This window comes from Cibotium barometz, chromosome 39, assembly GCF_041138505.1.
Source record: "Cibotium barometz isolate CiBa-2024 chromosome 39, ASM4113850v1, whole genome shotgun sequence".
Lineage (NCBI taxonomy): Eukaryota > Viridiplantae > Streptophyta > Polypodiopsida > Cyatheales > Cibotiaceae > Cibotium > Cibotium barometz.
In genome coordinates, this window is record NC_141084.1 from 21,279,337 (window position 1) to 21,351,425 (window position 72,089).

Sequence of the window (72,089 nt, forward strand, 5' to 3'; positions counted from 1 at the left end):
AGAAATTACTTCCCCATCCATGACGAAATACCACTGCTACCAGCTTTGCTGGTACACTTAAGTGAGGTTTAGCCTTCCAACTGGAGGCCTTGAGATTGCTTGGTGGTACCAAGGAAGTTGGTGCATGGCTCTCTCAGGGGTTTGACATCGTAGGTGGCTCATCTTTGATAAACGACATGCATAAGGCCAGCGTTGTAATGTCCCTTGCTGTTTAGTGTCTACAGACTCTTCCAACTTCTTTAGAGGTGGTGTTTGCTCATGAATCGAGGTGGTAGCCATTACTCTCCATTCTTGCTTTAACTTTAGGGGTGGCATCATCAAAGGAATGGCTATAGGTCTCGCCACTCCATCTTTGGTTTAGCATTGGATCGCATGGTTGTAGAGGCTTGTGGTATGGGTTCTTTTGTCCTAAAAACCCAGATGTAGGGGTTCCCTTTTGAAGATGGCTAGCAACTTGTTTGGGATCCATGACTGCTAGGCTCAAACTATGGTTTAGGGTAGTCACCTGATTCTCTTTGGTTGAGGAGAGTGTGGTATAGATGACAAGGCTTTTAGGACCCAAATAGAAGGGTTTCCCTTGTAGAGGCCTACATCTTGATGGGGATCTAACATGGCTCAAATTATGGGTAAAAATCCTTTGCTTGAGGCTCTTGCTTGCATAATTCTACTCATAGGTAGGATTCTGGCTAAATCGTCGCTTTGTACATTCCTTGGCTATAGCCAAACTACTCTTGCGCACCTCCCTTGAAGGTTGTTAAGGTTGCAATTCTTCTTCACCAAAACTGATTACATAATCATTACTATGTAATGAGTGGTGGGATCCACAATCGATCCCCTTCCGAGGATGATGCTCTCTTGCATTGTACCTACAGGGGGTCACATAAACCTGCAAGGTTTAGTTTTAATATAAAATTCTACTTCAAAACAATCAACGGCTATGGATTTGGAGTTGTTTATCACCGTTATGGGTAGCGGATGGTGTGAGGGGTGAGTGTGTTAAATATTAATAGTGATTAATGTGGGAATAAATAGGTGCTAGGTGATTGTGTCATCTAGCACTATATTATGTGTAAGCTTAGGCTTCCAATGTGTGAGAACTGTATGTGAGTTCCTTTTTGTGGGAATGTCCTCTTAGAAGGATATTATGTAAGTAGTGATGTGTGGCAAAGTGACACCTATTAGGGACACTGGACCTCATGTTTGGCATATGGCATATGTGGTGGTAGCATATGCTTCACCTTTGTAAGGGGGGTCTCTCTTTTAAAAAAGAAAAAATAATATAATGCATGTATATGTGGTGGCAACATATGCTTCACCTTTGTAAAGGGGGTCTTTGGACAAAATAATATAGTGCATATATGCTTTCCACAGCTCTTGTGTACCTCCCTTTAATCTCCAATGCTTAATGTGTTGGGTACCTATTAGCTTTTTTGTCATTATTTAATTAATGCCCACTAGCGTGCATGGCCATTAATTAATGCAAAACCTTCTTTCACTAAGGTTTCCATCAAACCTCTAAGGTCATTGCAAAGAAATTCAAATCTTAATTTACACAAAGATAAGGTTACAACTTTAAACAATTCAAAATAACTTACATGCTGTCATAAATGTGAAATTCAACAAATGACTTAAAATATTCGCTTGATTCAATTGGAACATGAAAATTATACAAAAAATGTATTTTTTCATTTACAATAGCGGGAATTTTTACATCGACAGAAGTGTCGCTTTATACATGATCACAAAAATACATATCTGAAACATTCTCTTATCTATCCTTTGAAGTTTTCTACATAAAGATAGAATCTTCCACTTTCTTTTTGGGGTGCAGAGATACAAAATCATCACCATTTTCTATTGCTTCTCTCATATTTGTTGCATCCAAAAGAGAGCGATATTTCCCATGCAGTACATGCTCATTGTTGCAAACATCATCATCACTATCCCACAATGATGGGGTTGCTTCTTGATCTTGTATTACCATTGTCTGGTTGTTTATCTTCCACTCTACCACTGTCTAAATCTTGAAAGTACCTGAAACCTGGACGATCCATGAGAAAAATTTCATCGTCAGCAGCAGCAGCAGACTCAATAATATGAGGGATTTTCATCACTTTCCAAACAGCAGCAACCCTCTTTCTATCCATTCCATTCCCCATTTTAGGAATGATCCACTGTGTAGACGGGTAGTATTTCCTAGTGCGGAGCACTCGCAACAATGTAGCCTGAATGCTTACCCCTAGCTTGTTCGGGATGTAATTATCCATGTACATATATGCACGATCAAACACATTGACGGGAGTTAAACATACTTTGTTTTTAAAATCCCCTTGGCCATATAGCGCATATTACTCAGTTATTTCTTCAGCTGAGACTCAGTTATTTCTAAAGTGTGGGTTATGCAAGTCTTTCATATAGCAACCTAACATACCCTCATATGTGTGGAGAAGGACTTGTTTCAAAGCTCTGTAGATGATAATGCCCCAGGTTTAGAGACATCCCAAGCAAGATGTCTTTTAATCATTTTGCTCACAGAGATGATTGAGGATGAAAACACTTTTACTACCATCTAAAAATAGAGATGATTTAGAGTTCCACCCCTTTCTAGTGCAAATAGGACGCTGACACATTCAGCTCGAATAAACTATTTCAATGGTTCCCAATATACAAGGTCCATATCACCATTCCCAATGCCAACAATCACAAAGACCTCCAACAGCCTAGTTTTTGACACATATTTGTTATTCACTCTAGGATTAGATTTCTTATGTTTCACAACAAGTTCACTGGATTCAGCACACCTTTGCTCTCTTTTTGACAGAGTGCAAGTTCTACAAGCCCTCATTTCCTTCAAGAGGGTTTACAATACACACAGAAGCAAACTCTACATGTGCACATTGACGAGGAGTAGTAGAAGGTGTGGATTCAGAGTTAAAACATAGCAAATTTGTGTCTGTAAGAGAGCTTTGCCATGTCCACCTGCATGCACACCACCAACATCCAAAAGCGGGCTATGCATAGGAGCTTTGCCATGTGCATGTCGACGAATAATAGGAGAAGGACACCAATCATGCAAACCCAACAAAACACAACCTCTACCAAACCACGGCAAAACAAAATGACCAAAAAAAAATTAATCACCATCATCAAAACATAGTGTACGGATGCATGGACATAGATGCCAAAATTTAATGCACCAGAGATACCCTAATTAAATGTGCTAGATTAAGTCCCAACACATCAAATGTAAACTAGACCAAAAGTAGATAGAAATTACAAAACCACAACACAATAGGGGAAATCCCAACATATCACCTACAATTCGAAGGCCAGGAGGTTGAGCACGAGGTCAAACAATCCCTTCATTGGCCAATAGGAAACATGTCAAAAAGCTAGAGTGACCCTCTACCCAGAAGACACAACAAGCACATGACCCAAAAACCATAGCCAATAGGAAACGTGTCAAAAAGCTAGAGTGACCCCTCTACCCAGGAGACACAACAAGCGCACGAGCCAAAAACCATAGCCAAAAGGAGCAGCCTAGAAGGACCAAGTGAGGGCGAGGTGTTAAAAGCCCATGAAATAAGCTTAATCAACATGATTAAGCCCATGCAATAACCTTAATCAATAGGATCAATTAATCACAAACACCAAGATTATTTAGCCCATGCAATAACCTTAATCAATAGGATCAATTAATCACAAACACCAAGATTATTTATTCTTCCCTTAAAACAGAGCACTCGATCACAATAAGGAATGATATCAAGATGATAAATGTAAAGCACCCAACACTACTTCTTCCTTTTAAACATAGCACACGACCATAGATAATGAACGATAACAACATGATAAATATAAAGCACCCAACGTCTACTTGACATAAAGAGAGATAACTAGAGCACAGCAATCGGAAGATGGCATCCCTACATATCATGTGCAATCAAAACCGAAAAGCACCCAACATCTACTTGATATACAAAGAGAGATAACCAGAGCGCAATCGGAAGATGACATCCCTACAATTGAAATAGAGGTGAATCGGGACCGAGGATGGTGACCATGAGGTCTGGTGTGAGGTCGACGAATTTGTAGCAAGGCGACCACGAGGTGAAGCATGAGGCTGGGTACACCGCCATCACACCGCGGGGAGGGCCAACATCAAAAAACTTGCAACTTTATTAAAAAACAACGTGGCGAGGGGCACATATCAAAACACCATGCAAAATATCGTGTCAAAACACAATATTTCGTTTCATCGCCGTTAATAAACCTAAGGAGTTTTTTTCACACTCAACCTTTATAAACCTAAGGCATCCCCTTAGGTATCCACTTTTGCTTAATTAATTAATTAACAAAGTAGGCGTTGGATGCTTTATGTGTTGATTATGCATGTATGCTTTCCAGAGACTCTTGTGTACATCCCTAACTAATCCTTTCCTTAACGTGTTGATTATTCATGTATGCTCTCCACGACTCGTGTACTTCTCTTTAGTCCCCAATTAATCCTTTGCTTAATGTGTTGTTGTTTATCACTATCACCGTTTTTCATACTCTCTCTGCTCCGTAAGTCATGCTCTTGCCCTCTCTACACCTCATCACTAAGTGGCACGGGGTGGTCCAGGAGGGATCAATGGGCTGAAATGAGGCATTGAAGTCAGGGATGCATTTTTGCCTTAGATGCGTAAGTGAACTAAGAGTGAACCAAGACAAGAGTGAACTATGTGCAACACTACGACAACTTAGTAAATTAGGGACGTCATAAACTTTGAGGAAGATTGCACATGAATACTTGATGTAAAAGGAGATTTCATAAAAGTGAGCCTAAAAGTTTGCAAATAACTACTTTAGCTCACAATCACTATATTTTTGACATATATAAGTGATACCAAAGTATAAACAAGGCTGTGAGTAAACTAGAAGTGAACTAAGTAAACTATGAGTAAACTAAGAGTAAACTAAGTAAACTACGAGTAAACTAAGAGTGAACTTGAAGCTTCCTGGCTACATAGTAAACTAAGAGTGAACTAGGAGTTTCTTGGCTATAAAGTAAACTAGGGGTGACCTGATTAAGTACACTAGGGGTTTTGGAAAGTATTATCATACACATGTTCTTACCTCACATTCTCATCACCTTTAGTCACTCTACTCTTGTTTGATATTTTTGTAGAACAGATGGAGTGCCTTGAAGACTACGTAAGTGACATTGTGCTCTCAGAGGTTGATTCAGATAATGGCACAAGCACCCATGAAATTAGCGACCATGAAGATGATAAATATCATTCTCAAGGCACCCTTCCAAGGTTAGAAGAGCTCAGAAAACGAAGAATATTATCTCCCCTTAATCCAAATCAGTCTGCTTCCAGCACATTCTACTCTTTTGATAAAAAAGAGTTACAACTTGATGACGAAGAGTGCAATCCAAAGTAGCATTTCAATGACCTTGGAGGCTTTGAAGTCTTGTGACACTAGAAACATGCTTGATTTGAAGAGATAGAGGAAAATGAAAGACAATTTGTGCTTAGAGAAAAATGATGATGGTTCCACGTATCTTTGCTTAAGCTCATCACTAAAGTTGAAGATCTCCTACATAAAGGAGTGGGAAAGCATTGTGCAAGAGTGTCATACAGAGGGGGATGGAACAACATATCATCTAGAGATAGATGACACTCTTCAAAAAATTAAGTCTACATGGTGTGTAGACATCAAAGGCATGGAATTCCTATTGCATATGTGAAGGGCCTTCTTAATGTTTGTGAATGCAAGAAATGGACCAAAAATCCCAAAGTATCGCATTCACTTCCAAAGAAAGACACTACCCCTTCTCAAGCATGAAAGAAGTGTAGATGCATCAAATGTGGATCAAACTTTGATGGAGATTATGCTTGAGCACAAAGTGAGGCTAGTTATGGTTTGCTCAGTTAAGAACCATGGCCAATTCAAGATAGTTATTGATTATACATGCCATAGAGGTGGGAAACCACATAGAACAGGAACCAAAAAGAGACTTAGAAGGTCAAAGAAGTGTGATTGCCCTTTCAAGGTGAGAGTAGAGTACTTTAAGGACATAAAAAAATGCATCCATTTCATTATTTTTGCTTTATGAAGGACATATCCCTGGCACTCGTAATGATTTGTATCACTTACCAGCCCATCCAAATGTCCTTGAGTGCTGCATGGAAGACTTGTTGGATGTGGGTACCTCACGGCACGTGGCAAAGATGTCTTTGGAAATATTACATTACGAGCGAATCTTTTCCCATTGATCAAGTTGTGTACAGGATCTTTATGATTCAAAAGGAGATCTTAATATTGTCTTACCAAATACGCAATCAAGGTATGTTCTTAAATTATTTTAATGTATCTTATACCTAGTACATACTTTGGTTAGTTGCAAATAAGATTGACATTTCTTTGCAACAATAGGGAAGATCTTAAAAGATGATTGGACCACCATGTGGAGTGAGGGTTGCATGTTAAATACATAAGACAAGGTATGTGTTATATTCTTATTCCTCTCATAAATGGAAAGATTGTGGTTAGTAGAATATACTAACATTTCTATTTTGCTAGGTGTGCTATTGCCAACCTTACAATCCTCATGCGGTGGATGATAAGGATAAGCCTTTCATTAGTATTATTCAAGATAAGTGGATGTTAGAGATGGCAATGTGGTTTTCTTTACATAATTCATGGGCTATCGATAGTACTTTTAAGACAAATGTACTTAGGCTTCCACTATATGCAGTTGTTTTCCCAAACCAACATGGTATGGTTGTACCTATTTGGTTTATGATGTGCACTAATGGTCTATGCTCAAACCATGAAAGCATTGCCCTAGAGATAACCCATAAGATAATTCTATGTAGAATGAAGGATGTTCGATCCACAGAACTTGTTATTGTGACAAATCTCAGACAGAGCTTAAAGCTCTTATTAAGGTGATTGATGCAGGCCATTATTGTTGGAAAGATAATGGCCTGGAACTTCGCGAACAAGTTTCATGTCACATTATTATTTGTTGGTTCCATACAAAGAAAGCATGGGTGAAGAATCTCCTTCCAAAGGTATATCATAGTTTTGAATATGTATGCTCTTTCTTTTTGCTTGTTGTATAAGTATATTTTCAATTAAAAAACTTGCATATATAGGTTCCAAAGGAGCTGCAAGATCATCTGTACTCTTCCATGACAACACTTATGTATAGTGTCACAGAATCTAAATTTGAACAAAACTATCAAGGGCTTCTTTGACACTATTATGCTTACATGAATGTGCAAAGATATGTTACAAACGGATGGTGTGGAAATGTGGACATGACCAACTTGGTTGAAAGATTGTGGCAATACATAAAGTATACGCTATTACATGCCCGAATCAATAGATCTATCTTGGACCTTCTACATGCTCTTATAGGTGATTCAATAATTGGAACTCAAAAGTAAGAAATAGGTATGTCTAAGCTTCAAAAGATTCATCTGATTTAGTCTATTATAGATTGCAACATGTGGTTTTATTGTTTTAGGTGACTCGGGACACTTTTACATCCGTGGCTTCTCAAAGCACCACACCACACGACTACAAGGGGGTGAAAAGATATTGCAACGATATGAGAATGATCCATCTTCTTTGAAAATTATAAATGACATGATTATTGTTTAAGATCCAAAGTGTTTCTACACCAAGTCATTGGTAATATGTGAGCCTGCAATGTAACTATTGTGGTTGCCCAGATGCAACAAGTGGTTATAAACACCTCTATGCACTATGCCTAAGCATAGAGAAGCACTTCTCACACTTGCTTCCCATTTTGCCAACTGTGGATAATTCACATGGGATGATCCAAGACATAAATGGCACAATGGAGGACACAAAGGTAGATCATATGGAGGAGGAGGAGGTGAGTGTCATAGGGAGCGCAATGGCAACCCCAAGTCAAGTCTTGGTTTGTGTCAATGAAGTGAGAAGCATCCTTTCAAAGATCTAAGGAGAGTTAGAGAAGAGTGTTCCTTCTCAAAAATTTACCTTCATGCATCAACTTAATACTTACAAGGAAATCCTTATGAATACTCTTGAACCTAGAGCGATCAACATACCCAAGAGAGGAAGCATTCGGCAAATACAAGAAAAATGTGACTCAAACAAGGCTTGGACATGGGAAGAAGTTAGAGGTAGCTAATACATGTATAAATGAAATTGAGACAAGGTCTTCTCAACCCACCAAGTGTGCTTGTGTAACTAGAGTATTGCAAAGGAAGCATCAACGTGGCAGGTATTGAATTCGATTCGAGGAGAAACCGTGGATTTGGTGTCCACATTATTGCACCCAAACTTTTATGGTAAACTCTGTGACTACCATCTCATGCACCACATGCCATGCACTATTACCTCTAACAACAAGGCATGCTTTAATTGGTGTAGAGGGATTTCTACTCAACAAGCATGTCAAAATATGTGATGTCCCAAGTATTGTATTATGCAAAATTGTTGCTTGTAAAGGGCAATCACCAGATGATGAGAGGTACTTTTTAATGTTTTGGCATCTCAATGGAGGCTTGTCCTCTTGTGATAATGTTGCTTGAAATGCCACTCTTAAGAAGGATTGGTTCTCTTTCTCAATCTCTCTCTCTCTCTCTCTCTCTCTCTCTCTCTCACACACACACACACACACACACACACACACACACCTTGACTCAAGAAGGTAGTGAAGTCATTTGCAATGTTTTGGCATCTTAGTGGAGGCTTCTTGTCTTGTAATAATGTTTTAGCATCTCAGTAGAGGCTCTCTCTCTCTCTCTCTCTCTCTCTCTCTCTCTCTCTCTCTCTCTCTCTCTTACCTCTCTCTCTACTAAATTGAATTACATTATGAGGTGTTCATACACTTGAGCATATCTAATTCACTCTTACTTTACTTCTAGTCTACTCTTAGTCCACTACATATTCCCAACCCTACTCTAGTTCGACCTTAGTTCACTCTTAGTTTACAAGTAGTTCACTTATATTTAACTTCTTTCCCTATGTCTATATCTCTACCAGACATTCCCAGGCTTATCCAGGTTCACTCTTAGTTCACCCTAGTTCACTCTTAGTTCACTCTTTGTTCACCATATATTCCCAAGCCTACTCTAGTTCACTTGTTTTCCTCTTCTCTGCCTATGTGCAAATGTATACTAGACATCCCCATGCTTAACCTACTTCACTCTTAGTTTACTGAGTTCACCCTTAGTTCACTTCTATTTCACTTAGTTTACTGAGTTCACCCTTAGATCACTCTTAGTTTACTGAGTTCACCCTTAGTTCACTTCTATTTCACTTCTTTGCCTATGGCTACTAGACATTCGAGGGCTATCGTAGTTCACTTTCAATTTACTTCTAGGTCACTTTGAGTTCACTCTTAGTTCACCACATATTCCCAGGCCTACTCTAGTTCACTTGAGTTTATCTTCTCTGCCTATGTACAAATGTATAGTAGACATTCCTATGCTTAACCCACTTCACTCTTAGTTTACTCCTAGTTCACTTTGAGTTTACTCTTAGTTCACTTTGAGTTTACTCTTAGTTCACTTTTAGTGCACTCACAGTTCACTCTTGGTTCACTTCTTTGCCTTTGGATATTAGACATTCCCAAGGCTATCATAGTTCACTTTAAGTTTAATTCTAGTGCACTCTTAGTTCACTACATAATCCCAAGCCTACTCTAGAGAGTAGTTCACTAGTTCACTTTTATTTCTCTTCTCTACCTATGTGCAAATATATACTAGACATTCCCATGCCTATCCTTGTTCACTCTTAGTTACTCCTAGTTCACTTAATGAGTTCACTCTTAGTTCACTTTTATTTCACTCATAGTTCATTATTCAATCTTAAGCTTATCTTAGTTCATCCCTTCCTTTTGCCAAGTTTTACAAAGTCAAAATAAGAGTAACAAATTTAAAACAGGTTTGAATGACAAATTTCTTGTAAAACAAATGTTGCGAAGCTACGTGTTGAGAGTAGACGATGTATGTCTATTCAAACAAAATGTTAGATATTGTATACAAAATCATAAACGAGGTCCATGTTACATATTGCATCCATTTGACCAAAAAGGTTTCATTTACATGCTTGACCAAAATGTTACATATTGCATCCACACGACTAAAAAGGTTTCATTTTCGCTCAATCAAAATGTTACATGGAGCATCTATTCAACCCAAAAAGCTTGTGGAACCAAAATGAGCAAGGAAAACCTAATATTGATGATCTAAGAATTAAATGAAGGTGGATGTCACCTCTTTTCCACGTTCATCCCTAGTCCATTTGAGAAGTTCTTCCTTCAACCTTAGCATGTCATCATGCTTCAACCATGTCTTTGTTAGCTACATACAAAACAAAAGCCTTAGGAGACCATATGTAAATAGCATGCTATAAATGTTGCTCCAAAACTTACCCAACTCTTTGATCTTTTCCCATATGCACCTTCACTAAGACGCTTCATATATATCATGGCGTAGCAGCCACAATCAATGGCATTTGGTTGGTGTGGGACCTATATGTACCATTAAACAATAGTATGCGATATCCCAAAGTCTAAACTTGCAAGAGAAGATAATACCATGAAACTTTCTTGGATGTACCTCTAGCATTTACATTGGTGCTAATGCCAATCTTGGGTTCCCCATGAAGTCTTTCAAATGGGCATTTGTGCAATTTTGCGATATGATTTAGAGAGCACTACAACCCATGATGAGGTAAAACATTGGAAAAGCATAGAACAATACATGTTATATGCAAATTCTTAACCTAAAAACAGTTGTCTTACTGGTGCACTATGGGAAGGTAGTATTGAGGGTTGGATTTGGACAATGAATTGAAGTAGATAACGCCATGGTCTTCCCACGGTAAATGTACGATCTTTTTCATGTGATTGTTGTATATCACAAAGAGAACCCAATGGTCCCTTCGAAATGAAACAACCCACATTGCATGAGAAGGATATTAAAGGCTACATTAATTGCACATAAAAACAAGGATCATAATCCATACTTGTCAACACAACCGGCAAGAATAAAAACAAGTGCTTGGCCATATCTATGCCCCCAAAATAGTTTTTGACTCCCGCACTATCCTAATAAAGACACGGCTTCAAAAAACTATATCATAAACTGTCAAGAAACCATATCTTATCAAGAACATCTTTTGACAATGTATTCTTCATCCACCTATGAGGCAAACATAACATCATGAAAAGATTCATGGTCCTTATATTGAGGCCTTCTCATTCATAATAGCGTTAACAGCAAATCGACCTTGGCAAATAAAGTAGATCTTTGAGATCTAAAGTGAATGGATAAGTCACTTTCGAATCTATGAGAGATCGTTTGTTGAAACCAATCGCAACATGTAAACCAATTCACAAAAGATAGAACATACATTATTAATACACACCTTTCTAGAATGGACCCGCATCATTTATTGTAGATTCCAAGTAAGCCTCACCATTAGCCTCGAAGATTACTAATGTAAATGGTAAGGTAGTACTTGAGGAGGGGGAGTCGTTAATTGTATCATGAGGCTTAGAGCCAATAGACCATCATATTTAAAAATGAAGTAAAAAATGAGCAATAAGAAGTTTCCACTAGAAAAGAAATTTAAAAATAGAAAGTAGTATAGCCAAACATTTAGAGTTTTATGCATCTAAGTTGATGGAGCGGAGGACCATGTTCATCAAATGTAGAGAGGTTTCTCTACAAAAATAGAGAGGGCATCTTTTACTTCATTTGATTTGGAGAAGCACATGACCACGAGTGAGCATACTAGAGAAAAAGAGATATGATTCACATATTGGAGTAGATGATTGGTTATGATTATTATCATTACCATCAACCATTACTTGGACTCCCCATGATTGACCACTTTGTGGAGCACGACGTTTCTAGAGAAAGAAAACAGGTTTAAAGAAAAAGAGCATGATGAAAACAAGAAAAACATTCCCCTTAATGTTTTTAAATGTGACTTGCATGTGTCTCATATCCTCCTTCATCAATCCTTCTTTTTTTTGAATAGCCGACACATGCCTATCCCTCATCGCCATGTATTCATCCATTACCTTGGCCAAAGCACCTTTGAGAAACTCTTCTTTTGGTCCTTTTATAAGCTTTTTGGAGTCCTCCATAGCATCCCATGTCTCGAGCAACTCTTTCATTTTCCCTTGTTCATACTTTTTTCTATTTCTCTCGAACTTGTATGCCATGTCATTGAACTTGTATGCCATGTCATTGAATTGAGCTCGAGATTGCTTCTCATATAGTGACAATCTCAAATTGCTTCGATTGAGCACCCTAGGGGGGCATTCGATTTTCGACATGGGATGTAATACTTTATTCCATGTACTCATAGAAGATGCTCCATCATTTCTCCCCTTTCCGAATAGCAATGTTTTTTGCTTGACATTCCTCACTCGCTAGACAACGTCGAGTTTGCCTTCTATTCTCGAGTAGGATATCCTCACACGGGACACCATCATTACTCATCCTGCTAACCTTAACCCGAGCGTGAGAGAGAGCCAAAGAACCCACCCTAAACCTAGAGAGAGAGAGAGAGAGCCAAAGAACCCACCCTAAACCTAGAGAGAGAGAGAGAGAGAGAGAGAGAGAGAGAGAGAGAGAGAGAGAGAGAGAGAGAGAGAGAGAGAGAGAGAGAGAGAGAGAGAGAGAGAGAGAAGGGGCTGCAAATTGGCAAAACACGAATGCAAGGACCTAATGAGGAAAACGCCTCTTATGCTTACAAGAGAATTAGCAAAGGCACCGTATTCTTTGATTAGCAAAGCCTAATCTAGATCTCACATGTTTAAAGGCCCCAAACTAAGGTGGTGATTGTGCTGAATTTTCCCGACTCCCTGCATTTTTTCAAACAAAATTAGGGCAGGTCCAATGGAAAAAAAAAGACACCACCTACATCAAGGGAAAAAAAGAAAAAACTAAGACACTTGGGCATAGATGGCGATGCTGATGGTGATGGAAGAAGGCTCTTACCAAAATTCCACAATGCCCCTATCCATTTGGTAAGCTACTGTTTGTCAGGCTTGCAGAGACTAGCGGAGTGAGCTAGGCATGTGCTCAAGCTCCTGGATAGATGTTGCACCTTCTTCTTGTGGAGTTGATTGTCCCTTGTGTTCAAGCACTACATCGCCGCTCAGAGAGAGAGAAGGCTTTGAGCAGAAATAGTGCTGCTCCGAGAGAGAAGGCGTTGAGCAGAACTAGCGTAGCAAGTGAGTTTGTTACACAGTCTTCTCTCGGCGTTGATCGATAGGCATTACATAGCAAGAGAGAGAAGGTGTTGGTCAGAGTTGTAGAGCCCGCCGCACACGAGCCAGGAGTGAGAGTTGCATTTCTGTCGAAGCGCCACCCAGGGAGAGTTAATGCAAAGAAGCCCACGGGCGCGTAGGCGAGTTGGTAGAACGGTCTGGTCCTGTTGCGAGGACCTGAGTTCAATGCCATCGAGCTGTGCAACGGGGGTTCTATGTTGTGAGCTGATATATATATATATATATACATATATATATATATACATATATATATATATATATATATATATATATCTTCCCGCAAACACATAATTAATGCAAAGAAGTGGGGATGAGTAAATTTGCGCCGCCACCCTGCCACGTCCGACGTCATTTTGCAGGTAATAAAGAATATTTTTATTCTTTGGGCATGATCAATCTTGGCCATAGATCCCTTGTGCCCGCCTCGTGCTGTAGCTCTCTGCACTAGGACCATGCATGAAACTTGAAAGCTGCAATGGGCATTAAAGCCATTTTAGCCTTGAGATGAAGTCTACCACTAAAAAAAAGCTTGCAAATAAAGGCCATAAAAAGAAATTTCCCCTAATAGTGGCCTTCAAAAAATGAAGGCCAAGATAGCACCTAGGCCTTCAATTTTGAAGTTGCAAAACTTCAGGCACTCTCTCCAGGTCGGCCAAGATAGCACCTAGGCCTTCAATTTTGAAGTTGCAAAATTTCAGGCACTCTCTCCAGGTCGCCCCCACCCTATCACGAGATCAGCCCGTTCGCCCGACGACGCCACAGCTCAGCTCCGCCCAGTCCACCGGGCCGTCCCTGTTTTTTTGGCATTTTTTGGTGGCCGCCTCTCTCGGCTGCCTCTCTTGTGTGCGTTTTGGGGGTGCATACTACAAAGAGGAGATTGGATAGTCCAGCATCTTGATCATAGAGGTAAACATGTCAAACATGCAATAAAAAGAGATCCACAAAGATTTGTGAGCCCATGGAAAATACCTTAACATTCATGCAAAACTCTCACAACATGAAACAAATTAATTTATGAATCAAGAAAAGAACATTTCGGTCACCTATTTGTAAATTTCTTTGCGATTTCCTTGGCAAGGTTTTACGATGAGCTATCTGCTACCCCACTTGACACGGAAGGAAGAGGTGGACAAGGCGATATGCGACACGCTCGACAAAGTGCTTGTGCTGCGCTTTGGAAGGGCGTCTGATGCTGTGTGCATGCAGATGGATGACATTGTAAGTAAGCTTCAAATTAAATATTGCTTGTGCTGCGCTTTGGAAGGGCGTCTGATGCTGTGTGCATGCAGATGGATGACATTGTAAGTAAGCTTCAAATTAAATATTGCTGCAATTACTAGTGTTTAAGACACAGCAATTGTGTTGTTTCGCAACGCTGTTGCAGCTGTTATGTACCACATGCTGCAGGGCTAGAGCTTCACAGAGACTAGCTTGAAATCAAAGGCATAGACTAGCTTGAAATCGAAGGCCTTAATGCCCGATAAGGGAGGAAATCTGGCCATGGAGTGTATAGTGAGCATGAATTACCCTTGGTTAGCGTTCAGTTAGATGATGTAAAAGGAGTCTAGCTAAGCACAAAGTTTGTGTATGTGTGTGAGAGAGAGAGAGAGAGAGAGAGAGAGAGAGAGAGAGAGAGAGAGACATATGGATTGCATAATGTGTTCCATGTCAGTTGATTGAAGCCTTATGTGTCAGGGCTTCCTTGAGCAATATTAGGTGAGGCTCAGCCAAAAGTAATTCACGAGGTAGACGTTTCGATCCTAGAGTAGATTGTTCTCCAAACATGGTACCAGTTGTAGTAGAAAGTGCCAATTCACGAGGTAGACGTTTCGATCCTAGAGTAGATTGTTCTCCAAACATGGTACCAGTCGTAGTAGAAAGTGCCAATTCATGACAAAGTTCTAGGACCGGGGGCACCCAAGGCCTTGCCGGTTAAATGACATTCGGTTAGCATGACTTCATTTTTTTCTGATCTCTAAACCTCAAAAGCATGACATTCAAATTGATGTAACTAAGAGTGCAGAGAAGAGAGTTTGAGATTGCCATTGTACTTGCTGAATGTATTTTTTCCCAATAGATAGTGGAGGCGAGGATGTGATGTTGAAGATGCCTATGAAAATTGCTGGAAGAGCATTATGAGCTCCTAATGGCCTTGTTGGAAATGTTCCTCTTCTGTGTTCCTAGCCTTCTTGGCTTCAACACCCCTCTGATCCTCCTCAGCTTTGCTGTGGTCCTCAGCATGATGAGTCCAGAGTGAGAATAAACCAAACCATCCACTACAAGCAAATTTCCTGCACTCTTTCTTACCGAGCCTCAAGAAAGCTTTAGCTTTGATATTAGTGTTACATGCACTAGTGAAAGATTAAAGTGTTTTAAACTGATTATTGAATAGAATAGGAAGAAAAGAGTACGCTAGACACCCCATTGGGTCCCAGAACCCACTGAAGGGCCCCCACCTTGTGGTGTATTTGGTTGATTAATAGATATGGAGTACGAATCTTTGGATCAGAATGCATCTGCAAACTGTGGACTGAATGGTGAATTGACCGATTTCTAGGCTGAAAAGCAAGGGGAACTGCTGTCTGGGCGGCATATGTACTATGGTGAGCTGCCTGTGGATTTCGGAGATCCAATCGTTGTTGCTTCCTGCTGGTCGTGGGTCTGCGTGCTTCCTGATGCTCTGCTTGTACGTATGATAGATGATCAATGAGGAAGGGCAAGGTCTTTAAATAAGGCAAATTGTGCCCCCTTTACTGAGTCCACCTACCCGACCCCTCCACCACCAGCCCAGACCACAATAAATGCTGCCCGACCTGAAATACCCCGGGCGGGGTTGAGCACAATCTTGACACAACTATTAAACAACAACGAAATGGAACAACACAATACAACATAACAATGCCGAAAATGAAATGACACTGCCAATAGGGCCGACCCCCCTTGTAATTTATGCAATGAAAATAGATGACAAATATGTTTGTGTCGATGCCATTGTCAAATTCCAAAGCTTTATGTGAGCAGTACTTTGCTTCCCAATCCCTAGTAACTTGTCATATGCATCAATGCTCCACTGGCATCCATACACAAGCATGCGTGTGTCAAGCCAAGACGCAAAAACCGACATGATCAAGTACGCGAATGTAGAGCAGGTTTGTTAGTAAATGCTACACGATCAGATTTGTAGGTTCCATTCAACAATAGATAATGATGTCGTGTTGTACGGAAGTACATGGAAGAGGTCAATTGTACGGGGAACAAAACAACTATACGGACATTGTGGCATAGACTATAGGGAGAGTAGTACGGATAAGTACGAGCAGGTTGAATAATGGTACGGTTGGTGCGGATTTGTTGAGATTATTGTGCAGATAGCATGTAGTACTTGTTTTGCAGTAGGCGGTGGCTTCATTGCTTGCCTGTGAAGATGCACACACACTTGGGAAGGAGAGGAGTGGCGCATTGGTTTTTGGGAAGGTGGTGGCCGTTGGGCCACGTGAGCCTTGGCCACACCTCTCCCATAGTGGGGAGGGTGCCCACAAGAGTGCCCACTCTTTTTAATAAGGAGGCGCTTGCCCACTAGTGCTTGGCTAGTTGGGATTAATAAAATGCCTGAAGTCACTTATAAGTTGTCCACCCACATTGTAATGAAGTGTGTAACTGCAAAACTAAATTATAACATATAACTCAAACTCATTTAGTTAAGAAGTTCTCGGCACCCAAGTATAAATGAGGGCAAATTATATGTATAACACATTATCTCATAATGAACGAAAAGAAAACATCTTAGCTAGGGTATTTGGGCACCCAAGTATGAATTAGGACTAGTTGTATATATAACACATGATGTCATAATGAATGGGCACAAGCTCCATGTGTGCTAAATGTATTCTCTAGTTTAGGCTATATGATCTTTGCTTCTTGTGTTTTGGGGTGGATGTGTGTGGGTGCGTGCGTGCGTGCGTGCGTGCGTGTGTGTTTGTGTGTGTGTGTGTGTGTGTGTGTGGGCATGTGTGTGTGCGTGTGCATGTGTGTACATGCAAGAGAGAGAGAGAGAGAGAGTTGAGAATAGATATTACACGTGCATCCCACGTAGACATATTTGAACAAGAAGGTGCAGGACCTGGAGTGGAAACTGGTCCCATGTGAGCCCAGTCTGGGACGAGTCAGTCAGGGTTCCACTCTACGCGTTCGAGGTCAGGTGTGCATTGTCTTGCACATGAAGCAGTGCAAGTCTGTACTACTGTGAGTCTTCCTTTGGCAAGGTGCAAAATTAATGATTAGGGCACAAAGTTTGTGCGAGATTTTATGGTTAATTTTGGGAATTCAGTGGTTTCACAAGTTCCAACCAGATATTGATTGGAGAAAGGTAATATTATTTGCCACCAAGCCAAGAATGAGGTGCAATGTGATCACTCATGTGTAACAGTGTGACGTTTGTCAGAAAGTGAAAGCTCCTCGGGGGAAGAAGATAGGGTTGTTATAGCCTTTACCAATTTTCGAGGACCTTTCCAAGATATATCGATGGGCTTTGTCACAAATCTGTCTCCTAGTTTGGGTAAGCGTAATACGCAGTGCTATTGTTGATAGATTTAGCAAATTTGTTGTGCTTATTTCATGCAGGGCCAATGTGACTGCTGAAGATGTTGCCCATTTATTCATTTGGCATTGGTATCCGATTGGCAGGATCCCTAGGACTGGAGTGTCAGACGAAGATGCCAAGTTCACCAGTCATTTTTGGAGGGCATTATTTCATAATTTTGATACCAAACTAAAATTTTCCAGTACATTTCACCCATAGACTGATGGCCAAACAGAAATCTACAACTAGTTGGCCTTTGATGTGCTGAAGTGTTATGTCCACGATCAGCAAGGTAAGTGGGAATCATATTTGCCTTTAGTTCAAGCAGTTATTTTCTTCAGCTATTGGCAGGACTCCATATGAAGTAGTGTTTGGAAGGCCATTCCAGTCGTTATTGACCAGAACCTCGTCTTCATTACCTGAAGCAAACAGAATGACGGAGTCTTACCAGGAGATTTTGGAGGTAGTGAAAAGCAGGTTTGCTAAAGCGCAAGAGGCCTACTCTCGATAGGCCAACAAAGACCGAAGGGATGTGAAGTTCTCGGAAGGAGATTGTGTTTATCTTCGGATTACGAAGCAAAGATTGAAACAGGTGGGCAAGCAATGCCCAAAGTTATCGTTCAGGAGATTTGGACCTTTTCCTATCCAGAGAAAGATCAACAAGGTTTCAATGAAGTTGAAGCTACCTCCGAGTTGGACTATGCACGATGTGTTCCATGTCAGTTGGCTAAAACCATATGCAAGTCCAATCCCTTCAGAAGTGAAAGATGAAGCGGAACTAGACATAGTTGATGAAGTTGAAGTGATGATTCTAGAATAGATCCTTTTGCACCGCTTCAAGCATGGCTCCAGTTGAAGACAAAGACAATTCCTCACGAAGTGGTTTGGCTTGACAAAGAATTCTTCGACGACTTTCCGGCTTTATTGACAGACTATTTGGAGGCTATGCAGCTTCTGTCAAGTTAAGCAAAAGGGGATATCACATGCATCCCGCACTTGGATGCCACGTAGACATATCTGAACAAGGTGCAGGACATGGAGTGGAAATTGGTCCCATGTGAGCCCAGTATGAGTCAGCAACGGTTCCACTCTACACGTCTGAGGTCAGGTGAGCATTGTCCTACACATGAAGCAATGCCAATCTGTACTGTGAGTCTCCCTCTGGAATGATGTCAGGTGTCCTGTGTATTTGGTTTGCATCCAAATACCAAGCATCTGTCTAGAAGCATGTAGGTTGCATGTAGAAAGGGCCTAGCCCTTAGGGCTACCCCAGAAAAGAGAGTCGTCTCTTAGAGTGGGTCCATAGGTCCAAAGCTTGTCTAGAGGTCCAAAGCATGAGGAATGCCCAAATGATGACACGACCAGCCCATAATGGTTCCCGACCAGCCCGTAATGGTACGTGACCACCCCAGACTGTTGCTTGCTGTCTCCTTCCTCATGCAGTACTGTGTGGCCTGATTAAATGGGGCCTGGACTACCTAGAAACAATTACCACGCTGCCCGACAACTGATATTATATAATAATTATTGTGTTCAGCACCCTGCAGAAGTGTCTGGCACCTAGCACTTGCCCTAATAAGCTGCTGGATGCTTGTACAAAATTAATCTCCAACGTGGGTTACAAAACTGTCCCTACACCTAATCTTGATGGCAGCTGGCAATTGGACAAGGGCTCAACATGCTCGGTGCTCATCCAAAACCCCACAAGGTGGCTTAAGACCTACACTTGACTATTCAGATACACCCATGTGGGGGGTGCACATCACATTTGGAGGCTCACAAACGGGAGCTGCCTGTACAATCAACTTCTAATACTCGATTGGCCGAAGATTCCAACCTGTTGGCTGCCCTTTCCACTCAACTGGAGATTCCTTAGGTTTGAATTCTACCACCGGCATGATCAGAAGGATGAGCAGAAACTAGTTGAGCAAGGTGGACGATGAGCAGGATAAGGGCTCGGACGTCTGACCCAATCTCATGGGAGCCACTCACAATATTGTTATTTGGGTCAATTTGAGTAGCGATGCTCCTGCTTGTCTCTCCAAGGAGTGATTTTCCTTATAGTTGCATTCCGAACTCATACTCAGCCTCATGATCTGTACAGTACAGGACGTTTGGTACTCCATACAAAATGCACAAGCTTCTATATCAATTTTGTAGGTCTTGTTTGTCCTAGATCTTATTAGGCAGCCATCCATGCATCCCATATGCTTTCCCATGCAATCTGTGCACATTGTGTGTACTTAGCTGTTTTTTTTGTCTTATTTTATATTTATATATTATTCAAACTAGGAAAATAGTGGTGTACTTAATGTCCCTTTTTTTATCAGTACTTTCTTCTGTACTCGTATCAGATGGGGATTATCGCACCTAGAAACCTTGGTTTTCGTTCTTTCTCTTCTAACACTTTCAATTCTTCTTGATGATCTTTTTCCATCTGACCTCAAATTGATGAAAATGCACCAGCCACGTTGAGTAGAAGGAAGTCTTGCATCCTCTAAGCACATCTTTGGTGCTTTGTCATCGCCTTTGTGTTAACCACGAATTGATTCCTGCTGGGCCAAGCTTACCATGGCTTGCGAACCGGGCATCACAGTAGATCTCCATCGTTTATGCTCAATGTATGTTTTTGCAGCTTGCAAAAGCTGCAAGAGAGGTTTCCAAGTTTGCTTCTATTGCAGTGGTGGACGTTGATGCCGAAGAAATGCAAGTGTATGTGACATACTTTGACATCACATGGATTCCTGCCACTGTATTCTTTTTCAATGCTCAGCATATGAAGATGGACTCTGGGTAAGGTGGCATCTCTTGGCAAGTATTTTTTTTCAATTCTATTCTAGATTAGCATTACCTTGTTTAAAAAATGAACTATTTACTGTTGCAGTTCACCTGATCATACAAAGTGGGTAGGAGCATTTCATACCAAGCAAGACTTCATTGATGTAGTGGAGGTATGTTTCTCTTTAGTCAAACATACATGCTTTGCTTAGCTGCATAATATCTCTTACTTTTTGTCAACATTACTTCCTCCTTGAGGCCTAGGAGATGCCTAGAGCATCCCTAAAGTCTGTGGACTAGTTTCATCTTACTCCTGCACTTTGTGCTTGCCATTCCTTGGAAATAAAAGGAAGGAGTCTGCCTGCAAGTGTGCTTTTGGAAGAGTTTGTAATAGAGGAAGGGAGGGAGAAAAGGAGGGAGGGAACTTTATTGACATCTTACAAAATCTCTCAAGGGTCTATGAGATTTGTAATACACCAATAGTATAACCACCATGCACAATCACATGTTACAAAAGTTCAAAGACGTTGTAGCTATGCTATGTCACATGTGTAGTGGCTACACCAATAGTGTAACCGCCATTGTGCATGGTGGTACACCAATATTGTAACCACCATGCACAATGACATGTTACAAAAGTCAAAGACATTGTAGCTATGCTATGTCACATGTGTAATTGTCGAGATGACAAGGCGTAGGCTAACAAATCCAAAGGCACCGTGAAAAGTCTGAGAGATTTTGTATGGAGCCAAACAAGGGATACACGTCTATCTTGAATGGATGGCAATCTCAATAGAGTTAATAGAAGAAGCGGGTCGACGGGGCAAAGAACTCACCTCCCTTCTTTGATCCTCTGCATTTGGCAAAACTGGTACATCGTCCTCACCTGAAGTGGGGAGGCACATGACCTGGAGAGGTACCCCTTCCCCTGAAAATACCCCAAACCATAAGTGCTGAGGCCCTTCCACGAAGTTCCTTGTGATCCAATGGTTAGGTATGGTTGCATTCATCCGCATAATCCTTGACTAGTGCCTCTCAAGTGTTGGGTGTGAAGCATTCTCTCATCCTCCGTGAGAGTGCTGAGGCCCTTCCACAAAGTTCCTCGTGATCCAGTGGTTAGGTATGGCTGCATTCATTTGCATAATCCTTTGACTAGTGCCTCTCAAGTGTTGGGTGTGAAGCATTCTCTCATCCTCCGTGAGAGTGATGAGGCCCTTCCACGAAGTTCCTTGTGATCCAATGGTTAGGTATGGCTGCATTCATCTGCATAATCCTTTGACTAGTGCCTCTCAAGTGCTGGGTGGGAAGCATTCTCTCATCCTCCGTGAGACTCATGAGCCTCTTCCAATCCAACACCGAGGGGAGAAGAGCCGCACAGGCTGTCCACTTTATATGCGTGGCTACTCCAAGAGGTCTACCATATTTATCCAAGATCAAGTCATTCCACACAATGGGCTGCCTATAAGCCTCCTCAATTGACCACGGAGGAACATGAACCAAGAAGCTCCTCATGCAATCCCAGGCTTGCAGAAGAGATCTCATCAAGGGCAAAGAAAGTGGTTGGTGCTCTGCATCTGAGAAGATAAAACATGGACTGTAAATCCAATCACCTTCCCTAATCGGAGTGCACCTCGTAATTTGCTTTTGCAGAAGGTGGTCCTTCCAAGGCTCAGTGCTAGGAAGAAATCCTCTGACTACTACTAGCTTACAAAGTAAAGCCTTACACTGCACCTCCAGGTCAATGATGTTCAATCCTCCCTCTTGCTTAGGTATAATAATGGTATCCCAAGCCACTCTCGCCTTGGTGTGTATAGTGCCATAATCTTGACCAAAGGAGGTTTTGAATAAGCTGATGAAGCTGACCAATGCATCCCTTATGAAAAACCCAGCACAACGTGACAAACAAAGCTGTCACTAGAAGCACTTGGTTAGCTACCAAGGCTCTAGAGGCCAAATCAAGCTTCCTGTTACTCCAATACTGAAGTTTGCTTTTAATGCTCATGAGCACAAGAGTGAACTGTTGTGCAGGCGAGATGTCAATGCCAACTTGACAGCCAAGGTACGTGGTAGTGTATCCTCTCTCAATCCAAGTAAACCCCACATCCAAACCCCAATCTGTTTGTGGAGAGGCACTAATCGAGAATCCCGCTGATTTGTGCCGATTGATGGTGGCTCTTGGTGCCAAACAAAACATCTCCAAGGTAGCGCGGAAAGCACAAAAGCATGCTTCTGAAGCCTCCAAAAACATAGTAGTATCATCTGCTAACTTTGAGTCCAATAACTCTGCAAAGAGGCAACGTGACAAACAAAGCTGTCACTAGAAGCACTTGGTTAGCTACCAAGGCTCTAGAGGCCAAATCAAGCTTCCTGTTACTCCAATACTGAAGTTTGCTTTTAATGCTCATGAGCACAAGAGTGAACTGTTGTGCAGGCGAGATGTCAATGCCAACCTGACAGCCAAGGTACGTGGTAGTGTATCCCCTCTCAATCCAAGTAAACCCCACATCCAAACCCCAATCTGTCTGTGGAGAGGCACTAATCGAGAATCCCGCTGATTTGTGCCAATTGATGGTGGCTCTTGCTGCCAAACAAAACATCTCCAAGGTAGTGCGGAAAGCACAAAAGCATGCTTGTGAAGCCTCCAAAAACATAGTAGTATCATCTGCTAACTTTGAGTCCAATAACTCTTCCTCTGTGCAAAGAGGCAATGTGAGTCCCGAAACCCTTGGGGTAACCCTGAGAAACCTACTCATGGCCTCCGCCACTATAAGGTAAAGTAGTGGAGCTAAGGGGCATCCCCGCCTCACCGAACGGGAGATCTGAAAGCGCTCACCATGCCCCCGCAGGCCAAAATTCTACTGTGGGTCTCCCTATACATGCAAGAGACCCCTCTAATCCACTCCTGGGAGAAAGCCATCCGTGCGATCGTGCCTTCCAAGAAGTCCCAATTCACTCTGTCATAAGCTTTTTCAAAGTCTAGCAAGAGAATGGCAAGGGATTGGCTAGATTTAGCCCACTCCACAACTTCCCATAATGAAAAGATGTTATCAAAAATACTCCTTCAAGGAAGCCATTCTGTGTATCATGAATAACTCTTTGAAGAATAGGCTGAAGCCTCATACTCACTGCCTTCGCTAAGATTTTGTAAGCAGACCCAAGTAGAGTTATGGGCCTCCACTGTCTAATATTGGCCTTGTCCCCACCTTTCGGGACAAGGTGGATAAGACCTCTGTGAGAAAAGGGGGCATCATACCAGTACACCGCATCTCCTGTAGAGTAGTAGTAGCATCATTACCAATGTAATCCCAAAACTGCAAAAAGGAGGATGGAGAGAGACCATCATCCCCTGGGCACTCGCCTTTCAAGAGGGCGTGCAAAGCATGTCTCAGCTTATCCTTCGAAAAGGGGGCATCCAAAGAGGCACACTCATCATTTGTAATAAGCCTGGGCATGCACTCCTAGATTTTCAGTTGTGCATCTCTATCCAAAGAGTGAGCCTCTGTAGAGGGCAAGGTCTCAAGCCTTGAGGCATGCCGATACCTCCCAATGCATGCCAGATGCTACCTAAGCATGTTGGTACAACCATAGTTGTCACGACTAAGGTTTTATAAAAAACCTTTAAAAAATGATTTTTGGAGGGGTGGCGATTTCCGCCTAGCCCCCTTCCCCCTCCATGTTGCGATGTGAGAGAGATGGAGAGGGAGGAGCCCTCTCCTCTCTTCCACTCACCTCTTTCTCTATTCTTCTCACTCCCTCCTTCTCTGTTAAGGAGTTTGCTTAAGGTTTTAATTGATATTTCCTAATCATAATTATCATTTAATTATGATTAAAGATTAATAAAAAAATACCTTGTAAAAGGGTGTTCATAATTTTCAACCCACAAATCATCCTATTGATGAGGTAATTATGGATAATGCAGTGGATGAGGAAAGGGTAGCCATATAGGTATCCAAGAGTATGCCGAAATGGCTAGTGGTGTAGACATTGCTAGATAGCAAATTACATTCTCATAAGTCTAAAGTATGCACGTTAGGAAAAACTTTATAGGCCCTTAAGTAAGCTTCAAATTAAATTGAAAAATCACCACAGTCACATCTGCCTTTGTCTCTTTCACCTCTTTGTCCACCACAAGTCTTTGACCAGCTTCAAGAAGATTGAATTAAACCAAAGCTCTGATACCACTATCATGAGACCTTTTGTACTTCTTGAAGAAATAATTAAAAACTCACAAATACATCAAAGATACAACGACTTGAATCAAATCGATATGAAAGAGCATAGAATAGCATAAAACAAGAGAACCGAACACTCATGGATATGGCGGCACGCTCCATGCTTTTTGCAGCTGAGCTGCCTGAACGCCTCTAGTCAGAATCGGTCAACACTGTGGTGTATCTTCTGAACCATTGCCCCACGGTTGCTGTTCCCCACAGGACCCCATTTGAGGCATTTTTTGGTGAAAAGCCAACTGTTTTTCATTTCCGTGTCTTTGGATGTCGAGCATATACTCACACTCCGAATGATACAAGGGGCAAGCTTGAGCCAAGGAGTGAGTTGCTCATTTTTGTGGGTTACTCTTCTGAATCAAAGGCTTACAAGGTTTTTGATCCACGATCAAACAAAGTTTTCGTTCGTTGAGATGTTGTCTTTGATGAGCGAGACTTACTTCGCCTTCCGCTGCCCATACCAACTGAACAAGAATCTTAGACTGTAGTTACCTACAACTTCACCTCTTGAGGCTTCCTCCTCTTGACAACCACCCAGGGACCCTTTACCTCGTTGGTATCAACAAACCATGCATGATTCTGGCATGCTTCCCTGTGATATCCCTTTGGACGGTCCTCGTCGATCCACTAGACTCGTTGCTCGTGCCTCATTTGCCTCTGTTTTTTCCGCAGACTATACGGCACATGATGAGCCAACATCGTGGAAAGATGCTATTAAAATTCCATCCTGGAAACAGGCCATGGAACTAGAACTCAAAAGCATTGACCGTAATGGCACTTGGTCCCTTGTGGATCGCCCTCGTCATTAGAAGGTCATTGGAACCAAATGGATCTTCCGCACCAAAAATAAAGCCGATGGTACCTTGGACAAATACAAAGCCCGGCTTGTTGTGCAAGGCTTTCGCCAAAAAGAAGGTATTGATTTCGACGAGACTTTTGCACCCACTGCTCAAATGATCACAATCCGTCTTTTACTCAATCTGGCTGCCCACCATAAATGGCCAATCTATCAGATGGATGTCAAGAGTGTCTTTTTAAATAGCATTCTTAACGAGGAGGTCTATGTTGACCAACCTCCGGGTTTCCCTCTCCCTGGTCTTGAGGACAAAGTCTTTCGCTTACATAAAGCTCTTTATGGGCTCAAGCAAGCCCCGGGCGTGGTATCATCGCATCGACAAATTTTTTCACAGCCAAGGTTCTCACCCATCTCACTGTGACCCCAATCTCTATATTCACATTGATCAGGTGATGGCTTGCTACCTAGTACTGTATGTCGATGACCTAATTATTTCAGGTTCACATCAAGCCAAAATGGTTGATATCATGGCACAGCTCAGACAAACTTTTGAGATGACTTATCTCGGTCTTCTCTCATATTTCCTTGGCATGGAGGTAATCCAACATCCTGATAGTTTTTTTGTGTCTCAATAGAAATACTGTCTCCAACTCATTACTTCCTACTTTCCTGATGGTGCTATCCTCGTGGCTACTCCAATGGATCCCATTGTTAAACTGTCAAAGGAAGTGGACTCACCTCCACATGAAGAGTGAGCCTACAGACAAGTGGTTGGGAAAATTATTTGGCTCACAAATTCTCGTCCTGATATCTCCTATTGCACATCCATTTTAAGTCAGTATTTCAATGCTCCCAAGGAGCCACATTGGAGTTCAGCAATGAGGGTTGTTCGCTATCTAGCAGGTACCTATTTGTATGGACTTCACTACAGTCGCGGGATCACCTTGCGCAGTTACACGGACTCCGACTGGGCTGGTGATATCGATTCCCGACGTTCTCATGGTGGTTATTTGTTCTCTCTCAGATCTGCCCCTTTCTCTTGGTCTAGCAAAAAGCAGGACACCGTTGCGGGTTCTTCAGCAGAGGCTGAATACCGGGCCCTCTATGACGCCACCACTGAGGTTATGTATCTTTGTCAACTTCTTTCCAACATGCGCGTCTCCATCGACAGTGCCTCTACCATCTTCGTTGACAGTCAGAGTGCGATTGCCCTTGCTGGCAATCCTATTTTTTCTAACCGTACCAAGCATGTGGGTGTCCATTTCCACTTTACCAGGGAACAAGTTAAGCTTGGTACCATCCGACTCCAATACATTTCCACGGCAGACAACCATGCAGACATCCTTACGAAGTCCGTCAACCGCCCCATTCTCGAGCGTGTTCGCAATCGGATCAGCATCGGACCACCACCATCACCCTCCGCACATAAAGAGGGGGATCTTCCTCTCCCTTCATATTTCTTACCATTTTTGTATCGGGCACATGAGTCAGTGAAAACCCCATGAGGGCACAGCTCGTGTGAAAACCCACTGCATTGCATTTTTTCCATCTTGCATTCCCTATGCACAACATTTTGTTTTTTGTGTTTGGGGCGCATGTATGAATGAAAACCCAAAAATGGCATTCATGCATGTGAAAACCTCTTGCATTGTGGCATTCTTCCAGTACCTCTCAATCCCAGATGCCTATCCTCTGGTCTCAAATCACAGGAATCCTCATCTTCGACAACCAAATCTGCTTTTTCCCCTCATCTTCTCTCATGATCCCTTTTTGGTATGAGAGGGGGGGTGTGAAAATATACCCAAAAAGGGTATTTAACCCAGTCCAAAAGACAGTTCTGCGTTTTTCATCAGCAGTGATTAGCTCATAAGCGCCTACATCAGTGCTTACTTCTAGGCGCTCACATCAGGTTTACTTCTGGATTGACGTCTGCGTTTTTGGGATAGCAGCTTTCTCTGCTCATTCGGAGTCTCACATAGAGCTCCTGTACTGGACTTCATCTTTTATCTACACATCACCATTGCATGCTGTGTGTTTTACTCTGATCTTTCATATATTTGGTCCTTTGGTCTCTTTTGCCCTCACACATCAGCCGAGGCAGTGGAGCACGAAGTCGAAAGGCAATGCCGCTAGCACACAGTCACGGGCCTGGATACATGAGGGGGGCCGGTTGACTGCACCCTCTCTCTGTCGAGCTCTCCCCAGCAGCCTTCCTCTTTGATGGATATGTCTCAGCATCGTCCCCCCCTCTCTCTCTCTCCCCCCCCCCCCCCCCCCCCCCCTTGTCTCTGACTTTACCCATAGTTGCTCCATCTGAGAGCCAAAGATTTTTTCAATGAGGGTCATCTTGGAGTCTTTCTTGATTTCGGTGAAGAGGGCTGCAAACTCGTCTTGAGAGAAATGGATGGTTCGCCTGGCCGGAGGGGATTGATTAGCCATGATGCTAATCAAGAAAGAAGGCCGACTTGAACTCTGATTGAGAGTAATCCGTACTTGAGCAAGGTGGAGGAGAAGGGCAGGGAAGAGAAGGGAGGCGGAGGGGAAAGCAGGAAGGGGAGGAGAGGGCAGCGAAGAGGACGGGTGCTGGCGTAGGCAACAAAGGAGGGGCAGGAAGAAGGGCTGGAAGGCTGAAACGAAGGGGGATGGAGAGGAGTGTGCAGCCAAGAGGGGAAGGAGGAAGGTGCAGGCGGGAAGGCTGCAGAGGGCAGAAGCGGAGGGCTGGAGGAGGTGGGCAGGTGAAATTGAGGACAGGAGAGATGGTTGGCAGGTGAAGAGGCGGGCAAGAGATGGCATAAGGCTGGAGAACAGGTGAAAGGGTGGGCAGCAGGTGAAATGGAGGGGGGCAGGAGAAATGTGCTCAGATGCAAGGAGGGGGTGCGCTGCAGTACGGGGAGCTTGTAACCACCCTTGTCAAATTTGACGTCTCTATGGTGTAGGCCTCCTTACACTTTGGCTAGCCTGTTGTAGCGTACTTTTAGGCTGCCGTACAGCGCTGACTGCCTGAGACATGGTATGGAGAACTGTGACACGGGGATGGAAATAGAAGCTTTGATTTAAGCTTGTATATGATTGTGTTGGATTGTGGAAAGATAATGCAGAGATGAACTCAATGAGGGAGTCAGGTTGCTAGTGGAATTTCTCAAGTCCATTTACCTGAGGCTACCTGGGGGGTTAGATTGGTAACCTGGGGTTAGGTTGGCTAATCTAACCCCCCGGCTAGCCTCAGGTACATAACAAGCCCATATGGTTTAGAGAGCATGGTCGGGTTTGTGGAAACATCTCTTTTGGTACCCTTAGCTCCTTCCCAGTTTTCAATATTTTTCACCATGGTCACTAGAGCAACTAGTGGCTATGTTGCGTATGCTACCCAAACATATCAATATTTAGATGCTGGCATTCAAGTGGGAATTTCCAGAGCCAAGGATTTGGAACTACTCGACTGATGCCCACAACTTGTGGAACATGTAGGACAATGAGCAAGAGGAGGTGGAACCGCTAGAGCCCTCCGAGCATCCCTCCAATTGGCACTCTAAGTGGTGGTGCTGCACCAATTCAGTTGCCATGAGCGCCTGATCAGAGTCACCATTTGACCTAATCCTAGGCAAGCCACCGATTGAGTCCAAGTCACCATGAGGATTGTCATGAGGGATTTGCCATGCCTATCATTGGGACACACCTGCGTGTCTGTAGGACACACATGGGCAACACGGAAGAGTTGGGCAGCGGATGCATGCATTGAGGTAGTCAGGCATCAGGGAGGCCAGCAAATGTGCTACGTAGCAGGCAGCCACCTGGGACAGCAGCCGGCCAGCAGTAAACATGCCATGGGCAGGTCCTCAGTAGGGTGCCAGCAGGGCAGCAGCCCCGACTTGCATATAGGGGTCCTATATAAGCATACGTAGGATCTCATCATTCCATATGGTATTCCCCAAGTGATAAAGCCTAGCAGGGTGTTTCTCTGGAGTATCGGCTAGCCACGGAGGAGTATTTGGCTGAGATTAGTGGTCAAAATTTTCATTTACATTGTGTACTTGGAAATGCAGTTGTAATGTTTTCTTTGTACATAATACAATACAATAGCTTTAGGGCTATTGTGTGTGCTGTCTGGAGTTGTGTGTTTTCCCCAAGTGATCGAGCCTAGCAGAGTGTTTCTCTGGAGTATCGGCTGGCCACGGAGGATCTACAACTGGGTATTGGGTTGAGTTTGTGGTCAACATTTTCAGTTACATTGTGTACTTGGAAATGCAGTTGGAATTTTCTTTGTACATAATCAATACAATAGTTTTAGGGCTATTGTGTGTTTGGAGTTCCGATGCTCTCTTCTATATCTATTGTGATAATCCTAGCACATACGCATAAGAGCTCTAACTTTGCTTCTATTAGCAATAATTTGAGGATTAATGAAGGGAAAGCATAAAAAGATTAGAACACCAGATGCATGAGATGCTACATTTTGTCAAGCTATATATTAATAGATTGTAGGTCCTTTTATAGGTGTGACCCCTTTACAAGATGCATGGATATGCTGCCACATATGACTCATGTCAACATAAAGTGCCAAGTGTCTAGGAGAGGTGTCACCTTTACAAGAAACCTATCTAAGAGGTTGTTCCTACACTAAAGCACACTTGCATCACGAGGGGTGGTTCCCATGAGACACGCGCGCGCGCACACACACACACACACACACACACACACACACACAATACTCCTTTTATTGTAAATCAAGACATCCCAAGAGAATGCTATGGGGGATGGAAGATCTCCATGGTGTGTGTGTGCAGAGAAAGAAAGAAAGATATATCAAGCGTCTACTAAAGACCCAATGGGCCTATGAGACAAGTGATACAATAGTGTCCATGGCATATCTCATATCTCATCATGGAATGGAAAATAAAATAGAAACAAAACATAAACATAGATATCTCATTAAGGTGATACAAAACTGTCCATGGAAACTCATCATGGAATACTAGGAACATAGAAACATGAGAGGAGCATCAGCCTCCAGTAGATGGTATACCACACTCCAAAATATCAAGCATGGGGCTAATGAGTATGGCCTAGAGGTCTCCCTCAGCTACGTCACGTGGAAAGGTAGCTCGATGGCGGTGGAGCATGTCTTGGATCTGGAGCCGATGAGGGGATCATGGGGAGGCTGGGGGTGTCGGGCATGCTGGAATGCGGAGGCCTGGTTCGAGATAACTCCTCTCGGGCGAGGTGGGTCTGGAGCAGCTCTAGGTGGGTCCACAAGATCCACTGTATCGGTGTCCTCCATGTCACATGCACTCTGCACTCAGTGTATGGTGACAAGATGGCTCATCAGCAGTGCAACATTTATACATTATTAGAACCCAGTAGGATGATATTTGTCGTACGCCGTGACCCCATTGTACATCCTCAGTCCAGGATAAGTCAGGCACGAGCTACGTAGGTCATTCCTCAGCCTTAGCGGGTGAGTCAGTCAGTCAAGTCCCTTAACCCACTTGGAGAGAATCATTCATGCATGTAGAGTCCGTAGAAGCCTTAAAGCACTCTGCATTTTTCATAATATGCATTCATATGCCTGTGCATCATTTAGAACATCTCAGAAGCCTTAGGAAATTTACTAGGATTTATATGGTATTTTTCCAATATTTTATGGTATTTATTTAACATTTAATGTCATTTATAAACATAAAGTTTATTAAATTATGACCAGCCAACTTGACCAACCCCTATCTAGTATAAATAGGCTTGCATAAGGCTTAGTTCTCCATTTAGTCTCCAGAAGCTAGGCGCCTTCATCCTCAGCCTTAGGAGCATCCACGCCTTCAGCCCTAGACTAATCCAGCCCTATTGGAGCTTCTGCGTTTGCTTCTCCGGCCAGGAGGTCTTGCGTTTTGCTTCCAATTAGCATCTACAGTTTAACGCAGCTCAGCAGTCCAACGCAGTAATCCAAGTACACTACAGTCCTTGCAGAGCTAGGCGCAGCCATTCAGGACATAGGCGCCTGCATTCAGCACCTTTTCAGGCCCCAGTTCAGCAGGCATCTCTGCGTTTTGTGCATATACCATAGCCAGCAGGTGTTCAGTTCAGTCCAGCCCTGCATTTACAGTTCCACAGCAGTACTACCTTGCTTTTTCAGTCCTACAGCAGTTCCTCCGCCTATGTGCATCATCCATACATGCTTCAGTCATCTGGTGAAGGTAACACATCATTCATAAGCATTTTCAGCATATTTACATAGCTTAGAACAGTCCACCGCAGTCCCTTCTCCACCTCAGGTGTGCAGCCCTTCCTCATGCCCTTGGGAAGAGTGCATAGGCTCGAGATCAGTTCATTGAGGTGTTTCTACAGCCGTGTACAGTTCAGCCAGGCTTTCGATCCTCCGAGATCTTGCGTTTGGCTTATCTACAGTCATTCTTTCTAAAGTAATAAAGCAAATACTATCTCGTTAACGGGATAGGGGGCCCTTCAGTGGGTAATTTGGGACCCAATCTGGTGTATAGTTCTCATATCTCTCTCTCTCCTCTCTTTAAAGTTTGAAGTATTAAAGTGGATCGCTAAACTCACGAAACTCAGGATACAGAAGACGGTGTGAGCATTTGTGTGACTGGATCTTCCAATACAAAGACTTCCGCTCCATATTACACTCCACCTCTTGGGTCCGAAAGAAATTGGTGATGGTTGGCTGGCGAGGGAGGGGGCGGGGTGGTTGGGGCCGAAGCTATCTCAAGAAAGTGTCCCTATGTTTGCGGAACTCAAGCAGGAAGAGGCCTAGGCAACGCTGGTCAGCGAAGACTCGAAGTCAATGATCCTGGAGAGTGGACCAAATTCCTCACGAATCAGAGAGTGGAACCTCCCGCGGATCTCATAGTATATTGGGCAGCAGCATATGTAATGCTCCTCCATCTCAACCTATGTGTGGCATAATCGGCACATCCTCTCCTCTTTGGGTCTCTGTATGTAAGCTCCAATGGAGCATGCAGTGACAGATTCAACCACGTGTACAGGAGATAAAGAGAGAGAGAGAGAGAGAGAGAGAGAGAGAGAGAGAGAGAGAGAGAGAGAGAGAGAAGGGGGGAGAGAGATGGGTTTAGGGATTTCACACAATACACCACGCTGAGCGGGGAACAGGCCTCGCTCCCTCTTTAGGAATTTGTTTCAGGAACAATCCACGGGCTTTTCCAAGCCAGGACCAATACAACAAATGAATACAATATCAAACAAAGTGCCGATGTCAAAATTGGGCTGAAGTTGATGTCGAGGCACAAGATCTCTATTGTTGAGCTCACCACGAGAATGACCCACAAAAGCCGGACTAGTACTAGTTTCCAATGTCTGAACCAAATTCTGATGCTCACAAATACCCACAAGAGCTCTATACTCAGTATGGAAAAGAGTCAAACACCTAGGGTGGTGGTGTTGGTAGAATAAGAAGAGGTAGCACCAAAAACAACTTGGGATTCTTCTTTGCAAGGGTGGCACAACAGGCGAAGGTGGCGCTACTGTGGTGGTGGCGGCAATGCTATTGGAGTGGCACAAGCGTCACTTGGCTGCGCAGGAGGCTCTGTGTAGAGGCGGCGGGCAGCTGCAGTACTGGCACTGCTAGCTAAGTGAAGCAGTGCAAGCGGCTACAGGAGGGGCAAGGCGACGCAGGAGCACAGGGCGGTGCAGGCGCACAGGGCGGTGCAGGCGCACAGGGAGATGCAACAAAGTAGGGCGGCGCTACTACTGCACAAAGATGCTGCATGGCGGCTATTACAAGCGGGGTTGTAGCGGCGCAGGCAGAACGACGGAGGCGGTACTTTGGGGACGGCGGCGGTAGGGCTCACAGGGCGGCGCTGCTGTGGTGGAGGCAGTGACAGAGGTGGCAGAGCAGCTCACTGGGTGGTGCATAGGTGACGGCAGGAGGTAGAGTAGCTAGGAAGTGGGCACTGCAGAGGTGCTACCGCTGGTGGAGCTAGGTGTTGTACGGGGGTGGAGAGGGAATATGATGATGATCACGATTAGTCTTGTTTTCCACAAAGCTAAGCTCCAAGAATTTCTATATTTCACCAACAAGCTCTTTATATACTTGATGGGGGGTCCATGCTTTTGCCTTGCCTTGCTTTTGCTTTGCCTCTTTGTTTTTGTTTTATTAAATATTAATAATAGTCAAAGTTCTTGATTTGTGCTTTTACAATCTTCAGGGCCTTGCTTTCTCGCCTTGAAGCTGCTTTTTGAAAAAGCGGCTTTTAGCTTTTTGATCCAATTCAATGTCCTCTTTCCAATGGTGTCCTCAGCTTTTGGTCAACATAGTTTGACTTTTTGCTTTTTCTTGCTTTTTGACCAAGATTGGTGCTTTTTCTTGTGCCAACCTAAGGATCCTTGTTCCCATGTGTCCATCAACCTGTCCAAGTCTCCGGGCATGAGTTCCATCATGTGAAAAGAGCTTGGAGGACCAAATAGTTACACCGTATGAGCTTCTCGGCTCTGAAGATGTGCTCAGCTCTACCTATCTTCACTTTGAGGCGGTGGGATGAAACTCGTATCTGGCCAATCACAATCCGCATGGCATGGGACATGTGAATACTTAGGTCGCCTGGCTGTTGGATGAATCCATCCTCAATGAGCGTGAGGAAGTGATCTCTATAGAAGTGCATCTTCGTTGGGAGCTCCGGAGGTGGGATCCATGTGCAATGGGTATAGAGGCTGAGAAGATGTAACCGGATAACCCGGTTGGTATTCTCATGAAAGAGCCGGAGAAAAGGGGAGTCCAAACTGTACTGAAGGGTTGGTAGGCGGTCCATGCGGAGCCCATATACTAAGAACCAAGTGGAAACTAAGGCATACTAGACTTCAGAGTGGCTTTCCAGTGCTAGCTTTCTCGAGGACTCTAGGGCAAGACTTGGGTACGTGTGGGTTCCATGTGACTGATGCGATGGAGGTATGTGATTGTCTGGAAGAGTGCATCCACCACTACCATTGGGGCTGTAGCAAACTCTGCTGGGATAATTTGGTTTGGGGCTGATGGTTTGCTGCGGATTGTACGGGAGAACATCATGACCTGGGGCATCTCAACTCGCTGCCAATCCTCATTAGTCGTCAACAGAAGGCTGCTCCATACATCAAGGTTGGTGTGACGAGGGTGTCAAAAAGCCAACCCTTTGTCTTGGGCTCTTGGAAATGTTCCTGGAAGTAGTGCTGCTCAAGTAAGCTCAAGGTTGCATATCCCCGTGTCACTCTTGGATAGATAGAGAGAAATAAAGAAAGAAAGTTATATTAAACGTCTTCAAAAGACACTATGGGTCTATGAGACCAAAAGTGATACATAGTGTCCATGTAATCTCATCATGGTACAAAAGAAAACAAAGACGAGAGCTATGAGTTTGGAATGTCAAATCCGAGCCATATGATACAAAGTGGGACCATCATCATCGTACGACCTATGGAGCTAACTCCTTGGTAGGGGGAGGGCCCCGTCAAGGATATCGAGCATGGGGTTAGCTTGTAGAAGGCTCTGCAGATCCGCCAGGCGTGGGAAGGTTGTTCTGCGCCTCTCCAAGATCTCCTCAAGTTGGGATGATGTCTGTGCTGCTGGCGAGGTGCAGTGAGTCTGGGGCGTCGGGCTCGCTGTAGTGCCATGGCCTAGTCTAGAGTCATGCCAGAGTGGGGTCTGGTGGGGGGTGGGACACTCAAGAATGTGTGGCTCGATGAGGCTGTGGGTATGTCATCCATGGCTGGTGGGGCGTCTTCTCGTGGTTGGAGGAACCGAGTGATGGTCGCCTGGGGTCGAGGTGGATGTCTCCCATGGGGCCTCGACTCCCTAATTAATGAGTGTGGCGATGAAGCTCTAGTAGGAAGAGGCCCAGGCACTGTTGATCTAGGTAATCCATGATCCTGGATAAGGGTCCAAATCCCTCTCTGAAGAGATAGTGGAACCTCCCTCGAATCTCATAATATACGGTGCATCAGCATATGAAGTACTCCTCTGACTCGACCTCCTATTGGCACATAGTGCATGTCCTCTCCTCACGATGTATCTGCATGGCTCTCCCCGTCTCTATCCTCAGACGGTGCGATGACACCCACAACTGGCCCATTGCAATGCGCATGGCATGTGACATGTAAATGTCAAGATATGTGGCCCTCAGTATGAAACCATCCTATGTAAGCCTCATGAAAGTTGATAGAATGCACAACGGAAGATGGAAAGTGGAAACATAGGAGATAGAGTGAGAGAGATAGATGGAGAGGAAACACATGTATAGACTTGCTCTCAATATCACCAACCAAGAATAGAAGTCCTGAGCAAGAGCGGAGAAGGCTTTGTATGTGAGGGACTGCAGCAAACAATGCTAAGCAATGAATATGAGGGGAGACAAGCCTAGCTATATATATGCCCATCTAGAGGCAGCCGACTAGATCTCCACGACTAGGATAAATGTCCAAGACTCCATAAAATGAGGAAAATGTGGGAAAATGATGTGAGGGGTGACCAGCCCCTCTAGCTAACATGGTTAGCCCTAAAGGCTAAAATAGAATACCACACAGGAAGCTAGCAGCAAGGGGATGATGATGTCTAACACCCCCTCTCAACACCGGATGCTGAGTGAACTCCAAGAAGCTAGAGACGCTGTCCTCAATCATAGATGAAAGACTGCAGAAACAGGTACCAGGAAAGCTTCACAAGCAATCTCCTTAGCAACTCAGCTACAAAAGCAACAGAACAAGCCCAGGTACATCGCTCCTTTGGAAGAAAACAACCAAGTAGGTTGCATGTTGCTCCAAATAATGGTGCCAAATCCAAGTGTAAGAACACTCCCCGAAGTCATATGTCTTGTTTCCAGCTTGGAGAAGGTATGGAAAACCTCAAAACCAACCAAGATCAGATCTTGTAGATAATCAATCCCGGGAGAAGCATGCTACTCCTCACTGGAACCCTTTTAGTCTATCTGCTCAAACTTTGTAACAAGAGTTGCCAAATGCTGAAAAGAAGCATCCTCTAGAAAGGTCAGTATCGCAAGATGTAAAGACTCCGAAGAAAAGATAGGGTCCATCTTCTCAAACTTTGTACCATGAGTTGCCCAATGCTGTACATAAGCACACTCCACTGAGGTGGGCATCACCAGATGAAAGGACTCCACATCCCCCTCTGAAAAATGATGTCGTTGGACTGGTACAAGCCCAACCTGATTCTGATCCAAATCCAAAAAACTCTGGAATTACCACTGTGTCCCAGGCACGTTTAGCAACCATAGATCCAAAGCATCCCACTGGGTCCAAAAGTCCATCCTCCAAAACAACAAACTTGCACACCGCATCAAACCCAATGTAGAATTGGCAGGGGGAGGGGCATCCTCAGAAGCATCGCAAAGAGAGACAGAGGTAGAATCCTCACAATGAGGAAGTGAAGCATGAATATAAACTGCAGTGGTAACAAAGCATAGTCACAAGGAAACTCCGTTTCGAGGCCTAACGGATCGGAAACTCCGTTTCCAATGTCACCCGTTTCTCGTTTTCTTTGTGCCGTTTCTTGATGAAACTCTTAAGGTTGCATACAAAATATAACTATGTTGTTTTCAAGATGCCGTTTCTTATCCGTTTCCATTTCCAAGATTAAGTCGTTTCCGTTTCTGAGCCTTGTCGTTCTTGTTCCGTTTCCCATTTCATGTGACTATGTAACAAAGTCCTCAAGCGCATCACTGATAGCAGAAGACTCTTCCATAAGTAGAATCAGATCCCAGGAATTAGCAACAAACAAGTGATCCATGTGAAAGGATCACACCTCACAGGCAAAACACCCTCCTTTCTCTACAAACACTGCAAAGAACACAGGCTCGGACAAAATAAACTCCCTTAGGATCTCTGAAAAGATCACTACTCTCCTCCAAAATCTGTAAACTCCTGTCACAGAAGAAAGTCTCCATGGATACAAAACAGCTCCCGAAACTGATCCTGAAGTGAAGTAGCTGGAGATGGGCCCCCTTTGAGTGTAGAAAACTCCTTTGGGAAGCTAGTAACTGAACAAAACGCAGGTATAGATGCTCCAAAATCAGCAAAACGCTGACTGAAATCAGAAATTCAGTGTCCTCAAGTACCAAACTGCCACCAAAGCCACAATCCACACAAAACCCCCTCTGCATGTGATATGTGTCCACTGAAGAAAAGAAAATGTAGGCAGCGAGAGGGCTGCAAACCTGAAAATTCAGGCCAACCAGGTTCCACACCTCATATGAGGAGAAACGCTAAAGAGTAGGTACCTTCGGGTCTAACTCAAGAAGCCCAGGTGAAGGTAGAGCTACCAGCGAAATCAGTCCAGAAAAACGCAGCAACCAGGGCTGGAATTCTGAAAACGCAGAGAAGGAAAAAAACACAGGAGGGAGAGAAGGGAGCATCCTACATTGCATGTCAGTGGCGCTCTGATACCATGATAGAATGCACAACGGAAGATGGAAAGTGGAAACACATGAGAGAGAGAGAGAGAGAGAGAGAGAGAGAGAGAGAGATGGAGAGGAAACACGGGTATAGACGTGCTCTCAATATCACCAACCAAGAATTCAAGTCCCGAGCAAGAGGGGAGAAGGCCTCGTATGTGAGAGACTACAGCAAACAATGCTAAGCAATGAATATGAGGGGAGACAAGCCTAGCTATATATATGCCCATGTAGAGGAAACCAACTAGATCTCCATGACTAGGATAAATGTCCAAGACTCCATAAAATGGGGAAAATATGGGAAAATGATGTGAGGGGTGACCAACCCCTCTAGCTAACATGGTCAGCCCTAAAGGCTAAAATAGGATACCACATAGGAAGCCAACAGCAAGGGGATGATGATGTCTAACAAAAGTATCCATGTAGTACTGCCGTTTGTGTGAGAGTGGCTCATGTGTTGTGATCGAGGTATCCTGTATGTATAGTCCCAATAAATCATATTTGATCACCCGGTTCTTGTCATCTTGAGAGAGCGTAATGAATGGGGAGTCCGGGTCATATTGGGGTGCGGGGAGGCGATCCATCGTGAGTTCTTGCCTCGTGAACCAGGTGGCTATACCATGACTCGTGCCCATCTGCTACTAGCTACTGGGAGCACTTTAGGGCGAGCCTCGGGAGTCTCCAGGGGGGCATGGCAGTGATCCTGTGAATGTATGTGACTGTCTGGAAGAGTGCCTCTATTACTATGGGTGTTGTTGCAAACTTTGCCAGGATAATATCATGTGGGATTGATGGTTTGCTGCGTATCATATAGGAGAGCATCATGACCTGAGGCCTCTCTATCCTCGGCCATTTGGCCGTTGTAAGATCAAGTGCCCAGAAGGGTGCTCCATACATCAATGCCGGAGTGACCAAGGTATCAAATAGCCACATCTTGGTCCTCGGCTCATGGAAGTGCCTAGAAGCACTGTCTTTCCATGAGAGCCGGAGAAGCATACCCTTGTATCAGTCCAGCCTCTGTAGAATGGCTCATCGAGAAGACTGGTCTTGTAAAAGTGACTCCCAAGTACACATATGAGTATGCAATCTCCACTAGACTGCCCATGTAGGTGAAACTTAGTCGAGGTGTGAAAAGTGGGGATGTGTTGAAGACCATAACCTTGGTTTTTCCAAGGTTTTCTGTGAGATCCCGCTGTGCACAAATGTGACATGCGGGGGATTGATCGTAGTAAAACAACCCTAGGCTTAACTAAACTTCACTTAGAAACACTTAAGAGAAAGAGAATGGTTTCAATGCAATGCAATGTAGCTATATTAAATGAATGGTTACAATGAAGATCTATGAATAGATCTATGCTTGTCCTAGATGAATATCTATCTCTGGAAGAGAGAGAGATGCTGAATGCTGATGCTGACTGAATGTTCCCTTCTCCAATGCTGAGGTCCACCCTTGAGATGCTGGCTTTCCTCTATGTAGGAGGCAAGAGATGAACTGTATGCTGTCTTCTAACTGAATGCTGAATATGCTGATGATTAGCTGAATGATGATGATGAGATGCCGACTCCCCTTGCCCCCTAGGAAGGAAACGCTACGAAGTAGGAAGCTGAATGTCTGAATGATTCGATTGCCTATTTATATGAGATTATACTGCTGGTTGGCCAGCAGTCTGGATACTCCACGACGTAATAAATGCTCAAAGATGCTGCTGTCGGCTGGTGTAAACTGCTGTCCATACCAGTCAGCTGCCCACAATACTTGCTCAATGCTTGAATGCCATGCTTGGGAACATGCTATAAATGCTTGGATAATACTTGATACTCATGAATGCTATCTGCTTAATGCTTATGAGTGCCTAGAATGCCATGTCACTTGTACACCAACTGGGTGTGCATGTCACGACAAAAGTCTTGTAACGTGTCAAGATGCCTCTGGAGAGTCTTTGGAGAGTCTGCAATAAGCACAATGTCATCAGCATAAAGTAGTATGGAAACAAGGATGCCTGCTAGTGATACGCCTCCTCCCCCTCCTCTATCAATAAAGTAGTATGGAAACAAGGAGAGAGAGAGAGAGAGAGAGAGAGAGAGAGAGAGAGAGAGAGGCTCTTAGGAGAGTATTTGCACAACTCAATAAGCTCGATTAGATATGTTGAAGGTTACACCAAGTACATGCTATTATAGCCTGTAAGCCTTATCTTTTGACTCAAGGGAATCACACACACATACTAGACAAGTGACACATGGCACACTTATCTTATCCACACCTAAGGGTTGATTCACACACACTAACATACTTAGCCCATTTAGGGGCTGTTTACACACAGACACAAGTGGTTACACAGTGGGGTACACGTACACGATGGGTACACACATAGAGACTCCGAAATACCCAACAAACCCTTGTTCAAAGCAATGGTGGAGTGACTTGAGACAACCTTCAGTAGCACAATGATTTGGGCTCAATATTGCACTCTAATGCTCCATCTAAGACATGTTCGCCCTTCAGAGGCCTAACAAGCATGGACGCGCAGAGAATCAGAGGTCTAGGGAACATGTGCGAAAAGAGCTTGACCACTCATGACTCACATTAGTCTCTCAAAAAATCCCCCCCCCCCCCCCCCCCCCCCCCCCAAACCACCTAAACAAGGATAAATTGAAGTTCTGAAGCCTTTTATAACATAAGGGGATACAAACACAAAAAACTAACATACATGAAGAACACTTGTTAAAAATCAATTTCGGCAGCAAACGACCCTGGCAGAGGACCCGAGATTCAACACACATAAAAAACATGAACATAGGAAAAATGATAAATCTCCCAAGCTGGGAGATGTTCCCCGCACAATTGTTGCACACATGTGTGCACACAGTTGCTCTTCAATGATGTTGTTAGTGACGCTTTAATCAGTCAATTTTGATCAAAAAACATAAAAGCCCAAATTATTAGGGATTACAAAGGCTTCTATTTGATGCTAATGGTTGAATTTTGCAGAAAGTCTCAAATTTATTGAATGCTGGAGTGCATTATTAGGCAATTTTTGCCGTGATTTTGAAAAAAGCCCCAAATCTGAAAAAATGTTAAATTTTCCTGAATCTGCAGGTTTAGACGATGTTGATAAGGCTATTGATTGTGAAGGCCGATAGGAGGCAGCAACAAAGGGTGTCAGAGTGGAAAGCCAGGGACCTGACGGGCAGTAGTACTGTGCAGGCTGCAACAAGGTTGAGAAGCGCCTAGAGGGGCTTTGCATGATGGCGACCAGAGATGACAGGCGGCTACAGAGGTGGGCGGCAAAGGAATGCACCAGAGGCGAGGAGATGTCCCAGCAAAGCACGGTCAGTAGGTGGGAAGCCAGTGACGAGAGGGAAAAGGACTGGGCTGAGGTGGCATGGCCAGCTGAGGTGGGTGACGACGTGGTTGATGATGGAGCAGGTACGTGGCATTGGGCACAATGTTGTCAGCAGGTGAGGGCAGCATAGGAGATGCGGCACTGGGCAGAGCAAGGCTGCAGTCGAGCATTGGAATTTGGCGGGAACGGTGGCGGCGAGCAAGAATCATAGTCGACAGCACTGCCTACGAGACAAAAGATGATTACAAGTATTCATGGAATAACGTCATGATGGAAATTGAAACAAAACTTCAACTGGAAACCTAGTAACTGAAGCTGAGTCCTAGGTAAATGCACAAAACAAACGGGGGAGCATGCTATAAAGTATACAAGAATGATCATAATGCACTCTATCTCCCAAATCTATGAAGGAAGGGTTCCATGGAGGAGATCCATCATTGGGCAGGAGAGGATGGCCGTAACATCTGGAACAGTGAAGAGGCTGAGAAGAAGAGGCCTGATGGATTGGTGGTGGTCGTGGTCCAGGGGGTGAGGTTGTCTCGTAGCTCAGAGTACTGTAACTCACGGTAGAGTGACCCTTATGCTCCTGGATACTGTCCTAGTCTGATGAAGTACCAGGTCTGTTGGTGGAGTAGGTACATCATGATGGGGCTAGGAGAACTTGGTGATCCTGTGCTGGGCTGAACTAGCCCGTGAGGTCTATGCTTTGAGGAGGCTGTCTCTGTGTCGTCGTAGCTCCAGCAAGAACAAGCCCTGGCATCTCCAGTCTAGATAATCCATGATACGGCTAATAGGACCGAACCCCGAAGGCAATGGTAAGGTAGACATAAGAACTAGTCACCTCCACTCTACTGCCTCTGAGTGTGATCACTGTATCCTTCATCAATTTATGGGAAATGTAAAAGACCATTACCTTGGTTTTCCCAAGGTTAACTGAGAGTCCCCACTGTGTACAAAAATCTTGCCGTGCATCCATATGGCGCTGTAGTCTGGCATGAGAATATGAGATAAGCACTTTGTCATCAGCATACAAGAGTATAGCAATGAGAGTGCCTGGCAAAGATGCACCTCTCCCACTTGCCTGGTCAAATAAAGGCTTAGATCTCATCAATATAGATACCAAAGAGTATGGGGGATCGGGGGCATCCCTGTTTCACCCCAATGGTGCTAGTGATCTCCTCTGAAAGGCCCCCTAGGCATCTAATTCTCCCTACTACCACCTCATATAATGAAATGATCCCCATATCATATCCGACGGAACCCCCGGTAATGGCAACCTGAGCAAGCGATCACGTGGCACTATGTCAAAGGCTTTGCAGAAATCCACAAAGTAGCAATAAAGGCATCCTCCATCCGCCTTAGCCTGCTCAATGAGGCTCGTGAGAGTGAAGATATGATCTAATGTAGAGAAGTTCCATCGGAAATTGGGTTGGCCTGGTGCCTGGAAGTCCTCCCTCTCTGCCAAGGCATTGAGCTCTGCCTCAAGAACTGATGCATAAAGCTTGGCCATGATATGGCTGATCATAATGGTCCTGTAGTTGCTGGGATCCATGGTATCCCCAGCTTTGTGGATAGGGGCAATAGTATGTAGAGACCAGGTGTGTGGAAAGCCCTCCAAAAGTGATAGGTTAAACATGTGAGCTATAAGTGGGGTGAGGATTTTGGAGGCATAGGAGAGATGCTCTCCTCTAATCCTTGTGTGGTCCTGGGAGCGACCATGCTAGAGTCTCCGCATAGCTTTCTCCACCATGTCTGTGGTGAAAAAGCTTGATGTAGTTGATGGGGAGAAACAGCAATTAGGGTTAGAGTTCATTCATGGGAGACATACACAGAGAAGCAAGGGAGAGAGAGAGAGAGAGAGTTGTGGGGATAAGTCAACTCATGAGGCATGAGTGTGTGACTCCCCTATCACACATGTATATTGCACTAGTACACATAGTGCACTTAGTACATTAAAAGTACTAAGTGTACTATGTACTATAACTTATGGGCTTGTACACACTATAAGGGTGGGCATAATGCCTTTACCCCAACAACCTCCCACTTAAAGGCAAAGTGCCCTTAAGTAAAGGAAAAGAAAAATCAGCATGTACATGATAATATACAAGGCCATATCAAGGCTGAAACTGGCCTCATCCAATGCCCATCAAGTGTCTGCAATGAGTAAACCGCTCCGGAGGCAAACTCTTCGTCAACAGATCAGCCGGGTTGTCATCCTTATGAATCTTAACAAGCTAAATTTGCTTGTTCTCTATCACCTCTCTGATGAAGTGATACTTCACATCCACATGCTTCGTCTTTGCATGAAAGACAGGGTTCTTTGCCAACTGGATGGCACTCTGACTATCACAATGCAACAATGGAATATCCCCTGTATAGCCCAAATCAACCACTAACCGAGATAGCCATAATGCCTCCTTGCAAGCCTCTGTGGCTGCAATATACTCGGCCTCTGTAGTAGATAAGGCAGTGCACTTCTGCATCCTGGATATCCATGACACAGCACCTCCTGTGAATGTAAATACATAACCGGTAGTAGACTTCCGGTTATCTGGATGACCGGCATAATCCGAATCCGTGTAACCATGCACTAATGCATCCTGTTTGCCAAAGCAAATGCACAAATCCTGTGTGCCCTTCAGGTATCTCATGACACCTTTCACTGCTTCCCAATGCTTCTTGCCAGGGTTGGCCATGTATCTAGAAACCACTCCCACTGCAAATGCAATGTCCGGCCTAGTAGCAACCATGGCATACATGAGACTGCCACAAGCTGAAGCATACGGAATCTTGGCCATATCAGCCCTGTCTCTATCTGACTGTGGGCTGTCCATAGCACTGAGTTTCACATATGGAGGCAAAGGAGTACTAGCTTTCTTCCCCCCGTCCATATTGAACCTCTGCAAGACTTTGCCAATGTATTCCTTCTGAGACAAATACAACACATGCTGATTTCTGTCCCGAAGTATCCGCATACCCAAGATGTGATTTGCATCACCCAAATCCTTCATATCAAAGGTTTGATGCAGCCTCTGCTTCAAGGCATCCATCTCTTTACGAGATTTCCCGGCAATCAACATATCATCAACATACAAGATGAGGATCAATAGACTGCCATCCAAAGCTTTCTTGGTGTACAAGCAGTGATCTATGTCACTTCTCCTGAATTTCTGTGATTTCATGAATGTATCAAATTTATGATACCATTCTCTTGGTGCCTGTTTGAGCCCATAAAGAGTCTTTTTCAGCTTGCATACAAGCTTCTCCTTTCCACTCACTGCATAACCCTCTGGCTGCTGCATATATATCTCCTCATGGAGATCACCGTGAAGAAAAGCAGTCTTCACATCCATCTGAATCAAGTCCAGATCATCATGTGCAACCAAAGCTAACACAGCTCTAAGTGTGGTCATTTTGACCACTGGAGAGAAGATCTCCTCAAAGTCCACACCATATTCCTGCTTGAAGCCCTTAGCCACTAACCTGGCTTTGTATCTTGGCTTTGCATCTGGTGCAACTTTGAGCCTGTAAACCCACTTGCATGGCAAAACCTTCTTGCCTGCAGGCAAATGCACCAACTTCCAAGTTCCATTTTTATGCAGAGAATCCATCTCTGACTTCATGGCACGCTCCCATAGAGCCTTGTCTGCCCTCTGTAAAGCCTCTTTATAACATGAGGGCTCTCCACAGTCAGTAAGCATCAAATAGTCAACCCCTGGAACAAACCTGTCAGGGGCTCTGGAGGGTCTAGTGGACCTCCGTACCCAATGACCATCATTTGCAGGTTGCTGTCCAGCCTGCATATCACCCATTGGTGGCTCCTGTTCCATGCCATAAGGCTGAAATATCATGCCCGGTATCTCCTCCAACTGTGGTATATCCATAGGGATATCTCCTGCCATCTCTGGCTGTCCATTTGGACCATTTTCAGCACCATTTAAGGGCTGGTTTTCTTGCTGTAATGGCTGATTTACAGCCCTTTGTTGTTGTCCATGATGTCCATCATCATCAAAGATGACTCTGCCAGGCTTCTGTTGCCTTGCAGGCTCCTTATACATGCATGTTTCATCAAAAATGACATCATTGCTGCGTATGATCTTTCTATTCATGGGATCCCAAAGTCTATACCCCATTTCACCTCTATCACCATATCCTAGGAATATGCATTTGTGAGACTTAGGATCAAGTTTGGTGCGCATTTCCCTGCGTATGTGCACGTACGCAACGCAACCAAACACTCTCAAGTGCTTGTATGACGGAGGCTTCCCTGTCCATACTTCTTCTGGCACTTTTCCACCAAGCCTCGTGTTAGGTGACCTATTTATAAGGTGAATGGCTGTCATAACAGCTTCAGCCCAAAAACCATGAGGTAATGCAGCATGTGACAACATAGAACGGACCTTCTCCTGTATGGTCCTGTTCATCCTCTCTGCTGTCCCGTTTTGTGGAGGATCATAAGGAGTAGAGAGCTCCCTCTTGATGCCTTTAGCATCACAAAAGTCCTGAAACTGTTTGGACATGTACTCTCCACCATTGTCGGAACGCAAAGCTTTCAGTGTTTTACCAGTTTGATTCTCAACATGAGCAACAAACTTCTGGAACACTGAGAATGTATCACTCTTCAAACGAAGAGGATAGACCCACACCTTGCGTGTGGCATCATCAATAAAAGACACAAAGTATTTTGCCCCTCCCAAAGAAAGCTGAGGCATCTCACATACATCTGTATGCACAAGCTCTAACTGAGCATCTTTCTGTCCAAGAGCTTTCTTGTGGGGGCACTGTAGTTGCCTACCATATATACAATGCTCACAAAACTGAAAACTTGAAAACTTTAGAGAAGGCAAGTAACCCAAACGAGACAATTGCTCCATTCCTTTGACACTCATGTGTCCCAACCGGCTATGCCACATAGAGATTTCCGGCAGCTCGGTTGCATTTACATTAGCATGGTGACAAACACCTGCATGCATAAAGTAAAGAGTGTCCACCTTAGAGCCTCTGGCAACAACCAGTGAGCCCTTACTAATCTTCCACTTTCCACTACCAAATGTGGTAACATAATCAGCATCATCAAGCTGTCCAGTAGAAAGTAGATTCTTCTTGATCTCAGGCACATGCCTGACATCATGGAGCATAAGCTGTGAGCCATCTGAAAATACAAGCCTCACATCACCTCTGCCAAGAATCTTGCATGCATGGTTATCACCCAAATAAACCACTCCTTCATTGCCAGCAGTATACCTGACAAACAAGTCTCTGCAACCTGTGACATGAAAGGAGGCACCTGAATCAATGATCCATGAGTGCATACCATGACCACCTGTAAGAAGTGAATGGGCATCAAGTGAAGAAGTAAATAGGACCTCATCCTCACTGCCACCTGCATGTGACACATTGATTTCTTCAATCTTGACTCCACTTTTGTCCTTTGGCTTTACATCTTTGGCTTCATCCTTCTCTTTGTCTTTGCCTTTTCCCTTTTCTTTTTGATCATTTTTCCATTTGTAGCATTGCTTTTTAATGTGTCCCTTCTTGCCACAATAATGGCATTCCAAATCCTTTTTGGAGCGAGACTTGCTCCTTCCCCTTTCTTGGCTTTTCCCCCTTTGCTGGGATCTCCCACGTGCATTCATTGCATTGGACTTTCCAACAGAGTTGTTTTTCCTGTTCATCTCTTCTTGAAGAAGAGCACCCTCAACATCTGCATATGACAGCATAGCATGCGAATTGCTAGTGGCTGTCCTGAATGTGTCCCAACTCTCTGGCAAAGTGCATAACAGAAAAGTGGCTTTGAACTCATCATCCATTGCCAACTTTTGATTGATGACCTGGCTGACAATACCATTAAACTCATTGAGATGGGCTGTCATAGATGCCCCTTCCTTCATCTGAAGACCTATGAGTTTCTTCAACCAATACACTTTGCTTGAGGCACTTTGTTGGGCATACAAGTCCTGCAATCTCTGCCACATTCCCCAAGCTGTCTTCTCTTCACGAATGCTGAAAAGTAATGAGTCTGACACAGACAACATGATAGTAGATCTTGCCAGCTCATCCATATCTTCCCACTCTTCAGCAGTAAGAGAAGCGGGCATCACACCCCTTTCTTTGATAGGCTTATGTTGCTTTTTCTGAAGCAACACATTGTAGCACTGGGTTTGCCAAATGTCATAATTCTGCGAGCCTTCAAGCTTCTTGATGTGAAGCAATGAAGAGCTCTCACCTGTGGTTGCCATAGCAATATGCAACCTTTAATGCCTGACTCCCTGCAAAATGTGCAAACACTGCACCCAAAATGTGCAAACACTGCACCCAAAGCACACAAAGTACTCACAGTTATTCTCCCAAAGTTTATCTCCCACTGCGGAAGCAAGAATGCAACTTTTCTCCCACTTTATGTGATGAAAACACCAAAATCTGGTTGCTGCAGATTTTGGACAGCACCTTAAATGTGCTCTTTTGCCCTTCCAAAGTACTGTATAGCAGTACTAAGTGCTCACCTGTAATGTACCAAACCTGTCCCGGCAAGTTCAGCAGCTGAAATTGAACCTTTTGGTCACTCAAAACAGTGTACAGCCATGCCAAAACATGCACAAAGCTGTGCCAAATCTGTACCAGCAGGTACAATAGCAATAAATGCTCTCCTGGCTGTCCAAATGAGTGAAAATCAGACTTTTACAGTCCTGTACACTGCATACAACAGTCCCGAACAGAAATTGGGCAAAAGCCCCTTGACTGCAAGCTGATTTTTGAGGATTCAAGGCATAAATGGCTTGCCTGTTGCTTTGCCAAGCTCAACAAGCATACGAACTTGAAAAGCCCCTTGATTTGAGATCAATTTCTGATCATGCATGGTACATTGGCGCACATGAAGGCATCCAGAGTGTTCACGATGCTTCCCCCTGGCCACATATACATCAAATACATGAAAGCCCCTTGATTTACAGGCACATTGAGTGCTTGTAAGGCATCAGCACATTATCCATAGCATCAAACGCGATTGCCTGCATGCAAATCAACCAAATCGGCACAAAAGCCCCTTGATTTGCACTGCAATTTGCTGCAATTTTGCCCAAATGTGCGATTTTTCACATCATACAGCATGTATGAGTGCTTAATTGCACAATTACATCAAAAGCCCCAAATTTCGACATCCAATTTCCTGCAAATTGATCCTGATTTGACCAATTTCCTGCAAATTTATCCTGATTGTGACCAATGTCACCCAATTTTGCCAATTTTGCTCAAAATTGAGCAATTCGGGCACCTGTACCTGCTCAATTGCTTTAATTGATAAGAAATTCGCAAAAAATTAGAGGCAAATACCTATGAAATTCTGAATCTCTGATTTGCAGGTTGATTTCTGTTGCAGGAGGGGGGAGGCGTGATGAATTGCTAGTGGCTGTACGGATTCTGCTGCTGCTGTTGTGCTGTACGGCGGCGCCTGGCTGTTGCTGCACGTTGCTTTGCAGGCGCTGGCTGCGCCTAGTGCTGCTGCTGCTGCTGCTGTGGGCGCTGCTGCTGTGGCTGTGCTGGCTGCATGGCAGCCCAGTTGGGCAGCCTGGGCTGCCGCGTGGGCTGGCTGCGTGGGTTGTCCTGGGCAGCCTCTTCGCTTAGCGCCTACACGATACGAATCTTCGCTCGCTTGGCTCCAGTGCTAATGCGCTTTGCAGCCAATTAGCCTGAGTTCGACGGGCTCCTCTTCGTTATGCTGCCTTACGTATCTTTACGCTTTATGTGTCCAGGCCCCTTGCTGCAAGCCTACGTAAGCTGCATCATCGACTGGTGCTGCTGCGCCTCTTCACACACAGGCTGCGCCCAACCTGTTGGTCGTTTCTGGCTTGACTGGAGACTCTGCTTGTACTGAAAGGCAACCTGTTGGTCGTTTCTGGCTTGACTGGAGACTCTGCTTGTACTGAAAGGCTCTGATACCAGTTGATGGGGAGAAAACCAGAATTAGGGTTAGAGTTCATTCATGGGAGACATACACAGAGAAGCAAGGGAGAGAGAGAGAGAGAGAGTTGTGGGGATAAGTCAACTCATGAGGCATGAGTGTGTGACTCCCCTATCACACATGTATATTGCACTAGTACACATAGTGCACTTAGTACATTAAAAGTACTAAGTGTACTATGTACTATAACTTATGGGCTTGTACACACTATAAGGGTGGGCATAATGCCTTTACCCCAACAGTGGGTCAGTGATGGGTGTGGGTGGTTTGCGTTCCCATATGTGGTGCCAAGCCTCCTTAGAGTTACTGCTCAAGAATAGTTGGTATAGCTCCCAATATTGCTCTACTTCATGTGCACGTTTATTATGACGAGTAAGGGACTGGTTTAATCTCTGAGCCTGTCGGGCCGAGGTTCGGCCTATAGCTCCTTCTCGTAAAAGACGGGCACGTGTAGTGCAGCACTTGTCATCATACCAACTATTCTGGGGCATCGTCCCAGTTCGAGGTTTGGCGGTGGAATGAGAGGTATGGGGGAAGCTGGCAATAGCGGATGAATGGAGAAGTGTGAGTTGAGAATTGAGAGTGTCAAGAGGTGCAGCTGGATCCATTGATAAGAGGTTGTGGTAGATGTGATTGGGATAAGTATGATCGCTATCGTGAGTGAAATGACTAGTGGGGGGTAAAGGTATAGGTGTGGGTGGATGGGTGGTGAGAGAGAAAGTGAGGTATGCATGGTCGGCTCCAAGTGGTCGTGTGGGGATGGTAAGGGCTGATATGAGCTGTCATCTCCATGGATCCCAAAATGTAGTCAACTGTGCTAGAACGCCCTCCATGTGGAAAGCAAGCCCGCCCTCCCAAATGTGGCCATCGTGGCATCCCATTATAAATAACGAGACGATGTCTGGATCCCAGCTCAAGTAGATGTCTCCCATATCTAGTAATATCCCCAGGATCTTGAGAAAAGTGCTGGCCTCTTGTGTCAGCTTGGTCGAGGGTGCGGAGCTGGATGCGATCCTCAAAATCATCTCTCTCACACTGCTGCTCCTAGTCGTAGCGTTGAAGTCCTCGAGTAGGAGAACTTCACCTCGTGAGAGAGTGATGTATATGGTGAAACACCCCTCCTCTCCTCCTCCTACAACTCCTGTTGAGCATATCGTGAGAATGAGAGAGAGAAAGAAAAAGAAAGAAAGAAAGATATATTATGCGTCTACTAAAGACCCAATAGGCCTATGAGACCAAAGTGATACAATAATGTCCATGGCATATCTCATCATGGAATGGAAAATAAAATTGAAAGAAAACATAAACATAGCTATCTCACTGGGGTGATACAAAACTGTCCATTATGGAAACTCATCATGGAATATCTCATCATCGTGAGAGAGAGAGAGAGTTGTATTATTGTCTTCAAAAGGTCAAAATGACCTATGAGACCAAAATGTCCATGGAATACATCATCACGGTACTGTGAAAGTAAAACTAAAAGAAAATATCCGTAAAAAAACAGAGAGCGAGCCTCAAGCTCTCGCATCAGCCAAGAATATCTCGCATAGGGCGCTACAACATGGTACCCAATGTAGTAAGGTTGAGCTGGCGGGAGAAAGTCCTGCGGTGGTGGGAAATGATGGCTATGATCCTCTTGAGTTGACGTGAGTGTGGGCGGCGGCCACTATGTCGGGGGCATTGGGCTCTGCATAGCTCTGTGGCTCTGTGTAATGTCACTCCTCTCAGGCAGGCTCCTGCATTAGCGCGGAGGTCGGGGGGAGTGGGTGGATCTGCTCTCCAGGCTCTAGCCTGGAAGAAGTCAGTGAGAGCTCTCTGTGTTGGTCTTCGGGCAGGTGTAGTTGATCTGGTGCACAGTAGTGGAGCTCTAGAAGAAAGAGCCCCAGGCATCTCTGGTCTAGAAAATCCATGATCCTAGAGAGTGGTCAAAATCCCTCTAGGAAGAGGCAGTGGAACTTCCCCCTAATCTCATAGTATACTGGGCATTTGCATATATAATGAGCCTCTGTCTCAGCCTCTGCATGGCAAAGATGGCATGTCCTGTCCTCTAATGCAGCTGCTCTCGGCCCATATCTGGCTGTCTCCACTCTCAACTAGTGGGATAAGGTGCGGATTTGTCCAATAGCACACCACACCCTGAATGAGAGATGTGTACCCATGTAGTGCGGGTGTATGATAAAGTCGTTCTCCATCATGTGAAGAAGACGGTCTATGTAGAAAGCCATCTTCGTCCCTAGGGGTTGGAGGGGTCCTTTGAGTATCCAATCTCACAGTGTCCTTCTTGATCACCCTGTTCAATTCTGTGCGGCTGAGAGCAAAGGAAGGGGCCTCTATGCTGCCCCATCTGCATGCCATGCATACCAAACCAAGTGCTCACCTATGCATACCAACACTGTGTGTCTCCATCAAGTGCTAGCTGTCTCGAGGACACTAGGGCAAGCCAGGGGTATCTATCTGGTGGGAGCTCCCATAATCTGTGCCAGTATGTCATTGTCTGGAAAAGAGCCTATGTCACGATAGGGGTAGTCCCCATCTCCGCTCACACAATCTCATGTGGCATTGAAGGCTTACTCCTGATTATGTGCGAGATCATTATCACTAGTGGCCTCTCCATCGGCTTCCACCCATCATATACCTCTCCTGTATTTGTCAGAGTTGACTCTCTTCTCTGTCATTTCCTGTGGTATAAATTGGGACCCCAAATGGGAGCTCCATACAATAATGCAGGTGTGACTAATGTGTCAAAAAGCCAGAGCTTTGTCGTCGGCTCCTAAAACTATATCTGTTGGTACTTCCATATCATGTAGTCTCCTCATCAGTCTAGCCTGTGGGACGGTGTCAAAGCCTTGCGGAAATCCACAAAGCAACAATAAATGTGATGCTCGTGAGTTCTCCCCTCCTCAATGATGCCCCGTAATGTGAAAATGTGATCCAGTGTGGAGTGTCCTCTAAGAAAACTTGCCTGCCCTGGTGCTCTGAGTCTTTGCTCCTCGGCCCATCTGCCGAGCTCATGCCCCAAGATCAATCCATAAATCTTGGCCAATGTGTGACCAATCATAATAGTCCTGTAGTTGCCAAGGTCCATGGGGTCACCTGCCTTCAGAATGGGCACAATGGTATTTGAGGACCAACTGTCGGGAAAACCTTCGCATACTGCCTTGTTAAACATATGAACCAAGAGTGGAGCCAACACATCCTTAGCATGGGAGAAATGCTTGGCAGGCAGCCCATCATGATCCTGCGCTCTCTCATTCTGCATCCTGTCAATGGCATCTCTAACCATACTCAAGTGGAAGGTGAGAATTCTCTCTCACATCCTCTTCCGCAGGCCACACTTCTCACTCTGTCTTGAGAGTCTCTCTCACACACACACTCTCCCTCTCATACACACTCTCCCTCCCTCCCTCTACCTTTCTCAAGACTACACACTCATCACTCTCTCTCACACACTTTGTCTCCCTCTCTCATACACAATCTCTTTCTTTTCTTTTTTAGACAGTGTATCAGATGTCGCATGGTTGTAACTTTGGTCTCATAGGTCACTTTGGCCTTTTGAAGACGTTAATATAACATTTCATTTCTCTCCCTCCCTCAAGGCTCATACATACACACTCTAGTCTCTCTCTCTCTCTCTCTCTCTCTCTCTCTCTCACACTCTCACACACACACACACACACACACTCTCTCTCTCTCTCTCTCTCTCTCTCTCTCTCTCTCCCTCTCTCATACACACTCATTGTACTTATTGCACACCCAGATTCAGCTTTTTAGTTCAGTACTTTTTCATTTTGTTGGGATGACAGAGGATACCCCATACAGGTACTCCGATTTGTCTCATAGGCCGAGTTCGGTCTTTTGGAAGACGTTAATAAAATCTTTCTTTCTTTCTTTCTTTCTCCCTTCCATAATCCATCATGCCTAAGCCTGCCAATCCCGCATGGGATTGTTTCACCATAGTATTTGGACCCTCCACCGCTGTATCGGAGGAAAAGCGTTGGAAATGCTGGTATTGCTTCTTCGAAGGGAATGGCACCATCACTTGAGTGCTTCGTCTCATGGCAAAGTTGGGAGGAGGTGGAATCTCGGGCTATCAATCATTCCACAAGCCATTGCCGATGAGATGATTAGGGAGAACTCTCTTTTGCAAGCAGAGAACACAAGGGCAAGCCAACCTCTTCGACAAAAAGAGTTCGAGGAAGAGACACTCGTACCCTCTTCGGCATCCGGTAGTGCGAGAGTTAATATCGGGGAAGGATTGGGGTCAAGCTCCCAATCAAAGCGACCACGACATCCCTTTGACGATATCGGTGCTAGAGGGCTTGTACAACCCACCTAACATGCCACTTAAAACACGAAGGCCTATGTCAAAGAGCGGCAACGAGTGGTGGAGATCGAGATTGCACATACCATCATCGAACGCAATCTCTCTTTTCATGTTTTTCAAACCCCGCAATGGAAGAGGATGGTCAAGGCCATTGCCGCCGTTGGTCCATGCGAGGGTGGACGGGAGTGAGCTACGTCGAGATCAGGATGAAGAAGCTCACCGAAGAGAAGGAGAGGATTGGTAGATCTCTTGAGCCCATTCGTTTGGGATGGGCCAAGTATGGATGTAGCATCCTCTCCGATGGATGGAGTGATCGGGAGAGGAGAAGCATCATCAACATCCTCGTGTCTTGCCCTCTTGGCACGTATTTCCTACGTGCAGTGGGTGTTGGGGAAGCGAGTAGAAAGACAAGTGGCCGCTTGATGTTCTAACACATCTGCCAAGCAATCATCGAGGTAAATTTAAATTTTGCACAAGGTCATTATTCATAGTGCATACTACAAGTCTACATGTCACATAGTAGTAATTACATGAGCACTTTGGGTTGTAGGTTGGCCGTGAAAATGTAGTGCAAGTCATCACTGACAATGCATCAAATTGTCGTGCAATGGGTCGCATGGTGGAGTAGTTCCTGACGATTGTTTGGACTCCGTGCGCATCCCATTGCATTGACTTGCTCATGGAAGATATCGGCAAGTTGGCTTGGGTCAAGGACATTTTGACCCAAGCAACCACCATTGTGACCTTCTTCACGGCGAAGAAGGTGAAACTCTTGGCCATCTTCCGTGTTCATTCGGGATTGGAGCTCGTGAAGCCCTCCAAAACAAGGTTTGTCTACGTGTGGATTGTTTTGGAGAGACTACATACCGTCCGTAGCGAGCTTCATTGCACAGTGGTGTCCCAAGAGTAGAAAGAATGCGAGAGGAATTGGAGTGCATACTCCCTTGTGCACACAAGATTAGAAACAAGCTTAGCACATCCCAATTAGAGCGGCTCGTGTATTGCCGTGCTAACTTACGGATGATGCGAAATCTTCAAGACTTGTAAGTAATTATTGTATCAACTTGAATGTAGGTAAATTTCAATGACATCAAACTCATTGCAGAGAACCTTGCGAGCATTCAACTAGGCAAGAGACACAGGAAGATGCCATCTATGCTGAGCTCCATAGAGAGAGCTAGAGGAGATAGATATGTGTGTCACCCGTACTCGAGGTCGTGAGCGCCTTGCTGCTAGTGGTTTCCATTCTACCACCACAAGCAGAGGAGGCATTAGTGTGGCGAGTTGAGGCTGCCAAATTAGACGGGAGGAGCCCGACCATCCATCCAGACATATCATTGACGGGGCTTTACTAGCTCTTCTACTTATGTTGCGGATGAGGTTGCACCACCTTGTCAAGATGCAGCCCTTGATGATGTAGATGTTCGAAGCCCTAAGTATGATGATGATGGCAATCTCATCTCAGATGGGGATTTTCATTTTAAATCTAGTGAGCAGCCTTCTCCTAGTAGTGATGAGAGTGAGGCTACTAGTGGTAGATCTGATAGTTTGGACTTTGAGTGATATATGGAGCCTGTTCCTTGGGCCATGAATCTTTTTGACCATGTGGCATGTATGAATCTTTTAGATGTGCCCTCTTCAATGATGAATGATGAATCTATTATCTACTCACTTTTTGAGTGTTCAATCATACCTAATCATGCTTAATTGAAAGTTGACTCTCTCTCTCTCTCTCTCTCTCTCTCTCTCTCTCTCTAATTGTTTTATTTTCCATTCCATGATGAGATATGCCATGGACATTATTGTATCACTTTGGTCTCATAGGCCCATTGGGTCTTTAGTAGACACTTAATATATCTTTCTTTCTTTCTCTCTCTCTAATAATCTGTCTATCACTATAATATATATATATATATATATATATATATATATATATATATATATATATATATATATATATATATATATATATATATATATATAACAGATGCCTCTAACGTCCCTAAAAAATATGAGTCTTTTGGGGCATGTACCATACCCTTCTCGTACCAAACACCTTTGACGCCTCTAACAACCCTGGGTCCAACCGATGCACTTTCCATTCATGATGGGCAACCAATGCAACAACACAATGAATAGTGTTGTACGAGGAGTAGGGACAAAAGTTTCATCATAATCTATGCCTTTTTGTTGGGCATAGCCTTTGGCCACAAGTCTGGCCTTGTACTTGTCAATGGTACCATCTGGTTTTCTCTTAACCTTATACACCCACTTAGTGCCAATAGGCTTCTTACCAGGTGGCAAGTCCACTAGATCCCAAGTGCCATTCACGAATGGCATCTATCTCATGTTGCATGGCTTTCATCCAGTGCTCATCGTCTTGAGCCTCCTCAAAAGAGTCTAGCTCATTTATGTCACATAGACTATTCATACAGGCCACATCTGCATGTTTTCTGGCATTATGAGAAAACCAGCTCTTGTGAAGAGTTGAAAGTTTACTTTCCTGCAAAGTACGGACCAGCCAATGAGGCACTGTTCTAGCCTCTTGCAAAGCTATCCTCTCTTCATGTACCACATCCTCTGTATCATGGGCTGCAATGGGCTGATTTTGGTCACCCATATGCTGTCCATTAGTCATGTTTTGTGGCTGATCTGACCTCACATCAATGGCCAATGGGATTAGTTTGTCAAATACATTCTGTGAACCCTCATGTACATCAAACCAAATAAAAAATAAAAAAAGTAGTCCTGCTGCTCATCTACTATGCCACTAGGAGATGCAACATTTGCAGCAATGCCAGATTGGAGGTTGTTGAATGTTTTTGATAATATGTTACAGCGGGTGCCAGTGGACAAGCAGCTGTTTTCAGGTTGTGAAAATTTTGAATGAGAGATTTTCCATCACGAAAAATAGCCCATTTGGATTCTTTACATGTTGCTCGCTCCATCTTCAGCTAGTTCGGCTCTTGTTTGCTTCAATTGTGCTGGGGTGAGCTTATGTCCAATCCATACTACTTTGGTACCCTTCAGTTTCCTTGACTGCTTAAGAATAGCTACCTTGTTGGCATTGGTATCAAAGGTGACCACTGCATGGGTTTATTTCTTCCTTTATTGTCCTTTCCGTTGGATTGCTGGAGTTGCGAGATGCAAACTCTCCCATGTTTCAAGCCCATAATTCCACCATTCTTCTCGTGATCCTTTGTTCCTGATTTTGGGCCACTGGCTCCCTTCATTTGTTTTCCTCGATTTCATTTGCTCCCCTTTCCTTGTCTTTCACCTCTTCTTTTAGTTCTTCTGTCACTTGTCCGCTTCCACCTGAGAGAGAGAGAGAGAGAGAGAGAGAGAGAGAGAGAGAGAGAGAGAGAGCAACTCTCTGATCTTTTCTTGATTTGGTATACAATTGGAAATTAGAGTGCTTCTACATAGGTTCTTGTTGGGTGCATGCTTGCAATCATGATTGTAATTTGGAGAGGTTCTTCTGGCCTCACAGACTATTTTCAGAGGAGCTATGAAAGGGAAGATGATTGTCACTTGTCCGCTTCCACCTGAGAGAGTCCCAAAATTTCAGCTTCTTTACAAGGGAATATGATAAATTTAGTGGTGCCTTACTGGCCCCTACTGCAGATAGCAGGTTTCTTCTAGGAGTTTGTGTAAAAGTCAATTCCAGGCATGAGCAAAATCAACAGATGAATACTTGATTTTTGATGAGGGTTTCTACGACATTGAAAGTAAATAGAGAATGCTAATAGGCATTGAGATACGCATGGCACAGGCACTTCCAAAAAATGTGTAAATCTCATATGAGGGTTTGAATTTTAAGGTTGTAGTTTGATTTGAGGTGTAGCCACTTGTAAAAAGCCGATGCAACAAAGATAATGCTTTCATGTTTTGTTATAAGAGCTTCAAACCACAGTATATGGTCTTCTTGTTTTATATGATGCCAGCAACGTCCTTGTAGGAGCTGTAGGGTATGGGATCGATGCTTAGGAGTGTCAGACCGAAGGTTTTCACAAAATTCTTCTTTTTCAGCATTTTCTTTGTGTTGCTTGCTTGATTAGGGATCAACCCATAAAGCCAAGAGAGCACTATTGGGTTTCAAAAATTCTCTTTTGGGTTTTGTTTATAGTTTTAAATCATGGCCACAAATGATTAAATGATAATCTTTGTTGATATACATAACCACATAGCTACTCTCAATGTCTAGATGGCAACAATATCAAACCGATTTGTGGAAACAATGGGAATTGCAAAAAAGTTCTCAGTGAGAAACACACATCTCACACATTTAGCACTAGAAGGGTAAGGATAGTTCTACAAAAGGAATTATTAAGACCAAAGAGGATAGATCTATTAAGAAAGTGTCCCAACTCTCTTACAATTAAAATTATGCCGATGGCTCCAATTATAACCATTTGTGTGGAGAATCTTCAAAGCCATCAAAGGTGTTTGGTGGATTGCTTTCCACCTGTTTGCTCCTGTGAGGGAACTTAGATGGCAACCTAGAAAGGCGTTGTAATAGAGAATTGTGAAAGTAGGATGTATAGAATAGTGAAGCTAGATTTGAAATTTGATAATATGAATATGGTGAGAGTTGGCTACGCAAGGGTGATCGTATGCTAGGTTGGGCTTTCTAGTCATCCTATGTTGATGAGCCTAATTGGACCTCATGGACCATATCACTTGACTAGGGTAATAATAGACTAAACAAGAGACTTACAAGTATAGTGAAGGTTTCAACCCATTCAAGGTTATTTGGGCGCTTGTTTTAGGCCCTACAACTTGAGGATAGTGTGTCCCAAGAAGATGTTCCTCTACCCTTAGTGCGGTTCGATATGGATATCATCCTAGACTTGCAAGTAGCCGACTTGATATTATGCCAAACCTACCTAAGCCATCTCTTAACCATTGGACCAACTCTACGACACAGTAGCTTCTCCTCATGAAGGGGTCCTATACGTGTGTAGTCAAATCATGACAAGGGTGGAGCATTGATTTCGAGGACCCCCCTCACCACAGGTGAACTAGTGAGATAGAGGACTATATGCATTGTGAAATAAGGGCACACAAAGGAATAAAGGTAGATGTCAAAATCGAAAATGTAGCCAAACCCATCTATATATAGTACCCAGGAGCCGTAGGTGGGTCTATACATTGAGTCCTACTAGATGCAACCGACAACATCACCCAGTATGGTAATAATAATATGCTAAATAAGAGACTTATATGTATGGCACAACTTCCAAACGAGGTCATTTAGGTGCCCGTTTGGGTCCCATAACTCAACAAGTACAATCACACTTAGCCGGTTGTTTATGCTACTACTCTACCACACTATGACTTCTTCTCCTTACAATGTAGAGCTAGTGAGTACCATGACAAGGCTAGAGCATGATTTCCTACTATAAGAGAGTTTTCGATGTCATCGATGGTTATTTAGTAGGTGTGTCACACAAGAGGAGGAAACAACTGATGCACCTTCAACAAAGGCAAAAATAAGGTTCTTAGAAGTTGATAATGCAATAGCTAGACTTTTTGATTTAGTGTATCACACATGTTATTTCCTTGAGTATCTTCAATAAGAGAGTGTCCATTGTAGCCACCATTGTAGCCCCACAAAGTGTGCCCACATGTAGTGTTCTAGCTTCTAGTTGGGCCATCTTGGCTAGATCCTCCTAAACCATCCAGTTGGGTCATCTTGGACCATCCTCGACGTAACAACAAATCTCCAAAAATCTTCAATAATGCACAAACAGATGAGCACAATGATACCAATCTCCCATTTTCCCACATAGTCATAGATCAATCCTTCTTGCAAGCCTTCAAGGATTTCCGTAACCTTTTCTTTGTATCATACAAACCACCTACCTCTCTTGTTGCAATACAAACCACAGCTTCCACCCATCTTCACGGAAGTTGTGCTAAGGGAGACTAGAATGTTGGTGAATCTATTTGATCTTCCATAGTTAAGCCCTAGTGTCCGACAACAACTTACTACACTCTTGGAGAAGCCTAATTGTAATTCACCAAATTCTAGTGGTGGGCAGTTCCATAGTGGTGAGTGAGAGCAAGATGGTAGTGAATCTCTTTGATCTTCTATAGTTGAGCCCCAGTGTTCGACAACACCTCAATGCAACTTGACAATAAGCCACTGAATTCTAATGGTGTGGGCAATTCCACAAAGGTGGGTCCCCACTTCTTAAGGGAGAGTAAGATGACGAATTCCAGTGGTGGGCAGTTGCACAATGGTGGGTTCCCACTTCCGACATAATGGCACCCCTCTTTCAGGGGAAACCTTGGAATATCTGCTATGTGAATCTCTTTGATCTTCCAACAACACCTCAGTGCAAATTTGCTCTTGGACCAGCTTGATGGTAAGTAATTCCACAATGGTGGGTCCCCACTTCCTACCAGGTGCATGCATTGTGAGTTGCATGGGTATCAACTGCACGAACCTCTCCCTCACTAACTACTACCGCCTATCTTTGGAGATTTAATGGCACCCCTCTTTCTAGGGGCAACCATGGAAGATTTGCTAAGGGAGAGGAAGATGGCGATGAATCTCTTTGATCTTCTACAGTTAAGCCCTAATGTGTGACAACACCTCAATGCACTCTTGAAGCAGCTTGATGGTAAGCCACCGAATTCTAGTGGCGAGTAGTTCCACAATGGTGAGTCCCCACTTTTGCAAGAAAGGAAGCATGACCAAGATGAGATATTGGGATGGATCTACTGAAGGCATGGGTGTAGGTCACCATCCTAAGGCTATAGCCAAGAAGGCCATGGAAGCTTGGGCCATGAAAGCTCCAAGAAAAATGTATTATATAATAAAATGGTAAAGTGATACAATGACCATGAGCCCTATGTCTAATATAGCCCAAGGACCAAAAGTAGACACATTTGAATGTCCCTAAGCCCATTCCCCATGTGCATGTGCACCAAATCTACTTCATTACAAACCATCCCCTCCTACAATGATTTTCTCCTTGAAATCAAAGGGTGGTCATGCACAAAAGACATGTACAAGGGCTGTATACAAAGCTAAAAATCACATCCAAAAACTAAATATAAATGTTGACATCAAGGCATACGACCCCTCCTGGGTCAAATGGAAAGGAATGTCGTGCAAACCTAATGATGAAGCTAACAATATATCCTCCAAGTCGAAAGCAAAGCTAATAAGTTGCATGACCCCCACAGTCAAATGGAAAGGATAACAGACTCCCGTTGATGAAGCTAATCAAGCAAACGCCTAGATCGAAGGGAAATCTAGACCATCCAAACTCCAGAAGAATGGTCCTCTAACCACCTAGATCAAATGGTAAATACAAAAGACCAATACCGATGATGAGGCTAGCCCCAAATCCTTTTGTGTCGAAGAGAAGACCAATAACTAGCCTATCCTCATAGTTATAATGTGAGTACGACAGTGAAGACATCCACATGATGAACTCAGAACTCGTGGCCGGAATGTCAAAATGTCTTGGCACAAAAGGACCATCATGACGGCCAAGACTAGGATGTGCCATAGGTACATCTGAATGTTGAGCCACATAATAAAAAAACCAAACACTGCAAATGGCAATAGCTCGCAGTCAGCCCATCATGCAAAGCCAAATAAGAATTGATGCCAACACAACTCAAAACATCTCAGGCACACGACCCTCTATATCCATGTGTGTATACGCATGACCTGAACTATGCATCACCTCCTTACGTGCAAATCCCTCTATATCCATGTGTGTATACGCATGACCTGAACTATGCATCACCTCCTTACGTGCAAATCCCTCTATGTGTGCATAATCCTCGAAATATAAGAATATAATCAATAGGATCATCATAACCATCATCGTCATTGAGGATTGACAACATATCCACATATGAAAGATAAATGGAATCATCATCCATAAAATCCCTAACCTTGGAATTCCCAAGGTCACTGAAGTAATCCTCACAGGGAGAATCTATCTCTATCAATAATGGATCCAAGAAAATATATGAATCAAATGCGAAACTCTCTAGATCCATATGAATAATCATGTGACTCCTATGAGATCTCACCTCAGTAAACTCAATACTACCCTTATGCATTGTACCTGATTGCTCATACTACCCTCATGCACTATACTCAATACCTGATGGCTCATACTACCCTCATGCACTATACGTCAGTAAACTCAATACTACCCTTATGTACTATACCTGACTGCTCATACACATAGACTATACCTGACTGCTCATACACATAGACTATACCCAAGTGAACACTGCCAGCTACACTATGAAGGCTAGGAATAGTGGTATCGTGAACGTCTCCACATGCGAAAGCCCTAGAAGAATAGCATGTCCTATCTAGCATAAGGAACTCAGGTATATTCTCATAAGTATCTCGAGAATCCACATGTGAAGTATCACTAAACTCGTGTGCTGTACTATATCACTAATTGAATGCACACTATCCTCTAACATGCTCCCACGATCAAACTAATGTATCCTCAACATGATCCGTAGGAAGAAAGGTATGCATAAAGATATCAATATTCAATGTGCTCATTGCCATCTCTACCCTTGAGATCATGCCCACATGATCCAACTCACACACATCAATATCATCATCATTCATGTACATATGTGGCAATAGCATCACGTGTATGTATGTCACTCTATGATCATATGCATGTGTACCACTATGACCATGTGCATGTGTATCATCATGTGCACATATATCAATATCATCATAAGTGTGTACCACTATGACCATGTGTATGTGTATCATCATGTGCACGTATATCAATATCATCATAAGTGTGTGTGTGTGTGGTATATCATCATGTGTATAAGATACATCATCATAGGAATGTGGATGTGATACATCATCATCATAATCATATGAATCTATGTCGGTGTAGTCCACGTCCTGAGGGACATAATCATAATGGCTCAAGAGTGTAAGGCACTCATATAAGATGTCAAAGAAAGAATCATCTTAGGTGAACAATACCAAACCATTCATGTAAAGGAAGTCACGCAGTGACACAATAAAATCCCCGTGTGTGGACCATCTGGTACGAATATCCACTTCATCAAAAAAATGTCTCGAGTGAGAAGGCATCAATCCCTCGAGCTCAAAAAACCACCCATGGCATGAATAGGTTGCCTCAATCATAACATGAAGTCGATGAACGAGGATCTGAAGGCCTAAACCTCGAAGTGCTAAAAGCATGTGTTTATGAAGCAAAAGAAATATGATCTATGACATGAAATGGTAGCTCACGAACGAGCGTAAAACCATGAAGATAATGCATGAGCATCCCTCCTAAGATCAGGATGTGAGATGGTAACATAGTGATGTCGATGAACGATAATGGGGTGTAGTGTGTCGATCAAATGAGGGGTAAAAATAGTAGGAAAAACCCATCACTGTGTGTGAAAAATCTCCACAAGGTACTCTCAAATGTGTGAACACTCCTAAAAAACACAAAGAATAGAAAATCCCCAAATAAAGTGCCAATGCACGTGAATAATACTAATTGAAATGGTAGTGCGTGTGAATAATCCCTCACAAATGCTTAAGGCATGTAAACAAATCCAATGACCCACACGTTGCATGTGAATCCCTCAATGTGAATAGCCCAAAATAACTACCCCTCACACCACATGTGAATAAGCCTGAACGCTTACTCCAAATCATCCGTATATGTAATCAACCCTGTGGTGTGGATAGTAATGACTAGGGTAAATGGTCAAGGATCCAAGAGAATGTGAAAGATCTTGGAATTTGAGTGCACAATATAGATGGCCAAAGTGTGGAAATGTAGTGTGAAATGGAAAGGGATAGAAGAAGTTACCATCTTTGAATCTTAGGTCAAAACTTTGGCAATCTTTCCTTCAAATCTTTCCCTAAAAATTATGGTTTTTTCGAACAAATAGGTTTACCACACACCTTAGAAGCTCCTTGTGGTGGGGAGGCTTTTTTTCTCTCTCTAAAAAATCTCAAAGTTTGGTTTGAAGCATATAGGAATGGCTATTGTTGGATGGGTGTCGATTAATCTACTGGTGTAGCTCCTCTACGTAAGTGGTGTGGTAAGTCTGCTTAAAGCACTCTCTTTTATACCGTCAAATGAGAGAGTGTGTGTGGCAGCGGGTGGGTGGTGGAAGGGGGGGTGTGTAGTCATTGTGTAGTGGCAGCACTGGGGCGGGGGCTGGGCAATGGGTAGGTATAGTCCTAATATGATTTCTAGCATCACGCCAGGTTGCGGCTTCCATCTTTCTTCTAGAAGAGGTGAATCTGATTAATTCTTTAGAAGGTGACCCAAGTTGGTTGTGAGTGAATCTAACCAGCTGCTGTGACACGTGTGAAACGTGCATATTAATTGATAAAGTGATTGTGAGAGTGAATCCGATCAACTCTACGAGACGTGTGATCCATTTAAAGATTGTTTGAGTTTGATTGTGAGCGAATCCGATCAACTCTAAGACACGTGAGACGTGTGTAAAGATTGTATGAGTTTGATTGTGAGTGAATCCGATCAACTCTAAGACATGTGAGACGCGTGTAAAGATTGTGTGAGTTTGATTGTGAGTAAATCCGATGAACTCTAAGACATCTGTGACGCGTGTAAAGATTGTGTGAGTTTGATTGTGAGTGAACCCGATCAACTCTAAGACACATGGTCTGTTAAGCATGGTGGTTTTCACATTGGTATTAGAGCCAGACTAGCTGAAATTAAGTGGTAAACATTGGAAGGAGAGAAGAAAACCATCGCTTGGATCTTCCAAGTTCTAATATGGGGATTGCTTTTTGTCTTCCAAGGTGGCTCGATGGCATGGGACACTTAGGGCATAGAGCGGAGCAGAGTCAGAGGAGAACGGGGAATACACCATGGTTAGATGTGCATTGATGTTTCATGGAATCATTCCATATCTATGGGAAAAACAAGAGCTTTTGTCGTGTTTGTGAGTGTTTCTTGTTCTCTAACAGCCCTTGTATCAGCATGTTTAAGGGTGAAACCCTAGAGCTTAGTCATCTTGGTACTCATGAGGTTTGGTGGCTTTTTGTATATATAACTTCAAAAAGCACAACCATAGATGGGTTGTCGATTGAGAGAAGATAGGTGGAAAATCCTAACGCATGTGTGTATGAGGCAGGTGAGGCAAGCTAGTATACAGAGAGAAAAGTTATGAACACAATAGTGTGATGTGCTATGCTTTTTAGTTATCATACTATGCTATCTGCTTGAGAGACATGGGTATAGAGACTTGACACATGGTGTACAATCCAAGCCTACACATGTGTGATGTGTGACAGGGCGAACAATAGAGCTTAGATGGGCCTCAAACATAAGCACATGGTTTCACTATAGGTATACATAGTATTTTAAAAAAAACCAAGTACATGGAGTGTTTTGGGTAACTTTGACCATAAGTGCTCTTTATACTAAAAAGGGGAGAGGAAAGCTAAAAAGCTAGAGCCTTGTTATTTTGGGGATACAAGCTTATAAAAGCTGACATGCATAAAGTGTGGGCTAAAAGTCAACCTCTGTGAGTTGTATCTACTCTAAAAGCTAAAGCTATATTACACTACCTATTCAAAGCTTGCACAGCAGGACATGGCTCACACAAGAGCCAAAAATTTTGTAAAGACAGAAAGTGGGCATGTTGTAGGATCCCACAAGGGTCATCCATTTGCAACACAATTCCAAGAAATGTTCTAGAGGTAAGCAAAGGTCTACACCACTTACTCAGCAACAACAAGTGGCAAAGGCATGGAAGGACTACCTATGCGAGTGTAACCAGCTCGACCACATCACAAGGATTGTCTGAAGAAGTTGTCTTCTGTGGTGGGTAAGATCTCAGTAAACATTACGGAACTACAAGGTAACTCTTTGATCTCTTGTGTTGAAATTCATCATTTGGACAATAGCAGTTGCCAAGGGTATTAGATTAGTGAGTCTGATCTCTTGCGAGCTGAGGGATGTAGATTCTATTTGACAATGACTCTACTCATAATTTTATTTCTTCACATTTGGTGCACACTTTGGCTACACAATGGTGGCAAGTGATGGCTGTTATGTTGTCATTATTTCCAGGGGTAGAGACGTGGGAGTGGATTGAATGGTGCCTAGATTTAGGACTACCGATAGGCTTTGGACTTCCATATCATGAACCTTGATAGGGTGGACATGATCATGGGATGTCCTAGTTTTTTATAAGAGTGAGATGATGATGTAAGATTATTGGTCTCATAGGCTCTCATTTGTTCATGATGGTGAACTATATGTAATCTAGGGTGATATCCCTCATGGATTTAGTGATGTTAACTTGACTCGGGTTTCCACCGAGGATATATGAAACTCTTTTTGATCTCATATTGTTGTTTTCATGATCTTTTCAATTTTGAAATTTTGTTAAGATTATCTGCTTGTAAATGTAATTCTATCTCAAGCAGCAAGGTTTCTAAAGAGCAACAAATTTTGAATAGTATTTTAAAAGAGTTTGGTGATGTATTTTTGAGTGAGTTACCAAATGGGGTGTCACTTGCCGATAGGGGCATTGATCATGCGATTGAGTAATCTCGTCTCTTGGTAACCTTATCGGTTTAGTCAAAAGGAGGAGGATGAGATTGCTTGGCGACTACAATATTATCTTAACAAAGGTTTTGTTTAGTTTAGTATGTCTGATGGGGTGCTCCCATTCTTCTGTCAAGAAAGAAAGATGGTAGCATGTGCTTTTGTGAAGATTACAAAGGCACGAACAAACTCATTGTCAAGAACATGTGTGCCTTTGTCGAGGATGGATGACTTAGTAGATTGTCTTCAGGGTGCTAAGTATTTCACGAAGATTGATCTATGGTCAAGCTATCTTGTCAAACCTGAGGATGTGCCTAAGAGTGTGTTTTGAATGCCACTATTAGTTTTTGGGCCTATCTTTTAGGTTAAGCAATGCTCCTATTACTTTTCAATAGACGATGATGAATGATTTATTTATCCATATCTAGGAAAGTGGATTGTTGTCTTCTTGGATGACACACTGATTTACAGTAAATCGTTAAAAGAGCATATACAACATCTCAATCATCTTGGAGATACTCAACAGACGAGAGAAGCTGTATGCAAAGGAGTTAAAATGTGATTAATTCATGCATGAACTCTTGTATCCATGTCACATCATCTTTGTTAATGGTGCGAATTGATCCAGATAAGGTTTGAAAAGCCTTAAATGGTCATTTTCACAAACAATAAGGTCATTTCTTAGTTTCATTGGCTTTTTCTTCAGGAAGCTCATCAAGGCTTATGCCAAGATTGCTAACCCTTTGACTCGTCTTTTAAAGGGGGTGAGAAGCAAGAAGAAAAACGATAAGTCCTCTGGTGGCTTGGAGTGACAAGTTGGATCGGTGTTTTAGAACACTGAAGGAGCTAGTCACCTGACCGCTTATGTTGCAGAGCACTTGTTTACAAGATGGGAGACCCATATCCTTTAAAAGCAAGAATCTTTCGCACACACAGATGAGGTATCCTACACAAGAAAAGGAGTTTTTGGTTGTTATCTATGTAATGAAAATATGGACACACTATTTGTATGGGTCTCAATTTGTTGTTTGGACAGATCACCACTCATTGAAGTATATTTATGATTAACTTGATATGAAGGTTTGGAAGGCCAGATGGGTTGACCTCATGCAAAAGTTTGGCTTTCAGATTTGTTACTATAAGGGGGCAGCCAATCGGGTTGTTGATGCCCTTAGTAGTAGGATCCTTGAGGTCAATACTATCTCTTTTACTCAAATAACGACTGACTTTTATCCATCTCTCAAAGGGTGTTGCCAACATGATTCCCATTTTGTTCAAGCCTAGTAATTGTTCTAGGTCGGTTGCAACCCACAAGATTCAAGTGTTTCGGACACTCCAATGAGTGTTGTTTTGAGAGAAAGATATTGGAAAATTACTCCATTAGAGGTGGACTACTGTTCAAGGATGGCAAGGTTTGTTTGCTCAGTGATCTAGACATCATCCAAGCTTTGATATTGCATGAATGCCATGACACACCAAGTGTGGAGCACCCAAGCATATATAGAACCCTAGCCTTGGTTAGACTTCATTTCTATTGGCCATGCATGAAATACTTCATTGAGGATAATGTGCGGAAGTTCACCCAGTGCTAGCTTAATAAAGCTAAAGGGCTTAGAGCTCGAGGGTTATCACATCCTTTACAAATTTTGAGAACAAGTGGCAAAGTGCCTCGATGGCTTTTGTAGTTGGATTATCTTGGACTAGAAAGGGCCATAATTCAATCTAGGTTGTTGTTGATCGATCAACAAAGATGGCTAGATTTATCCCTAACAGAAGTCGTCGATAAAGAGTCCCGAGTTGGATCAGCTCTTCATAGAGGAACCACATAGGCTCTATGGACTGCTTGAGGAGATTGTCAATGATCAAGATCCCAAATTCATTGTAGAGAGAGGAAGAACAAAACTATGGAGGATATGCTAAGGACATATGTCTCCAAGTGTAAATCTAAGTGGGAAAGTTATCTTCCATAGATTGAGTTTGCTTATAGCAATAGTAAGCATGCGGCTACCAATTTTAGCCCATTTATGCTTATGTATAATTATCAGTCGAAGTCACCCATTGTCGTAGGATTGCATGGTGTCAAGTTCCAATCAATAGTGGACTTCTTGCAAGATATGTAGGATATGCTGAAAGTTGCAAGGGAAAGCATAAAGAGTGCTCAGGATCGCGCTCAATATTATGCTAACTAGTAGTGATGGACTCCGAGAATTTTATAAGAGGGCATGTGGGTGTATCTTAAAGTCCCAAAGGACTCTTAGACGATGATGAGGACTGCAAGCATTATAAGTTATCTTCTCGATGTTGTGGTCCTTTTCAAATCACAAAGAAGATTAGTAATGTGGCTACTAGCACTACATGTTGGAATCAAGATTCACCATGTATTTCACATCAATCATTTGAAGTCTGGGTGAAGGTGATGAGATCCCTAACCTCGAGGACATGGCTAGGTATACTCCAATGGAACCCAAGTTTGTTCTAGATCAATGTACTAAATGGCCTTGGCATACCATCTATATAGAGTACTTGATCAATTGGAAAGAATGGTTTGAGATCAACGCTACATGAGAGTCGCTGTTGCATGGTTTGAAGAGTCACTTTCCCAGATTCATTATTGAGAACATCAATGGTTCTTAGGGGGGGAAGTATGTTGTTATGTCCAAAGGCTAACCAAGGTTAAGACCTTCAGGCTAAGTTAACCAGGATATGCACTTTTTCGGCGAGCTTATTGAGGTGAGCTATCCAGAGCAGACGCGAGCTTCTATAGGTGAAGGCAATCTACTATAGGTGAAGGCGAGCTTTTGAAGCACATGCAAGCATTTGTTTTAACTTTTAGGCAAGCTTCTCCAGCACCTATGAGTGCAAGCTTCATCGGCTAGTATAGAATAATGAGTTACATAGTGTTTGTCTTCTGCTCATATGTAGCCTCACGTGATACTTTTCTATCACAAAAAGCTACATGTACATATCACTTGTATACAAGAAGCACCATGATTCATGCTTTACCCTCACCACTTATGCAAATCAGATTATTCTTTACGACCATACCATACCTTTGTTTATATGATGATATCATGCTAATGTGTATCATCATATACGACCATATCATGCTAATGCACATCATCGTGTATGACCATACTAGACCATACCATACCTTTCTTTATGACAATTAAGAAGTCTAACAAAAGTTACAATCTATAGTTCAAATAATAGTACTATAAAAAAGATTCATAAAAGCATAGTTTCAACACAAATGTAAAAAAGCTCCATACTTCCAACATAAAAGCAGAAAATAACCATAGTTTAAATGTGAAGTATGAAACAATGTGGTTTCCAAACATCTACTTTTCTCTTACAATCAACATGTAGAACAAGCATTAATACTATTATTAATACTACCATTTGTGAATAAAACCTCATCATACTTCATAAATGGGACAAGCACTAATTTGCATCATCCTTCAGGACCATACCATACTATTCTTTAAGACCATACATTTGAGAAGTATAACAAAAGATACAATCCATAGTTCCAACATTAGTAACTCATAAAGACCATAGTTCTTGCACAAAATAAAAAAATATCCATATCTCCAACATCAAGCATCCAAGTATACCTACTCATCTTTGCCTTCCTCTCTTGCATGAGAGGCAAGTCTAAGAAACTCTTTTAACATGAGCTCATCCTTCTCTAAAGAAATGCAATGTCAGCCCAACTCTTTGCATGCATTGGCCATGTTTCCTGTCCCTGCAAACACATCAATGATCGTGTCTCCTGGCCTTGTAAAGTAATGTATGAGAAACTTGCAAAGCATTGAGAGTTAAATAAAACATTCATAGACTTGCATCTCAATAAAGCACACACTTCACATAGGGACCTCATATAGATAACTTACCCACTCAAGCTTTTATTCCTCTCTGCACCTCCTCGAACAATGGCATTTTGGAAAGTTGACATTTTTTCCTCTCCAAGCTCTGACTCCCTCATCCAATTAGTACCAGCAATGCAAAGTTTAGGATATTTCTTAAATGCTTCTGCCTTGTTGTAGATGAGTGGCTTACAATCATTACAAAAGAAAGAGGATAGCACTAGCCATTCAATTTGCAAGAATGGAAACACACAAAAGTTATGTGGGAACATAACTTAACCCATAAACATTTACAAATTCCATTGAAATAATGAAATACATTATATCTTTTATGTTCATGTTGACTTACCACCTCTTTTGGATCCTTGTACATGTAGGAAGAGTTGATGTATACATTAATGTATGATAGAGAGTAAACCCATGAGTAGTAGCTACCTTATGGATCACATGAAGGTGCTCTGGTAGACATATTGTGACCATGCATCCCTCGTTTGCCACAAATTCCCTTGCAAACTTGAAAGTAGCTTTTGCTAGTGCTTTGCTAAAGATATTTCATTCGGGAATTCGTTGGCCCATCCCACACTGTGCAACTGGAAGGGTCAAAAAGTCTGCCCACATCATCATAGCCACTTGATCGCTACTTGTGCTTTGCAGTGACAAGTATTGAGGACTATTCAAAATCAAGAAGTTTGAAACTTTCTGAAGCACTTGTAAATAGAGAATCATATGTACACGTGATCAACAATAGAATGGTCTATACATCACAGATGATGCTCACATAGACATACTACTAACCTATGGCCATCTATTGTTCCAATGGCATCTGCAACCATCACAATGTCACCTTCTTTGATGACACGATGGTATACATCTTTAGATGAGGAACCTCCTCCTTCGCCTGGGAACATGGTTAGGAATTACATATCCATATATTGAACTTTACCTTGTATTCATGTCAAATATTTCTTACCTTGCAGTTCTCCAGTCTTCTTTCCGTGGTCGTGTGTGCCTCCCACATTAACCTTTGGCTGGTCCGTGTCTAAACAGATTGAATCAAAGAGGTTCTTCTTACTACTCAAGTAGTCAGCTTCTCTCTTGGTTCTTAACTCCTTTTTCTTGGAAGCTGAGCCTTGTTCAGGAGCCTTCATACCCTACTCTTTCCATCTCAACCGTTATATTATTCAAAGTGGTAAAGATAATACATGGATTGCCCATCAAGCATGTGGTACAATGGAAGCTAAAATAAGACATGGTTTTTACCTGTGCAAACAAGTTGGCCTCCGAAGTGTGTCTCTTTCCCGATGGATAATCAATGCACCAAGGACACACATCCAACTCCCATTTTGTGTCAATCCGAGCCACCAGACTTGGTGGATACATGGTAGAGGGTCCATCTTTAATCACCCAATCATGACACTCCATGGGAATATTGGAGATATACTGTCCTCGGAGTAGGTGCATAACCCACCTGCAATATCCAAGTTTACTTTTACGTAAGTATGCATTAGACATGCATACTGTTGACCTTTTTAAATTGTCATCTTAACAAGTCACTTGTAAATAAGACGATGAACAAACATAGTCATGAATGGTTGTTTTTCATGAAGAACATGGTCAATGTCAAAGAATGCACCCTTGAAATGGATTTGTTGATAGCTTTGGAAATAGATAAGTACATCTTGGGTAACCTGCACTTGATCCTCTCTAAGATTGAGAGTCATAATAGAAACCATCTCCGTTGCAAGATCAATCATTTGACTCCAATATGTCTTCTTGGAGATGTACTTGCGGGATGACTTATTGTTAGCCTTCATGTCATGAGCTTCCAATGTATCCGAATCTGAAGCAAGGAGCTTCAACACCTCTTTCTTCCTATATAGTCCATTAAACGATGATACATGTTGCATGCAGAACAATGATCATAGCATGTACAAGACAAT

General features: G+C 43.3%; 1 protein-coding gene across 1 annotated transcript; it reads left to right on the forward strand.

The window, feature by feature from the left end:
• The first annotated feature begins 14,035 nt into the window (after nucleotides 1-14,035).
• Nucleotides 14,036-57,626, forward strand: LOC147615864 (mRNA splicing factor, thioredoxin-like U5 snRNP). The gene is made up of 5 exons (XM_086778470.1): nucleotides 14,036-14,212; nucleotides 14,385-14,524; nucleotides 20,521-20,678; nucleotides 20,770-20,836; nucleotides 57,205-57,626. Exons 2-5 carry the CDS (start codon nucleotides 14,393-14,395, stop codon nucleotides 57,301-57,303), a joined length of 456 nt encoding a protein of 151 aa, XP_086634596.1. The 5' UTR covers nucleotides 14,036-14,212; nucleotides 14,385-14,392; the 3' UTR covers nucleotides 57,304-57,626.
• Nucleotides 57,627-72,089: the final 14,463 nt, after the last annotated feature.

What these genes read in the sequence shown, in the direction of transcription:
- LOC147615864 (XM_086778470.1), top strand. Translation starts at nt 14,393, where the DNA reads ATGAGCTATCTGCTACCCCACTTGACACGGAAGGAAGAGGTGGACAAG. An exon ending in CATATGAAGATGGACTCTGG is followed by an intron (nt 20,679 to 20,769) that starts GTAAGGTGGCAT and finishes TTACTGTTGCAG; the next exon opens with TTCACCTGATCATACAAAGT. An exon ending in ACTTCATTGATGTAGTGGAG is followed by an intron (nt 20,837 to 57,204) that starts GTATGTTTCTCT and finishes CTGGCCTCACAG; the next exon opens with ACTATTTTCAGAGGAGCTAT.